This window comes from Sceloporus occidentalis, unplaced genomic scaffold (assembly GCF_023333645.1).
Source record: "Sceloporus occidentalis isolate IW3139 unplaced genomic scaffold, rSceOcc1.0.p SCAF_98, whole genome shotgun sequence".
Taxonomy (NCBI): domain Eukaryota; kingdom Metazoa; phylum Chordata; class Lepidosauria; order Squamata; family Phrynosomatidae; genus Sceloporus; species Sceloporus occidentalis.
Genome location: NW_028317078.1, coordinates 1,260,741 through 1,332,829, shown reverse-complemented (window position 1 = coordinate 1,332,829; position 72,089 = coordinate 1,260,741).

Here is a 72,089-nt window from a genome sequence, read left to right as displayed (position 1 = left end):
ACACTCTGTTACACTCTCCTACACTCTGCTACTGTCTCTTACACCCTCTTACACTCTCTTACTGTCTCTTACACTCTCTTACTGTCTATTACACTCTGCTACTGTCTCTTACACTCTCTTACACTATGTTACACTCTGCTACAGTCTATTACACTCTGCTACTGTCTCTTACACTCTGCTATTGTCCCTTACACTCTGCTACTGTCTATAACACTCTCTTACACTCTCTTACACTCTCCTACACTCTGCTACTGTCTCTTACACCCTCTTACACTCTGTTACTGTCTCTTACACTCTCTTACACTCTGTTACACTCTCTTACACGCTGTTACACTCTCTTACACGCTGTTACACCCTCTTACACACTGTTACTGTCTCTTACACTCTCTTACACTCTGCTACTGTCTCTTACACTCTGTTACTGTTTCTTACACTCTGCTACTGTCTCTAACACTCTGCTACTGTCTCTTTCACTCTGTTACTGTCTCTTACACTCTGTTACTGTCTCTTACACTCTGCTACTGTATCTTACACTCTGCTATTGTCTCTTACACTCTGCTACTGTCTATAACACTCTCTTAAACTCTGTTACTGTCTTTTACACTCTACTACACTCTCGTACACTCTGTTACTGTCTCTTACACTCTGTTACACTCTCTTACACTCTGTTACTGTCTCTTACACTCTCTTACACTCTGCTGCTGTCTCTTACACTCTGTTACTGTCTCTTACACTCTACTACACTCTCGTACACTCTGTTACTGTCTCTTACACTCTGTTACTGTGTCTTACACTCTGTTACTGTCTCGTACACTCTGTTACTGTCTCTTACACTCTGCTACTGTATCTTACACTCTGCTACTGTCTATAACACTCTCTTACACTCTGTTACTATCTATTACACTCTGCTACTGTCTCTTACACTCTCTTACACTATGTTACACTCTCTTACACTCTGCTGCTGTCTCTTACACTCTGCTACTGTCTCTTACACTCTCTTACACTATGTTACACTCTCTTACACTCTGCTGCTGTCTCTTACACTCTGCTGCTGTCTCTTACACTCTGTTACTGTCTCGTACACTCTGTTACTGTCACTTACACTCTGTTACTGTCTCTTACACTCTCCTACACTCTGTTACTGTCTCTTACACTCTCTTACACTCTGTTACACTCTCTTACATGCTGTTACACTCTCTTACACGCTGTTACTGTCTCTTACACTCTCTTACACTCTGCTACTCTCTCTTACACTCTGCTACTGTCTCTTACACTCTGCTACTGTCTCTTACACTCTGTTACTGTCTCTTACACTCTGTTACTGTCTCTTACACTCTGTTACTGTCTCTTACACTCTGCTACTGTATCTTACACTCTGCTATTGTCTCTTACACTCTGCTACTGTCTATAACACTCTCTTAAACTCTGTTACTGTCTTTTACACTCTACTACACTCTCGTACACTCTGTTACTGTCTCTTACACTCTGTTACACTCTCTTACACTCTGTTACTGTCTCTTACACTCTCTTACACTCTGCTGCTGTCTCTTACACTCTGTTACTGTCTCTTACACTCTACTACACTCTCGTACACTCTGTTACTGTCTCTTACACTCTGTTACTGTGTCTTACACTCTGTTACTGTCTCGTACACTCTGTTACTGTCTCTTACACTCTGCTACTGTATCTTACACTCTGCTACTGTATCTTACACTCTGCTACTGTCTATAACACTCTCTTACACTCTGTTACTATCTATTACACTCTGCTACTGTCTCTTACACTCTCTTACACTATGTTACACTCTCTTACACTCTGCTGCTGTCTCTTACACTCTGCTACTGTCTCTTACACTCTCTTACACTATGTTACACTCTCTTACACTCTGCTGCTGTCTCTTACACTCTGCTGCTGTCTCTTACACTCTGTTACTGTCTCGTACACTCTGTTACTGTCTCTTACACTCTGTTACTGTCTCTTACACTCTGTTACACTCTCTTACACTCTGCTACTGTCTCTTACACTCTGCTACTGTTTCTTACACTCTGTTACACTCTCTAACACTCTGTAACTGTCTCTTACACTCTGTTACTGTCTCCTATACTCTGTTACTGTCTCCTATACTCTGTTACACTCTCTTACACTCTGCTACTGTCTCATATAATCTGTTACTGTCTCTTACTCTCTGCTACTGTCTCTTACACAGGTTTACGATTTCTACGCGAAGAGATCCCCAAAGACGTTCACAGTATACTGAGATCATTAGGGACTATGTGGTCCTAGAGGACGGTATATGCCATGTGACACTCTCTTACACTCCACTACACTCTACTACTGTCTCTTTCACTCTACTACTGTCTCTTACACTCTGTTACTGTCTCTTACACTCTGCTACTGTATCTTACACTCTGCTATTGTCTCTTACACTCTGCTACTGTCTATAATACTCTCTTACACTCTGTTACTGTCTATTACACTCTGTTACTGTCTCTTACACTCTCTTACACTCTGTTACACTCTATTACACTCTCTTACACTCTGTTACACTCTCTTACACGCTGTTACACTCTCTTACACTCTGTTAATGTGTCTTACACTCTCTTACACTCTGCTACTCTCTCTTTCACTCTGCTTCTGTCTCTTACACACTGCTACTGTCTCTTACGCTCTGTTACTGTCTCTTACACTCTACTACACTCTCGTACACTCTGTTACTGTCTCTTACACTCTGTTACTGTCTCGTACACTCTGTTACTGTCTCTTACACTCTGTTACACTCTCTTACACTCTGTTACTGTCTCTTACACTCTCTTACACTCTGCTACTGTCTCTTACACCCTCTTACACTCTGTTACTGTCGCTTACACTCTGTTACTGTCTCTTAAACTCTGCTACTGTCTATAACTCTCTTACACTCTGTTACTGTCTATTACACTCTGCTACTGTCTCTTACACTCTCTTACACTCTGCTGCTGTCTCTTACACTCTGTTACTGTCTCTAACACTCTCCTACACTATGTTACACTCTCTTACACTCTGCTGCTGTCTCTTACACTCTGTTACTGTCTCTTACACTCTGTTACTGTCTCTTACACTCTCCTACACTCTGTTACTGTCTCTTACACTCTCTTACACTCTGCTACTGTCTCTTACACTCTGCTACTGTCTCTTACACTCTGCTACTCTCTCTTTCACTCTGCTTCTGTCTCTTACACTCTGCAACTGTCTCTTACGCTCTGTTACTGTCTCTTACACTCTACTACACTCTTGTACACTCTGTTACTGTCTCTTACACTCTGTTACTGTCTCGTACACTCTGTTACTGTCTCTTACACTCTGTTACACTCTCTTACACTCTGTTACTGTCTCTTACACTCTCTTACACTCTGCTGCTGTCTCTTACACTATGTTACTGTCTCTTACACTCTCTTACACTCTCTTACACTCTCCTACACTCTGCTACTGTCTCTTACACCCTCTTACACTCTCTTACTGTCTCTTACACTCTCTTACTGTCTATTACACTCTGCTACTGTCTCTTACACTCTCTTACACTATGTTACACTCTGCTACAGTCTATTACACTCTGCTACTGTCTCTTACACTCTGCTATTGTCCCTTACACTCTGCTACTGTCTATAACACTCTCTTACACTCTCTTACACTCTCCTACACTCTGCTACTGTCTCTTACACCCTCTTACACTCTGTTACTGTCTCTTACACTCTCTTACACTCTGTTACACTCTCTTACACGCTGTTACACTCTCTTACACGCTGTTACACCCTCTTACACACTGTTACTGTCTCTTACACTCTCTTACACTCTGCTACTGTCTCTTACACTCTGTTACTGTTTCTTACACTCTGCTACTGTCTCTAACACTCTGCTACTGTCTCTTTCACTCTGTTACTGTCTCTTACACTCTGTTACTGTCTCTTACACTCTGCTACTGTATCTTACACTCTGCTATTGTCTCTTACACTCTGCTACTGTCTATAACACTCTCTTAAACTCTGTTACTGTCTTTTACACTCTACTACACTCTCGTACACTCTGTTACTGTCTCTTACACTCTGTTACACTCTCTTACACTCTGTTACTGTCTCTTACACTCTCTTACACTCTGCTGCTGTCTCTTACACTCTGTTACTGTCTCTTACACTCTACTACACTCTCGTACACTCTGTTACTGTCTCTTACACTCTGTTACTGTGTCTTACACTCTGTTACTGTCTCGTACACTCTGTTACTGTCTCTTACACTCTGCTACTGTATCTTACACTCTGCTACTGTCTATAACACTCTCTTACACTCTGTTACTATCTATTACACTCTGCTACTGTCTCTTACACTCTCTTACACTATGTTACACTCTCTTACACTCTGCTGCTGTCTCTTACACTCTGCTACTGTCTCTTACACTCTCTTACACTATGTTACACTCTCTTACACTCTGCTGCTGTCTCTTACACTCTGCTGCTGTCTCTTACACTCTGTTACTGTCTCGTACACTCTGTTACACTCTCTTACACTCTGCTACTGTCTCTTACACTCTGTTACTGTCTCTTACACTCTACTACACTCTCGTACACTCTGTTACTGTCTCTTACACTCTGTTATTGTCTCGTACACTCTGTTACTGTCTCTTACAGTCTGTTACACTCTCTTACACTCTGTTACTGTCTCTTACACTCTCTTACACTCTGCTGCTGTCTCTTACACTCTGTTACTGTCTCTTACACTCTGTTACTGTCTCTTACACTCCTATCTCTTACACTCTACTACACTCTACTACTGTCTCTTTCACTCTGCTACTGTCTCTTTCACCATGTTACTGTCTCTTTCACTCTGTTACTGTCTCTTACACTCTGCTATTGTCTCTTACACTCTGCTACTGTCTATAACACTCTCTTACACTATGTTACACTCTGCTATTGTCTCTTACACTCTGCTACTGTCTATAACACTCTCTTACACTCTGTTACTGTCTATAACACTCTCTTACACTCTGTTTCTGTCTCTTACACTCTGCTACTGTCTCTTACACTCTCCTACTGTCTCGTTTACTCTGCTACTGTCTCTTACACTCTGCTACTATCTCTTACGCTCTGTTACTGTCTCTTACACTCTACTACACTCTCATACACTCTGTTACTGTATCTTACACTCTGTTACTGTCTCTTACACTCTGTTACTGTCTCCTATATTCTGTTACTGTCTCCTATACTCTGTTACACTCTCTTACACTCTGCTGCTGTCTCATATACTCTGTTACTGTCTCTTACATTCTCTTACACTCTATTACACTCTCCTACACTCTCTTACACTCTCCTACACTCTGCTACTGTCTCTTACACCCTCTTACACTCTGTTACTGTCTCTTACACTCTACTACACTCTCGTACACTCTGTTACTGTCTCTTACACTCTGTTACTGTCTAATACACTCTGTTACTGTCTCTTACACTCTGTTACTGTCTCTTACACTCTCTTACACTCTGTTACTGTCTCTTTCACTCTCCTACACTCTGCTGCTGTCTCTTACACTCTGTTACTGTCTCTTACACTCTGTTACTGTCTCTTACACTCTCCTACACTCTGTTATTGTCTCTTACACTCTCTTACACTCTGTTACACTCTCTTACACTCTGTTACTGTTTCTTACACTCTCTTACACTCTGCTACTGTCTCTTACACTCTGCTACTGTCTCTTACACTCTGCTACTCTCTCTTTCACTTTGCTTCTGTCTCTTACACACTGCTACTGTCTCTTACACTCTGTTACTGTCTCTTACACTCTACTACACTCTCGTATACTCTGTTACTGTCTCTTACACTCTGTTACTGTCTCTTACACTCTGTTACTGTCACGTACACTCTGTTACTGTCTCTTACACTCTGTTACACTCTCTTACACTCTGTTACTGTCTCTTACACTCTCTTACACTCTGCTGCTGTCTCTTACACTCTGTTACTGTCTCTTACACTCTGTTACTGTCTATTACACTCTCTTACACTCTCTTACACTCTCTTACACTCTCTTACACTCTCCTACACTCTTCTACTGTCTCTTACACCCCCTTACACTTTGTTACTGTCTCTTACACTCCCTTACACTCTGTTACACTCTCTTACATGCTGTTACACTCTCTTACACGCTGTTACACCCTCTTACACACTGTTACTGTCACTTACACTCTCTTACACTCTGCTACTATCTCTTACACTCTGTTACTGTCTCTTACACTCTGCTACTGTCTCTTACACTCTGCTACTGTCTCTTTCACTCTGCTACTGTCTCTTACACTCTGCTACTATCTCTTACGCTCTGTTACTGTCTCTTACACTCTACTACACTCTCATACACTCTGTTACTGTATCTTACACTCTGTTACTGTCTCGTACACTCTGTTACTGTCTCGTACACTCTGTTACTGTCTCTTACACTCTGTTACTGTCTCCTATACTCTGTTACTGTCTCCTATACTCTGTTACACTCTCTTACACTCTGCTGCTGTCTCATATACTCTGTTACTGTCTCTTACACTCTGTTACTGTCTCTTACACTCTCTTACACTCTCTTACACTCTCCTACACTCTGCTACTGTCTCTTACACCCTCTTACACTCTGTTACTGTCTCTTACACTCTGTTACACTCTCTTACACTCTGTTACTGTCTCTTACATTCTCTTACACTCTGTTACTGTCTCCTATACTCTGTTACTGTCTCCTATACTCTGTTACACTCTCTTACACTCTGCTACTTTCTCACATACTCTGTTACCGTCTCTTACTCTCTGCTACTGTCTCTTACACAGGTTTACGATGTCTAAGCGAAGAGATCCCCAAAGACGTTCACAGTATACTGAGATCATTCAGGACTATGTGATCCTTGAGGACGGTATATGCCATGTGACACTCTCTTACACTCTACTACACTCTACTACTGTCTCTTTCACTCTGCTACTGTCTCTTACACTCTGTTACTGTCTCTTACACTCTGTTACTGTCTCTTACACTCTGTTACACTCTCTTACACTCTGCTACTGTCTCATATACTCTGTTACTGTCTCTTACACAGGTTTACGATGTCTACGCAAAGAGATCCCCAAAGACGTTCACAGTATACTTAGATAATTCGGGACTATGTGATCCTAGATGACGGTATATGCCATGTGACACTCTCTTACACTCTACTACACTCTACTACTGTCTCTTACACTCTGCTACTGTCTCTTACACTCTGCTACTCTCTCTTTCACTCTGCTTCTGTCTCTTACACTCTGCTACTGTCTCTTACACTCTGTTACTGTCTCTTATACTCTACTACACTCTCGTACACTCTGTTACTGTCTCTTACACTCTGTTACTGTCTCGTACACTCTGTTACTGTCTGTTACACTCTGTTACACTCTCTTACACTCTGCTACTGTCTCTTACACTCTCTTACACTATGTTACACTCTGCTACAGTCTATTACACTATGTTACTGTCTATTACACTATGCTACTGTCTCTTACACTCTCTTACACCCTGCTGCTGTCTCTTACACTCTGTTACTGTCTCTTACACTCGGTTACACTCTCTTACCCTCTGTAACTGTCTCTTACACTCTGTTACTGTCTCCTATTGTAACGCTTCACCATGCGCTGGCTGGACTTGTTTATACTTTGCCTTATTTATTTCATGTTTCAAGCCAGTAGTGGCCGCCCTTGCCATTCAGAACCTCTCAGACTAATTATCAGGTCCAGCTGCAGTTGATCTCATGGGCCTTGACATTAACGTTTGAGGACTACCTGTTTGGTTCCTGCCTTGTTCCAGTACCTGCCTTGTTCCAGTACCTGCCTTGTTCCAGAACCTGCCTTGTTCCAGAACCTGCCTTGTTCCAGAACCTGCCTTGTTCCAGAACCTATCTTGTTCCAGAACCTGCCTTGTTCCAGAAACCTGCCTTGTTCCAGAAACCTGCCGTGTTCCTGAGTTGCGGCCAGCGCCCCACTAAGTGGACTCCAAAGCTGAGTGCCCTGCAAGTGGGCAACCTGCCGTGTGCCCTGCAAGTGGGCAACCTGCCATGTTCCTGAGTTGCGGCCTGCGCCCCACTAAGTGGACTCCCAAGTAGAGTACCCTGCAAGTGGGCAACCTGCCGTGTGCCCTGCAAGTGGGCAACCTGCCGTGTTCCTGAGTTGCGGCCAGCGCCCCACTAGTGGACTCCCAAGAGGAGTGCCCTGCATCGCGACTCCCAGGATGACTGCCCACTAGCGGACTACCCTGGTTGAGTGCCCTGCAAGTGGGCAACCTGCCGTGTGCCCTGCAAGTGGGCAACCTGCCGTGTGCCCTGGAAGAGGGCTTCTACCCGTGCCGTGTGCCCTGGAAGAGGGCTTCTAGTCGTGCCGTGTGCCCTGCAATTGGGCTTCCTGCCGTGTGCCCTGCAATTGGGCTTCCTGCCGTGTGCCCTGCAATTGGGCTTCCTGCCGTGTGCCCCGCAATTGGGCTTCCTGCCATGTGCCCCGCAATTGGGCTTCCAGCGGTGTGCCCCGCAAGTGGGCTTCCAGCCGTGTGCCCCGCAAGTGGGCTTCCAGCCGTGTGCCCCGCAAGTGGGCTTCCTGCCGTGTGCCCCGCAAGTGGGCTTCCTGTCGAGTGAATTTCTCTGTAAATATTGTTGTACCACCATATACAATACAACTCTTGATCCTGATCTTCTGTCTGTGGTTTATTTCCGACGCCTGTCTGTACCGACCCCAAGCCATCATGCATCGTGGGGTACAGACAGAGCCCCTCGTATCCCCTGCACCTGGGCTCCTTATCAACCTGTGTCCTCAGTTCGTGACACCTATACTCTGTTACTGTCTCCTATACTCTGTTACACTCTCTTACACTCTGCTACTGTCTCATATACTCTGTTACTGTCTCATGTACTCTGTTACTGTCTCTTACTCTCTGCTACTGTCTCTTACACAGGTTTACAATGTCTACGCGAAGAGATCCCCAAAGACGTTCACAGTATACTGAGATCATTCGGGACTATGTGATCCTAGAGGACGGTATATGCCATGTGACGCTCTCTTACACTCTACTACACTCTACTACTGTCTCTTTCACTCTGCTACTGTCTCTTACACTCTGTTACTGTCTCTTACACTCTGCTACTGTATCTTACACTCTGCTACTGTCTCTTTCACTCTGCTACTGTCTCTTACACTGTCTTACACTATGTTACACTCTCTTACACTCTGCTGCTGTCTCATATACTCTGTTACTGTCTCTTACACAGGTTTACGATGTCTACGCGAAGAGATACCCAAAGACGTTCACAGTATACTGAGATCATTCGGGACCATGTGGTCCTAGAGGACGGTGTATGCCATGTGACACTCTCTTACACTCTACTACACTCTACTAATGTCTCTTTCACTCTGCTACTGTCTCTTACACTCTGTTACTGTCTCTTACACTCTGTTACTGTCTCTTACACTCTGTTACAGTCTCTTACACTCTTCTACTGTATCTTACACTCTGCTATTGTCTCTTACACTCTGCAACTGTCTATAACACTCTCTTACACTCTGTTACTGTCTATTACACTCTGCTACTGTCTCTTACACTCTCTTACACTCTGCTACACTCTATTACACTCTGCTACACTCTATTACACTCTGCTACACTCTATTACACTCTGCTACTGTCTATAACACTCTCTTACACTCTGTTACTGTCTATTACACTCTGCTACTGTCTCTTACACTCTCTTACACTCTGTTACACTCTGCTACAGTCTATTACACTCTGCTACTGTCTCTTACACTCTGCTATTGTTTCTTACACTCTGCTACTGTCTATAACACTCTCTTACACTCTGTTACTTTCTCTTACACTCTGTTACTGTCTCTTACACTCTTCTACTGTATCTTACACTCTGCTATTGTCTCTTACACTCTGCTACTGTCTTTAACACTCTCTTACACTCTGTTACTGTCTATTACACTCTGCTACTGTCTCTTACACTCTCTTACACTCTGCTACACTCGATTACACTCTGCTATTGTCTCTTACACTCTGCTACTGTCTAACACTCTCTTACACTCTGTTACTGTCTATTACACTCTGCTACTGTCTCTTACACTCTGTTACACTCTGCTACAGTCTATTACACTCTGCTACTGTCTCTTACACTCTGCTATTGTCTCTTACACTCTGCTACTGTCTATAACACTCTCTTACACTCTGTTACTGTCTATTACACTCTGCTACTGTCTCTTACACTCTCTTACACTCTGCTGCTGTCTATTACACTCTGCTACTGTCTCTTACACTCTGCTATTGTCTCTTACACTCTGCTACTGTCTATAACACTCTCTTACACTCTGTTACTGTCTATTACACTCTGCTACAGTCTCTTACACTCTCTTACACTATGTTACACTCTGCTCCAGTCTATTACACTCTGCTATTGTCTCTTACACTCTGCTACTGTCTATAACACTCTCTTACACTCTGTTACTGTCTATTACACTCTGCGACTGTCTCTTCAACTCTCTTACACTCTTCTGCTGTCTCTTACACTCTGTTACTGTCTCTTACACTATGTTACACTCTCTTACACTCTGTAACTGTCTCTTACACTCTCTTACACTCTGTTACTGTCTCCTATACTCTGTTACACTTTCTTACACTCCACTACTGTCTCATATACTCTTTTACTGTCTCTTACACAGGTTTACGAGGTCTACGCGAAGAGATCCCCAAAGACATTCACAGTATACTGAGATCATTCAGGACTATGTGATCCTAGAGGACGGTATATGCCATGTGACACTCTCTTACACTCTACTACACTCTACTACTGTCTCTTTCACTCTGCTACTGTCTCTTACACTCTGTTACTGTCTTTTACACTCTGTTACTGTCTCTTACACTCTGCTACTGTATCTTACACTCTGCTATTGTCTCTTACACTCTGCTACTGTCTATAACACTCTCTTACACTCTGTTACTGTCTATTACACTCTGCTACTGTCTCTTACACTCTCTTACACTATGTTACACTCTCTTACACTCTGCTGCTGACTCTTACACTCTGTTACTGTCTCTGACACCCTCCTACACTCTGTTACTGTCTATTACACTCTGCTACTGTCTCTTTCACTCTCTTACACTATGTTACACTCTCTTACACTCTGCTGCTGTCTCTTACACTCTGTTACTGTCTCTTACACTCTGTTACTGTCTCTTACACTCTACTACACTCTGTTACTGTCTCTTACACTCTCTTACACTCTGTTACACTCTCTTACATGCTGTTACACTCTCTTACACTCTGTTACTGTCTCTTACACTCTCTTACACTCTGCTACTGTCTCTTACACTCTGCTACTGTCTCTTACACTCTGCTACTCTCTCTTTCACTCTGCTTCTGTCTCTTACACTCTGCTACTGTCTCTTACGCTCTGTTACTGTCTCTTACACTCTGTTACACTCTTTTACACTCTGCTGCTGTCTCTTACACTCAGTTACTGTCTCTTACACTCTTACTGTCTCTTACACTCTCTTACACTCTCCTACACTCTGCTACTGTCTCTTACCACTCTGTTACTGTCTCTTACACTCTGTTACTGTCTCTTACACTCTCCTACACTATGTTACTGTCTCTTACACTCTCTTACACTCTGTTACACTCTCTTACACTCTGTAACTGTCTCTTACACTCTCTTATACTCTGCTACTGTCTATAACACTCTCTTACACTATGTTACTGTCTATTACACTCTGCTACTGTCTCTTACACTCTCTTACACTATGTTACACTCTGCTACAGTCTATTACACTCTGCTACTGTCTCTTACACTCTGCTATTGTCTCTTACACTCTGATACTGTCTATAACACTCTCTTACACTCTGTTACTGTCTATTACACTCTGCTACTGTCTCTTACACTCTCTTACACTCTGCTGCTGTCAATTACACTCTGCTACTGTCTCTTACACTCTGCTATTGTCTATAACACTCTGCTACTGTCTATAACACTCTCTTACACTCTGTTACTGTCTATTACACTCCGCTACTGTCTCTTACACTCTCTTACACTCTGTTACACTCTGTTACACTCTGCTACTGTCTCTTACACTCTGCTATTGTCTCTTGCACTCTGCTACTGTCTATAACACTCTCTTACACTCTGTTACTGTCTATTACAATCTGCTATTGTCTCTTACACTCTCTTACACTCTGTTACACTCTGCTACGGTCTCTTACACTCTGCTACTGTCTCTTACACTCTATTACACTATGTTACTGTCTATTACACTCTGCTACTGTCTCTTACACTCTCTTACACTATGTTACACTCTCTAACACTCTGCTGCTGTCTCTTACACTCTGTTACTGTCTCTTACACTCCGTTACTGTCTCTTACACTCTCCTACACTCTGTTACTGTCTCTTACACTCTGTTACACTCTCTTACTGTCTCTTACACTCTGTTACACTCTCTTACACGCTGTTACACTCTCTTACACTCTGTTACTGTCTCTTACACTCTTACACTCTGCTACTGTCTCTTACACTCTGCTACTGTGTCTTACACTCTGCTACTCTCTCTTTCACTTTGCTTCTGTCTCTTACACACTGCTACTGTCTCTTACGCTCTGTTACTGTCTCTTACACTCTACTACACTCTCGTATACTCTGTTACTGTCTCTTACACTCTGTTACTGTCTCGTACACTCTGTTACTGTCTCGTACACTCTGTTACTGTCTCTTACACTCTGTTACACTCTCTTACACTCTGTTACTGTCTCTTACACTCTTACACTCTGCTGCTGTCTCTTACACTCTGTTACTGTCTCTTACACTCTGTTACTGTCTCTTACACTCTCTTACACTCTGTTACCGTCTCCTATACTCTGTTACTGTCTCCTATGCTCTGTCACACTCTCTTACACTCCGCTACTGTCTCATATACTCTTTTACTGTCTCTTACACAGGTTTACGATGTCTACGCGAAGAGATCCCCAAAGACGTTCACAGTATACTGAGATCATTCAGGACTATGTGATCCTAGAGGATGGTATATGCCATGTGACACTCTGGTACACTCTACTACACTCTACTACTGCCTCTTTCACTCTGCTACTGTCTCTTACACTCTGTTACTGTCTCTTACACTTTGCTACTGTATCTTACACTCTGCTATTGTCTCTTACACTCTGCTACTGTCTATAACACTCTCTTACACTCTGTTACTGTCTATTACACTCTGCTACTGTCTCTTTCACTCTCTTACACTCTGTTACACTCTCTTACACTCTGCTGATGTCTCTTACACTCTGTTACTGTCTCTTACACTCTGTTACTGTCTCTTACACTCTACTACACTCTGTTACTGTCTCTTACACTCTCTTACACTCTGTTACACTCTCTTACATGCTGTTACACTCTCTTACACTCTGTTACTGTCTCTTACACTCTCTTACACTCTGCTACTGTCTCTTACACTCTGCTACTGTCTCTTACACTCTGCTACTCTCTCTTTCACTCTGCTTCTGTCTCTTACACTCTGCTACTGTCTCTTACGCTCTGTTACTGTCTCTTACACTCTGTTACACTCTCTTACACTCTGCTGCTGTCTCTTACACTATGTTACTGTCTCTTACACTCCGTTACTGTCTCTTACACTCTCCTACACTCTGTTACTGTCTCTTACACTCTGTTACACTCTCTTACTGTCTCTTACACTCTGTTACACTCTCTTACACGCTGTTACACTCTCTTACACTCTGTTACTGTCTCTTACACTCTGCTACTGTCTCTTACACTCTGCTACTGTCTCTTATACTCTGCTACTCTCTCTTTCACTTTGCTTCTGTCTCTTACACACTGCTACTGTCTCTTACGCTCTGTTACTGTCTCTTACACTCTACTACACTCTCGTATACTCTGTTACTGTCTCTTACACTCTGTTACTGTCTCGTACACTCTGTTACTGTCTCGTACACTCTGTTACTGTCTCTTACACTCTGTTACACTCTCTTACACTCTTACACTCTGCTGCTGTCTCTTACACTCTGTTACTGTCTATTACACTCTGCTACTGTCTCTTACACTCTGCTATTGTCTCTTGCACTCTGCTACTGTCTATAACACTCTCTTACACTCTGTTACTGTCTATTACACTCTGCTATTGTCTCTTACACTCTCTTACACTCTGTTACACTCTGCTACAGTCTATTACACTCTGCTACTGTCTCTTACACTCTGCTATTGTCTCTTACACTCTGCTACTGTCTCTTACACTCTATTACACTCTGTTACTGTCTATTACACTCTGCTACTATCTCTTTCACTCTCTTACACTATGTTACACACTCTTACACTCTGCTGCTGTCTCTTACACTCTGTTACTGTCTCTTACACTCTGTTACTGTCTCTTACACTCTCTTACACTCTGTTACACTCTCTTACATGCTGTTACACTCTCTTACACTCTGTTACTGTCTATTACACTCTCTTACACTCTGCTACTGTCTCTTACTCTCTGCTACTGTCTCTTACACTCTGCTACTCTCTCTTTCACTCTGCTTCTGTCTCTTACACTCTGCTACTGTCTCTTACGCTCTGTTACTGTCTCTTACACTCTGTTACACTCTCTTACACTCTGCTGCTGTCTCTTACACTCTGTTACTGTCTCTTACACTCTGTTACTGTCTCTTACACTCTCTTACACTCTCCTACACTCTGCTACTGTCTCTTACACCCTCTTACACTCTGTTACTGTCTCTTACACTCTGTTACTGTCTCTTAAACTCTGCTACTGTCTATAACACTCTCTTACACTCTGTTAATGTCTATTACACTCTGGTACTGTCTCTTACACTCTCTTACACTGTTACACTCTGCTACAGTCTATTACACTCTGCTACTGTCTCTTACACTCTGCTATTGTCTCTTACACTCTGCTACTGTCTATAACACTCTCTTACACTCTGTTACTGTCTATTACACTCTGCTACTGTCTCTTATACTCTCTTACACTCTGCTGCTGTCTATTACACTCTGCTACTGTCTCTTGCACTCTGCTATTGTCTCTTACACTCTGCTACTGTCTATAACACTCTCTTACACTCTGTTACTGTCTATTACACTCTGCTACAGTCTCTTACACTCTCTTACACTATGTTACACTCTGCTCCAGTCTATTACACTCTGCTATTGTCTCTTACACTCTGCTACTATCTATAACACTCTCTTACACTCTGTTACTGTCTATTACACTCTGCGACTGTCTCTTCAACTCTCTTACACTCTTCTGCTGTCTCTTACACTCTGTTACTGTCTCTTACACTATGTTACACTCTCTTACACTCTGCAACTGTCTCTTACACTCTCTTACACTCTGTTACTGTCTCCTATACTCTGTTACTGTCTCCTATACTCTGTTACACTCTCTTACACTCTGCTGCTGTCTCTTACACTCTGTTACTGTCTCTTACACTCTGTTACTGTCTCTTACACTCTCTTACACTCTCTTACACTCTCCTACACTCTGCTACTGTCTCTTACACCCTCTTACACTCTGTTACTGTCTCTTACACTCTGTTACTGTCTCTTAAACTCTGCTACTGTCTATAACACTCTCTTACACTCTGTTACTGTCTATTACACTCTGCTACTGTCTCTTACACTCTCTTACACTATGTTACACTCTGCTACAGTCTATTACACTCTGCTACTGTCTCTTACACTCTGCTATTGTCTCTTACACTCTGCTACTGTCTATAACACTCTCTTACACTCTGTTACTGTCTATTACACTCTGCTACTGTCTCTTACACTCTCTTACACTCTGCTGCTGTCTATTACACTCTGCTACTGTCTCTTACACTCTGCTATTGTCTATAACACTCTGCTACTGTCTATAACACTCTCTTACACTCTGTTACTGTCTATTACACTCTGCTACTGTCTCTTACACTCTCTTACACTCTGCTGCTTTCTCTTACACTCTGTTACTGTCTCTTACACTCTGTTACACTCTGTTACACTCTCTTACACTCTGTAACTGTCTCTTACACTCTCTTACACTCTGTTACTGTCTCCTATACTCTGTTACACTTTCTTACACTCCACTACTGTCTCATATACTCTTTTACTGTCTCTTACACAGGTTTACGAGGTCTACGCGAAGAGATCCCCAAAGACGTTCACAGTATACTGAGATCATTCAGGACTATGTGATCCTAGAGGACGGTATATGCCATGTGACACTCTCTTACACTCTACTACACTCTACTACTGTCTCTTTCACTCTGCTACTGTCTCTTACACTCTGTTACTGTCTTTTACACTCTGTTACTGTCTCTTACACTCTGCTACTGTATCTTACACTCTGCTATTGTCTCTTACACTCTGCTACTGTCTATAACACTCTCTTACACTCTGTTACTGTCTATTACACTCTGCTACTGTCTCTTACACTCTCTTACACTCTGCTGCTGTCTATTACACTCTGCTACTGTCTCTTACACTCTGCTATTGTCTATAACACTCTGCTACTGTCTATAACACTCTCTTACACTCTGTTACTGTCTATTACACTCTGCTACAGTCTCTTACACTCTCTTACACTATGTTACACTCTGCTCCAGTCTATTACACTCTGCTATTGTCTCTTACACTCTGCTACTGTCTATAACACTCTCTTACACTCTGTTACTGTCTATTACACTCTGCGACTGTCTCTTCAACTCTCTTACACTCTTCTGCTGTCTCTTACACTCTGTTACTGTCTCTTACACTATGTTACACTCTCTTACACTCTGTAACTGTCTCTTACACTCTCTTACACTCTGTTACTGTCTCCTATACTCTGTTACACTTTCTTACACTCCACTACTGTCTCATATACTCTTTTACTGTCTCTTACACAGGTTTACGAGGTCTACGCGAAGAGATCCCCAAAGACATTCACAGTATACTGAGATCATTCAGGACTATGTGATCCTAGAGGACGGTATATGCCATGTGACACTCTCTTACACTCTACTACACTCTACTACTGTCTCTTTCACTCTGCTACTGTCTCTTACACTCTGTTACTGTCTTTTACACTCTGTTACTGTCTCTTACACTCTGCTACTGTATCTTACACTCTGCTATTGTCTCTTACACTCTGCTACTGTCTATAACACTCTCTTACACTCTGTTACTGTCTATTACACTCTGCTACTGTCTCTTACACTCTCTTACACTATGTTACACTCTCTTACACTCTGCTGCTGACTCTTACACTCTGTTACTGTCTCTGACACCCTCCTACACTCTGTTACTGTCTATTACACTCTGCTACTGTCTCTTTCACTCTCTTACACTATGTTACACTCTCTTACACTCTGCTGCTGTCTCTTACACTCTGTTACTGTCTATTACACTCTGCTACTGTCTCTTACACTCTACTACACTCTGTTACTGTCTCTTACACTCTCTTACACTCTGTTACACTCTCTTACATGCTGTTACACTCTCTTACACTCTGTTACTGTCTCTTACACTCTCTTACACTCTGCTACTGTCTCTTACACTCTGCTACTGTCTCTTACACTCTGCTACTCTCTCTTTCACTCTGCTTCTGTCTCTTACACTCTGCTACTGTCTCTTACGCTCTGTTACTGTCTCTTACACTCTGTTACACTCTTTTACACTCTGCTGCTGTCTCTTACACTCAGTTACTGTCTCTTACACTCTTACTGTCTCTTACACTCTCTTACACTCTCCTACACTCTGCTACTGTCTCTTACCACTCTGTTACTGTCTCTTACACTCTGTTACTGTCTCTTACACTCTCCTACACTATGTTACTGTCTCTTACACTCTCTTACACTCTGTTACACTCTCTTACACTCTGTAACTGTCTCTTACACTCTCTTATACTCTGCTACTGTCTATAACACTCTCTTACACTATGTTACTGTCTATTACACTCTGCTACTGTCTCTTACACTCTCTTACACTATGTTACACTCTGCTACAGTCTATTACACTCTGCTACTGTCTCTTACACTCTGCTATTGTCTCTTACACTCTGATACTGTCTATAACACTCTCTTACACTCTGTTACTGTCTATTACACTCTGCTACTGTCTCTTACACTCTCTTACACTCTGCTGCTGTCAATTACACTCTGCTACTGTCTCTTACACTCTGCTATTGTCTATAACACTCTGCTACTGTCTATAACACTCTCTTACACTCTGTTACTGTCTATTACACTCCGCTACTGTCTCTTACACTCTCTTACACTCTGTTACACTCTGTTACACTCTGCTACTGTCTCTTACACTCTGCTATTGTCTCTTGCACTCTGCTACTGTCTATAACACTCTCTTACACTCTGTTACTGTCTATTACAATCTGCTATTGTCTCTTACACTCTCTTACACTCTGTTACACTCTGCTACGGTCTCTTACACTCTGCTACTGTCTCTTACACTCTATTACACTATGTTACTGTCTATTACACTCTGCTACTGTCTCTTACACTCTCTTACACTATGTTACACTCTCTAACACTCTGCTGCTGTCTCTTACACTCTGTTACTGTCTCTTACACTCCGTTACTGTCTCTTACACTCTCCTACACTCTGTTACTGTCTCTTACACTCTGTTACACTCTCTTACTGTCTCTTACACTCTGTTACACTCTCTTACACGCTGTTACACTCTCTTACACTCTGTTACTGTCTCTTACACTCTTACACTCTGCTACTGTCTCTTACACTCTGCTACTGTGTCTTACACTCTGCTACTCTCTCTTTCACTTTGCTTCTGTCTCTTACACACTGCTACTGTCTCTTACGCTCTGTTACTGTCTCTTACACTCTACTACACTCTCGTATACTCTGTTACTGTCTCTTACACTCTGTTACTGTCTCGTACACTCTGTTACTGTCTCGTACACTCTGTTACTGTCTCTTACACTCTGTTACACTCTCTTACACTCTGTTACTGTCTCTTACACTCTTACACTCTGCTGCTGTCTCTTACACTCTGTTACTGTCTCTTACACTCTGTTACTGTCTCTTACACTCTCTTACACTCTGTTACCGTCTCCTATACTCTGTTACTGTCTCCTATGCTCTGTCACACTCTCTTACACTCCGCTACTGTCTCATATACTCTTTTACTGTCTCTTACACAGGTTTACGATGTCTACGCGAAGAGATCCCCAAAGACGTTCACAGTATACTGAGATCATTCAGGACTATGTGATCCTAGAGGATGGTATATGCCATGTGACACTCTGGTACACTCTACTACACTCTACTACTGCCTCTTTCACTCTGCTACTGTCTCTTACACTCTGTTACTGTCTCTTACACTTTGCTACTGTATCTTACACTCTGCTATTGTCTCTTACACTCTGCTACTGTCTATAACACTCTCTTACACTCTGTTACTGTCTATTACACTCTGCTACTGTCTCTTTCACTCTCTTACACTCTGTTACACTCTCTTACACTCTGCTGATGTCTCTTACACTCTGTTACTGTCTCTTACACTCTGTTACTGTCTCTTACACTCTACTACACTCTGTTACTGTCTCTTACACTCTCTTACACTCTGTTACACTCTCTTACATGCTGTTACACTCTCTTACACTCTGTTACTGTCTCTTACACTCTCTTACACTCTGCTACTGTCTCTTACACTCTGCTACTGTCTCTTACACTCTGCTACTCTCTCTTTCACTCTGCTTCTGTCTCTTACACTCTGCTACTGTCTCTTACGCTCTGTTACTGTCTCTTACACTCTGTTACACTCTCTTACACTCTGCTGCTGTCTCTTACACTATGTTACTGTCTCTTACACTCCGTTACTGTCTCTTACACTCTCCTACACTCTGTTACTGTCTCTTACACTCTGTTACACTCTCTTACTGTCTCTTACACTCTGTTACACTCTCTTACACGCTGTTACACTCTCTTACACTCTGTTACTGTCTCTTACACTCTGCTACTGTCTCTTACACTCTGCTACTGTCTCTTATACTCTGCTACTCTCTCTTTCACTTTGCTTCTGTCTCTTACACACTGCTACTGTCTCTTACGCTCTGTTACTGTCTCTTACACTCTACTACACTCTCGTATACTCTGTTACTGTCTCTTACACTCTGTTACTGTCTCGTACACTCTGTTACTGTCTCGTACACTCTGTTACTGTCTCTTACACTCTGTTACACTCTCTTACACTCTTACACTCTGCTGCTGTCTCTTACACTCTGTTACTGTCTATTACACTCTGCTACTGTCTCTTACACTCTGCTATTGTCTCTTGCACTCTGCTACTGTCTATAACACTCTCTTACACTCTGTTACTGTCTATTACACTCTGCTATTGTCTCTTACACTCTCTTACACTCTGTTACACTCTGCTACAGTCTATTACACTCTGCTACTGTCTCTTACACTCTGCTATTGTCTCTTACACTCTGCTACTGTCTCTTACACTCTATTACACTCTGTTACTGTCTATTACACTCTGCTACTATCTCTTTCACTCTCTTACACTATGTTACACACTCTTACACTCTGCTGCTGTCTCTTACACTCTGTTACTGTCTCTTACACTCTGTTACTGTCTCTTACACTCTCTTACACTCTGTTACACTCTCTTACATGCTGTTACACTCTCTTACACTCTGTTACTGTCTATTACACTCTCTTACACTCTGCTACTGTCTCTTACTCTCTGCTACTGTCTCTTACACTCTGCTACTCTCTCTTTCACTCTGCTTCTGTCTCTTACACTCTGCTACTGTCTCTTACGCTCTGTTACTGTCTCTTACACTCTGTTACACTCTCTTACACTCTGCTGCTGTCTCTTACACTCTGTTACTGTCTCTTACACTCTGTTACTGTCTCTTACACTCTCTTACACTCTCCTACACTCTGCTACTGTCTCTTACACCCTCTTACACTCTGTTACTGTCTCTTACACTCTGTTACTGTCTCTTAAACTCTGCTACTGTCTATAACACTCTCTTACACTCTGTTAATGTCTATTACACTCTGGTACTGTCTCTTACACTCTCTTACACTGTTACACTCTGCTACAGTCTATTACACTCTGCTACTGTCTCTTACACTCTGCTATTGTCTCTTACACTCTGCTACTGTCTATAACACTCTCTTACACTCTGTTACTGTCTATTACACTCTGCTACTGTCTCTTATACTCTCTTACACTCTGCTGCTGTCTATTACACTCTGCTACTGTCTCTTGCACTCTGCTATTGTCTCTTACACTCTGCTACTGTCTATAACACTCTCTTACACTCTGTTACTGTCTATTACACTCTGCTACAGTCTCTTACACTCTCTTACACTATGTTACACTCTGCTCCAGTCTATTACACTCTGCTATTGTCTCTTACACTCTGCTACTATCTATAACACTCTCTTACACTCTGTTACTGTCTATTACACTCTGCGACTGTCTCTTCAACTCTCTTACACTCTTCTGCTGTCTCTTACACTCTGTTACTGTCTCTTACACTATGTTACACTCTCTTACACTCTGCAACTGTCTCTTACACTCTCTTACACTCTGTTACTGTCTCCTATACTCTGTTACTGTCTCCTATACTCTGTTACACTCTCTTACACTCTGCTGCTGTCTCTTACACTCTGTTACTGTCTCTTACACTCTGTTACTGTCTCTTACACTCTCTTACACTCTCTTACACTCTCCTACACTCTGCTACTGTCTCTTACACCCTCTTACACTCTGTTACTGTCTCTTACACTCTGTTACTGTCTCTTAAACTCTGCTACTGTCTATAACACTCTCTTACACTCTGTTACTGTCTATTACACTCTGCTACTGTCTCTTACACTCTCTTACACTATGTTACACTCTGCTACAGTCTATTACACTCTGCTACTGTCTCTTACACTCTGCTATTGTCTCTTACACTCTGCTACTGTCTATAACACTCTCTTACACTCTGTTACTGTCTATTACACTCTGCTACTGTCTCTTACACTCTCTTACACTCTGCTGCTGTCTATTACACTCTGCTACTGTCTCTTACACTCTGCTATTGTCTATAACACTCTGCTACTGTCTATAACACTCTCTTACACTCTGTTACTGTCTATTACACTCTGCTACTGTCTCTTACACTCTCTTACACTCTGCTGCTTTCTCTTACACTCTGTTACTGTCTCTTACACTCTGTTACACTCTGTTACACTCTCTTACACTCTGTAACTGTCTCTTACACTCTCTTACACTCTGTTACTGTCTCCTATACTCTGTTACACTTTCTTACACTCCACTACTGTCTCATATACTCTTTTACTGTCTCTTACACAGGTTTACGAGGTCTACGCGAAGAGATCCCCAAAGACGTTCACAGTATACTGAGATCATTCAGGACTATGTGATCCTAGAGGACGGTATATGCCATGTGACACTCTCTTACACTCTACTACACTCTACTACTGTCTCTTTCACTCTGCTACTGTCTCTTACACTCTGTTACTGTCTTTTACACTCTGTTACTGTCTCTTACACTCTGCTACTGTATCTTACACTCTGCTATTGTCTCTTACACTCTGCTACTGTCTATAACACTCTCTTACACTCTGTTACTGTCTATTACACTCTGCTACTGTCTCTTACACTCTCTTACACTCTGCTGCTGTCTATTACACTCTGCTACTGTCTCTTACACTCTGCTATTGTCTATAACACTCTGCTACTGTCTATAACACTCTCTTACACTCTGTTACTGTCTATTACACTCTGCTACAGTCTCTTACACTCTCTTACACTATGTTACACTCTGCTCCAGTCTATTACACTCTGCTATTGTCTCTTACACTCTGCTACTGTCTATAACACTCTCTTACACTCTGTTACTGTCTATTACACTCTGCGACTGTCTCTTCAACTCTCTTACACTCTTCTGCTGTCTCTTACACTCTGTTACTGTCTCTTACACTATGTTACACTCTCTTACACTCTGTAACTGTCTCTTACACTCTCTTACACTCTGTTACTGTCTCCTATACTCTGTTACACTTTCTTACACTCCACTACTGTCTCATATACTCTTTTACTGTCTCTTACACAGGTTTACGAGGTCTACGCGAAGAGATCCCCAAAGACATTCACAGTATACTGAGATCATTCAGGACTATGTGATCCTAGAGGACGGTATATGCCATGTGACACTCTCTTACACTCTACTACACTCTACTACTGTCTCTTTCACTCTGCTACTGTCTCTTACACTCTGTTACTGTCTTTTACACTCTGTTACTGTCTCTTACACTCTGCTACTGTATCTTACACTCTGCTATTGTCTCTTACACTCTGCTACTGTCTATAACACTCTCTTACACTCTGTTACTGTCTATTACACTCTGCTACTGTCTCTTACACTCTCTTACACTATGTTACACTCTCTTACACTCTGCTGCTGACTCTTACACTCTGTTACTGTCTCTGACACCCTCCTACACTCTGTTACTGTCTATTACACTCTGCTACTGTCTCTTACACTCTACTACACTCTGTTACTGTCTCTTACACTCTCTTACACTCTGTTACACTCTCTTACATGCTGTTACACTCTCTTACACTCTGTTACTGTCTCTTACACTCTCTTACACTCTGCTACTGTCTCTTACACTCTGCTACTGTCTCTTACACTCTGCTACTCTCTCTTTCACTCTGCTTCTGTCTCTTACACTCTGCTACTGTCTCTTACGCTCTGTTACTGTCTCTTACACTCTGTTACACTCTTTTACACTCTGCTGCTGTCTCTTACACTCAGTTACTGTCTCTTACACTCTTACTGTCTCTTACACTCTCTTACACTCTCCTACACTCTGCTACTGTCTCTTACCACTCTGTTACTGTCTCTTACACTCTGTTACTGTCTCTTACACTCTCCTACACTATGTTACTGTCTCTTACACTCTCTTACACTCTGTTACACTCTCTTACACTCTGTAACTGTCTCTTACACTCTCTTATACTCTGCTACTGTCTATAACACTCTCTTACACTATGTTACTGTCTATTACACTCTGCTACTGTCTCTTACACTCTCTTACACTATGTTACACTCTGCTACAGTCTATTACACTCTGCTACTGTCTCTTACACTCTGCTATTGTCTCTTACACTCTGATACTGTCTATAACACTCTCTTACACTCTGTTACTGTCTATTACACTCTGCTACTGTCTCTTACACTCTCTTACACTCTGCTGCTGTCAATTACACTCTGCTACTGTCTCTTACACTCTGCTATTGTCTATAACACTCTGCTACTGTCTATAACACTCTCTTACACTCTGTTACTGTCTATTACACTCCGCTACTGTCTCTTACACTCTCTTACACTCTGTTACACTCTGTTACACTCTGCTACTGTCTCTTACACTCTGCTATTGTCTCTTGCACTCTGCTACTGTCTATAACACTCTCTTACACTCTGTTACTGTCTATTACAATCTGCTATTGTCTCTTACACTCTCTTACACTCTGTTACACTCTGCTACGGTCTCTTACACTCTGCTACTGTCTCTTACACTCTATTACACTATGTTACTGTCTATTACACTCTGCTACTGTCTCTTACACTCTCTTACACTATGTTACACTCTCTAACACTCTGCTGCTGTCTCTTACACTCTGTTACTGTCTCTTACACTCCGTTACTGTCTCTTACACTCTCCTACACTCTGTTACTGTCTCTTACACTCTGTTACACTCTCTTACTGTCTCTTACACTCTGTTACACTCTCTTACACGCTGTTACACTCTCTTACACTCTGTTACTGTCTCTTACACTCTTACACTCTGCTACTGTCTCTTACACTCTGCTACTGTGTCTTACACTCTGCTACTCTCTCTTTCACTTTGCTTCTGTCTCTTACACACTGCTACTGTCTCTTACGCTCTGTTACTGTCTCTTACACTCTACTACACTCTCGTATACTCTGTTACTGTCTCTTACACTCTGTTACTGTCTCGTACACTCTGTTACTGTCTCGTACACTCTGTTACTGTCTCTTACACTCTGTTACACTCTCTTACACTCTGTTACTGTCTCTTACACTCTTACACTCTGCTGCTGTCTCTTACACTCTGTTACTGTCTCTTACACTCTGTTACTGTCTCTTACACTCTCTTACACTCTGTTACCGTCTCCTATACTCTGTTACTGTCTCCTATGCTCTGTCACACTCTCTTACACTCCGCTACTGTCTCATATACTCTTTTACTGTCTCTTACACAGGTTTACGATGTCTACGCGAAGAGATCCCCAAAGACGTTCACAGTATACTGAGATCATTCAGGACTATGTGATCCTAGAGGATGGTATATGCCATGTGACACTCTGGTACACTCTACTACACTCTACTACTGCCTCTTTCACTCTGCTACTGTCTCTTACACTCTGTTACTGTCTCTTACACTTTGCTACTGTATCTTACACTCTGCTATTGTCTCTTACACTCTGCTACTGTCTATAACACTCTCTTACACTCTGTTACTGTCTATTACACTCTGCTACTGTCTCTTTCACTCTCTTACACTCTGTTACACTCTCTTACACTCTGCTGATGTCTCTTACACTCTGTTACTGTCTCTTACACTCTGTTACTGTCTCTTACACTCTACTACACTCTGTTACTGTCTCTTACACTCTCTTACACTCTGTTACACTCTCTTACATGCTGTTACACTCTCTTACACTCTGTTACTGTCTCTTACACTCTCTTACACTCTGCTACTGTCTCTTACACTCTGCTACTGTCTCTTACACTCTGCTACTCTCTCTTTCACTCTGCTTCTGTCTCTTACACTCTGCTACTGTCTCTTACGCTCTGTTACTGTCTCTTACACTCTGTTACACTCTCTTACACTCTGCTGCTGTCTCTTACACTATGTTACTGTCTCTTACACTCCGTTACTGTCTCTTACACTCTCCTACACTCTGTTACTGTCTCTTACACTCTGTTACACTCTCTTACTGTCTCTTACACTCTGTTACACTCTCTTACACGCTGTTACACTCTCTTACACTCTGTTACTGTCTCTTACACTCTGCTACTGTCTCTTACACTCTGCTACTGTCTCTTATACTCTGCTACTCTCTCTTTCACTTTGCTTCTGTCTCTTACACACTGCTACTGTCTCTTACGCTCTGTTACTGTCTCTTACACTCTACTACACTCTCGTATACTCTGTTACTGTCTCTTACACTCTGTTACTGTCTCGTACACTCTGTTACTGTCTCGTACACTCTGTTACTGTCTCTTACACTCTGTTACACTCTCTTACACTCTGTTACTGTCTCTTACACTCTTACACTCTGCTGCTGTCTCTTACACTCTGTTACTGTCTATTACACTCTGCTACTGTCTCTTACACTCTGCTATTGTCTCTTGCACTCTGCTACTGTCTATAACACTCTCTTACACTCTGTTACTGTCTATTACACTCTGCTATTGTCTCTTACACTCTCTTACACTCTGTTACACTCTGCTACAGTCTATTACACTCTGCTACTGTCTCTTACACTCTGCTATTGTCTCTTACACTCTGCTACTGTCTCTTACACTCTATTACACTCTGTTACTGTCTATTACACTCTGCTACTATCTCTTTCACTCTCTTACACTATGTTACACACTCTTACACTCTGCTGCTGTCTCTTACACTCTGTTACTGTCTCTTACACTCTGTTACTGTCTCTTACACTCTCTTACACTCTGTTACACTCTCTTACATGCTGTTACACTCTCTTACACTCTGTTACTGTCTATTACACTCTCTTACACTCTGCTACTGTCTCTTACTCTCTGCTACTGTCTCTTACACTCTGCTACTCTCTCTTTCACTCTGCTTCTGTCTCTTACACTCTGCTACTGTCTCTTACGCTCTGTTACTGTCTCTTACACTCTGTTACACTCTCTTACACTCTGCTGCTGTCTCTTACACTCTGTTACTGTCTCTTACACTCTGTTACTGTCTCTTACACTCTCTTACACTCTCCTACACTCTGCTACTGTCTCTTACACCCTCTTACACTCTGTTACTGTCTCTTACACTCTGTTACTGTCTCTTAAACTCTGCTACTGTCTATAACACTCTCTTACACTCTGTTAATGTCTATTACACTCTGGTACTGTCTCTTACACTCTCTTACACTGTTACACTCTGCTACAGTCTATTACACTCTGCTACTGTCTCTTACACTCTGCTATTGTCTCTTACACTCTGCTACTGTCTATAACACTCTCTTACACTCTGTTACTGTCTATTACACTCTGCTACTGTCTCTTATACTCTCTTACACTCTGCTGCTGTCTATTACACTCTGCTACTGTCTCTTGCACTCTGCTATTGTCTCTTACACTCTGCTACTGTCTATAACACTCTCTTACACTCTGTTACTGTCTATTACACTCTGCTACAGTCTCTTACACTCTCTTACACTATGTTACACTCTGCTCCAGTCTATTACACTCTGCTATTGTCTCTTACACTCTGCTACTATCTATAACACTCTCTTACACTCTGTTACTGTCTATTACACTCTGCGACTGTCTCTTCAACTCTCTTACACTCTTCTGCTGTCTCTTACACTCTGTTACTGTCTCTTACACTATGTTACACTCTCTTACACTCTGCAACTGTCTCTTACACTCTCTTACACTCTGTTACTGTCTCCTATACTCTGTTACTGTCTCCTATACTCTGTTACACTCTCTTACACTCTGCTGCTGTCTCTTACACTCTGTTACTGTCTCTTACACTCTGTTACTGTCTCTTACACTCTCTTACACTCTCTTACACTCTCCTACACTCTGCTACTGTCTCTTACACCCTCTTACACTCTGTTACTGTCTCTTACACTCTGTTACTGTCTCTTAAACTCTGCTACTGTCTATAACACTCTCTTACACTCTGTTACTGTCTATTACACTCTGCTACTGTCTCTTACACTCTCTTACACTATGTTACACTCTGCTACAGTCTATTACACTCTGCTACTGTCTCTTACACTCTGCTATTGTCTCTTACACTCTGCTACTGTCTATAACACTCTCTTACACTCTGTTACTGTCTATTACACTCTGCTACTGTCTCTTACACTCTCTTACACTCTGCTGCTGTCTATTACACTCTGCTACTGTCTCTTACACTCTGCTATTGTCTATAACACTCTGCTACTGTCTATAACACTCTCTTACACTCTGTTACTGTCTATTACACTCTGCTACTGTCTCTTACACTCTCTTACACTCTGCTGCTTTCTCTTACACTCTGTTACTGTCTCTTACACTCTGTTACACTCTGTTACACTCTCTTACACTCTGTAACTGTCTCTTACACTCTCTTACACTCTGTTACTGTCTCCTATACTCTGTTACACTTTCTTACACTCCACTACTGTCTCATATACTCTTTTACTGTCTCTTACACAGGTTTACGAGGTCTACGCGAAGAGATCCCCAAAGACGTTCACAGTATACTGAGATCATTCAGGACTATGTGATCCTAGAGGACGGTATATGCCATGTGACACTCTCTTACACTCTACTACACTCTACTACTGTCTCTTTCACTCTGCTACTGTCTCTTACACTCTGTTACTGTCTTTTACACTCTGTTACTGTCTCTTACACTCTGCTACTGTATCTTACACTCTGCTATTGTCTCTTACACTCTGCTACTGTCTATAACACTCTCTTACACTCTGTTACTGTCTATTACACTCTGCTACTGTCTCTTACACTCTCTTACACTATGTTACACTCTCTTACACTCTGCTGCTGACTCTTACACTCTGTTACTGTCTCTGACACTCTCCTACACTCTGTTACTGTCTATTACACTCTGCTACTGTCTCTTTCACTCTCTTACACTATGTTACACTCTCTTACACTCTGCTGCTGTCTCTTACACTCTGTTACTGTCTCTTACACTCTGTTACTGTCTCTTACACTCTCCTACACTCTGTTACTGTCTCTTACACTCTCTTACACTCTGTTACACTGTCTTACACGCTGTTACACTCTCCTACACTCTGTTACTGTCTATTACACTCTGCTACTGTCTCTTTCACTCTCTTACACTATGTTACACTCTCTTACACTCTGCTGCTGTCTCTTACACTCTGTTACTGTCTCTTACACTCTGTTACTGTCTCTTACACTCTCTTACACTCTGTTACCGTCTCCTATACTCTGTTACTGTCTCCTATGCTCTGTCACACTCTCTTACACTCCGCTACTGTCTCATATACTCTTTTACTGTCTCTTACACAGGTTTACGATGTCTACGCGAAGAGATCCCCAAAGACGTTCACAGTATACTGAGATCATTCAGGACTATGTGATCCTAGAGGACGGTATATGCCATGTGACACTCTGGTACACTCTACTACACTCTACTACTGCCTCTTTCACTCTGCTACTGTCTCTTACACTCTGTTACTGTCTCTTACACTTTGCTACTGTATCTTACACTCTGCTATTGTCTCTTACACTCTGCTACTGTCTATAACACTCTCTTACACTCTGTTACTGTCTATTACACTCTGCTACTGTCTCTTTCACTCTCTTACACTCTGTTACACTCTCTTACACTCTGCTGCTGTCTCTTACACTCTGTTACTGTCTCTTACACTCTGTTACTGTCTCTTACACTCTACTACACTCTGTTACTGTCTCTTACACTCTCTTACACTCTGTTACACTCTCTTACATGCTGTTACACTCTCTTACACTCTGTTACTGTCTCTTACACTCTCTTACACTCTGCTACTGTCTCTTACACTCTGCTACTGTCTCTTACACTCTGCTACTCTCTCTTTCACTCTGCTTCTGTCTCTTACACTCTGCTACTGTCTCTTACGCTCTGTTACTGTCTCTTACACTCTGTTACACTCTCTTACACTCTGCTGCTGTCTCTTACACTATGTTACTGTCTCTTACACTCCGTTACTGTCTCTTACACTCTCCTACACTCTGTTACTGTCTCTTACACTCTGTTACACTCTCTTACTGTCTCTTACACTCTGTTACACTCTCTTACACGCTGTTACACTCTCTTACACTCTGTTACTGTCTCTTACACTCTGCTACTGTCTCTTACACTCTGCTACTGTCTCTTATACTCTGCTACTCTCTCTTTCACTTTGCTTCTGTCTCTTACACACTGCTACTGTCTCTTACGCTCTGTTACTGTCTCTTACACTCTACTACACTCTCGTATACTCTGTTACTGTCTCTTACACTCTGTTACTGTCTCGTACACTCTGTTACTGTCTCGTACACTCTGTTACTGTCTCTTACACTCTGTTACACTCTCTTACACTCTGTTACTGTCTCTTACACTCTTACACTCTGCTGCTGTCTCTTACACTCTGTTACTGTCTATTACACTCTGCTACTGTCTCTTACACTCTGCTATTGTCTCTTGCACTCTGCTACTGTCTATAACACTCTCTTACACTCTGTTACTGTCTATTACACTCTGCTATTGTCTCTTACACTCTCTTACACTCTGTTACACTCTGCTACAGTCTATTACACTCTGCTACTGTCTCTTACACTCTGCTATTGTCTCTTACACTCTGCTACTGTCTCTTACACTCTATTACACTCTGTTACTGTCTATTACACTCTGCTACTATCTCTTTCACTCTCTTACACTATGTTACACACTCTTACACTCTGCTGCTGTCTCTTACACTCTGTTACTGTCTCTTACACTCTGTTACTGTCTCTTACACTCTCTTACACTCTGTTACACTCTCTTACATGCTGTTACACTCTCTTACACTCTGTTACTGTCTATTACACTCTCTTACACTCTGCTACTGTCTCTTACTCTCTGCTACTGTCTCTTACACTCTGCTACTCTCTCTTTCACTCTGCTTCTGTCTCTTACACTCTGCTACTGTCTCTTACGCTCTGTTACTGTCTCTTACACTCTGTTACACTCTCTTACACTCTGCTGCTGTCTCTTACACTCTGTTACTGTCTCTTACACTCTGTTACTGTCTCTTACACTCTCTTACACTCTCCTACACTCTGCTACTGTCTCTTACACCCTCTTACACTCTGTTACTGTCTCTTACACTCTGTTACTGTCTCTTAAACTCTGCTACTGTCTATAACACTCTCTTACACTCTGTTAATGTCTATTACACTCTGGTACTGTCTCTTACACTCTCTTACACTGTTACACTCTGCTACAGTCTATTACACTCTGCTACTGTCTCTTACACTCTGCTATTGTCTCTTACACTCTGCTACTGTCTATAACACTCTCTTACACTCTGTTACTGTCTATTACACTCTGCTACTGTCTCTTATACTCTCTTACACTCTGCTGCTGTCTATTACACTCTGCTACTGTCTCTTGCACTCTGCTATTGTCTCTTACACTCTGCTACTGTCTATAACACTCTCTTACACTCTGTTACTGTCTATTACACTCTGCTACAGTCTCTTACACTCTCTTACACTATGTTACACTCTGCTCCAGTCTATTACACTCTGCTATTGTCTCTTACACTCTGCTACTGTCTATAACACTCTCTTACACTCTGTTACTGTCTATTACACTCTGCGACTGTCTCTTCAACTCTCTTACACTCTTCTGCTGTCTCTTACACTCTGTTACTGTCTCTTACACTATGTTACACTCTCTTACACTCTGCAACTGTCTCTTACACTCTCTTACACTCTGTTACTGTCTCCTATACTCTGTTACTGTCTCCTATACTCTGTTACACTCTCTTACACTCTGCTGCTGTCTCTTACACTCTGTTACTGTCTCTTACACTCTGTTACTGTCTCTTACACTCTCTTACACTCTCTTACACTCTCCTACACTCTGCTACTGTCTCTTACACCCTCTTACACTCTGTTACTGTCTCTTACACTCTGTTACTGTCTCTTAAACTCTGCTACTGTCTATAACACTCTCTTACACTCTGTTACTGTCTATTACACTCTGCTACTGTCTCTTACACTCTCTTACACTATGTTACACTCTGCTACAGTCTATTACACTCTGCTACTGTCTCTTACACTCTGCTATTGTCTCTTACACTCTGCTACTGTCTATAACACTCTCTTACACTCTGTTACTGTCTATTACACTCTGCTACTGTCTCTTACACTCTCTTACACTCTGCTGCTGTCTATTACACTCTGCTACTGTCTCTTACACTCTGCTATTGTCTATAACACTCTGCTACTGTCTATAACACTCTCTTACACTCTGTTACTGTCTATTACACTCTGCTACTGTCTCTTACACTCTCTTACACTCTGCTGCTTTCTCTTACACTCTGTTACTGTCTCTTACACTCTGTTACACTCTGTTACACTCTCTTACACTCTGTAACTGTCTCTTACACTCTCTTACACTCTGTTACTGTCTCCTATACTCTGTTACACTTTCTTACACTCCACTACTGTCTCATATACTCTTTTACTGTCTCTTACACAGGTTTACGAGGTCTACGCGAAGAGATCCCCAAAGACGTTCACAGTATACTGAGATCATTCAGGACTATGTGATCCTAGAGGACGGTATATGCCATGTGACACTCTCTTACACTCTACTACACTCTACTACTGTCTCTTTCACTCTGCTACTGTCTCTTACACTCTGTTACTGTCTTTTACACTCTGTTACTGTCTCTTACACTCTGCTACTGTATCTTACACTCTGCTATTGTCTCTTACACTCTGCTACTGTCTATAACACTCTCTTACACTCTGTTACTGTCTATTACACTCTGCTACTGTCTCTTACACTCTCTTACACTATGTTACACTCTCTTACACTCTGCTGCTGACTCTTACACTCTGTTACTGTCTCTGACACTCTCCTACACTCTGTTACTGTCTATTACACTCTGCTACTGTCTCTTTCACTCTCTTACACTATGTTACACTCTCTTACACTCTGCTGCTGTCTCTTACACTCTGTTACTGTCTCTTACACTCTGTTACTGTCTCTTACACTCTCCTACACTCTGTTACTGTCTCTTACACTCTCTTACACTCTGTTACACTGTCTTACACGCTGTTACACTCTCCTACACTCTGTTACTGTCTATTACACTCTGCTACTGTCTCTTTCACTCTCTTACACTATGTTACACTCTCTTACACTCTGCTGCTGTCTCTTACACTCTGTTACTGTCTCTTACACTCTGTTACTGTCTCTTACACTCTCTTACACTCTGTTACCGTCTCCTATACTCTGTTACTGTCTCCTATGCTCTGTCACACTCTCTTACACTCCGCTACTGTCTCATATACTCTTTTACTGTCTCTTACACAGGTTTACGATGTCTACGCGAAGAGATCCCCAAAGACGTTCACAGTATACTGAGATCATTCAGGACTATGTGATCCTAGAGGACGGTATATGCCATGTGACACTCTGGTACACTCTACTACACTCTACTACTGCCTCTTTCACTCTGCTACTGTCTCTTACACTCTGTTACTGTCTCTTACACTTTGCTACTGTATCTTACACTCTGCTATTGTCTCTTACACTCTGCTACTGTCTATAACACTCTCTTACACTCTGTTACTGTCTATTACACTCTGCTACTGTCTCTTTCACTCTCTTACACTCTGTTACACTCTCTTACACTCTGCTGCTGTCTCTTACACTCTGTTACTGTCTCTTACACTCTGTTACTGTCTCTTACACTCTACTACACTCTGTTACTGTCTCTTACACTCTCTTACACTCTGTTACACTCTCTTACATGCTGTTACACTCTCTTACACTCTGTTACTGTCTCTTACACTCTCTTACACTCTGCTACTGTCTCTTACACTCTGCTACTGTCTCTTACACTCTGCTACTCTCTCTTTCACTCTGCTTCTGTCTCTTACACTCTGCTACTGTCTCTTACGCTCTGTTACTGTCTCTTACACTCTGTTACACTCTCTTACACTCTGCTGCTGTCTCTTACACTATGTTACTGTCTCTTACACTCCGTTACTGTCTCTTACACTCTCCTACACTCTGTTACTGTCTCTTACACTCTGTTACACTCTCTTACTGTCTCTTACACTCTGTTACACTCTCTTACACGCTGTTACACTCTCTTACACTCTGTTACTGTCTCTTACACTCTGCTACTGTCTCTTACACTCTGCTACTGTCTCTTATACTCTGCTACTCTCTCTTTCACTTTGCTTCTGTCTCTTACACACTGCTACTGTCTCTTACGCTCTGTTACTGTCTCTTACACTCTACTACACTCTCGTATACTCTGTTACTGTCTCTTACACTCTGTTACTGTCTCGTACACTCTGTTACTGTCTCGTACACTCTGTTACTGTCTCTTACACTCTGTTACACTCTCTTACACTCTGTTACTGTCTCTTACACTCTTACACTCTGCTGCTGTCTCTTACACTCTGTTACTGTCTATTACACTCTGCTACTGTCTCTTACACTCTGCTATTGTCTCTTGCACTCTGCTACTGTCTATAACACTCTCTTACACTCTGTTACTGTCTATTACACTCTGCTATTGTCTCTTACACTCTCTTACACTCTGTTACACTCTGCTACAGTCTATTACACTCTGCTACTGTCTCTTACACTCTGCTATTGTCTCTTACACTCTGCTACTGTCTCTTACACTCTATTACACTCTGTTACTGTCTATTACACTCTGCTACTATCTCTTTCACTCTCTTACACTATGTTACACACTCTTACACTCTGCTGCTGTCTCTTACACTCTGTTACTGTCTCTTACACTCTGTTACTGTCTCTTACACTCTCTTACACTCTGTTACACTCTCTTACATGCTGTTACACTCTCTTACACTCTGTTACTGTCTATTACACTCTCTTACACTCTGCTACTGTCTCTTACTCTCTGCTACTGTCTCTTACACTCTGCTACTCTCTCTTTCACTCTGCTTCTGTCTCTTACACTCTGCTACTGTCTCTTACGCTCTGTTACTGTCTCTTACACTCTGTTACACTCTCTTACACTCTGCTGCTGTCTCTTACACTCTGTTACTGTCTCTTACACTCTGTTACTGTCTCTTACACTCTCTTACACTCTCCTACACTCTGCTACTGTCTCTTACACCCTCTTACACTCTGTTACTGTCTCTTACACTCTGTTACTGTCTCTTAAACTCTGCTACTGTCTATAACACTCTCTTACACTCTGTTAATGTCTATTACACTCTGGTACTGTCTCTTACACTCTCTTACACTGTTACACTCTGCTACAGTCTATTACACTCTGCTACTGTCTCTTACACTCTGCTATTGTCTCTTACACTCTGCTACTGTCTATAACACTCTCTTACACTCTGTTACTGTCTATTACACTCTGCTACTGTCTCTTATACTCTCTTACACTCTGCTGCTGTCTATTACACTCTGCTACTGTCTCTTGCACTCTGCTATTGTCTCTTACACTCTGCTACTGTCTATAACACTCTCTTACACTCTGTTACTGTCTATTACACTCTGCTACAGTCTCTTACACTCTCTTACACTATGTTACACTCTGCTCCAGTCTATTACACTCTGCTATTGTCTCTTACACTCTGCTACTGTCTATAACACTCTCTTACACTCTGTTACTGTCTATTACACTCTGCGACTGTCTCTTCAACTCTCTTACACTCTTCTGCTGTCTCTTACACTCTGTTACTGTCTCTTACACTATGTTACACTCTCTTACACTCTGCAACTGTCTCTTACACTCTCTTACACTCTGTTACTGTCTCCTATACTCTGTTACTGTCTCCTATACTCTGTTACACTCTCTTACACTCTGCTGCTGTCTCTTACACTCTGTTACTGTCTCTTACACTCTGTTACTGTCTCTTACACTCTCTTACACTCTCTTACACTCTCCTACACTCTGCTACTGTCTCTTACACCCTCTTACACTCTGTTACTGTCTCTTAAACTCTGCTACTGTCTATAACACTCTCTTACACTCTGTTACTGTCTATTACACTCTGCTACTGTCTCTTACACTCTCTTACACTATGTTACACTCTGCTACAGTCTATTACACTCTGCTACTGTCTCTTACACTCTGCTATTGTCTCTTACACTCTGCTACTGTCTATAACACTCTCTTACACTCTGTTACTGTCTATTACACTCTGCTACTGTCTCTTACACTCTCTTACACTCTGCTGCTGTCTATTACACTCTGCTACTGTCTCTTACACTCTGCTATTGTCTATAACACTATGCTACTGTCTATAACACTCTCTTACACTCTGTTACTGTCTATTACACTCTGCTACTGTCTCTTACACTCTCTTACACTCTGCTGCTGTCTCTTACACTCTGTTACTGTCTCTTGCACTCTGTTACACTCTCTTACACTCTCTTACACTCTGTAACTGTCTCTTACACTCTCTTACACTCTGTTACTGTCTCCTATACTCTGTTACACTTTCTTACACTCCACTACTGTCTCATATACTCTTTTACTGTCTCTTACACAGGTTTACGAGGTCTACGCGAAGAGATCCCCAAAGACGTTCACAGTATACTGAGATCATTCAGGACTATGTGATCCTAGAGGACGGTATATGCCATGTGACACTCTCTTACACTCTACTACACTCTACTACTGTCTCTTTCACTCTGCTACTGTCTCTTACACTCTGTTACTGTCTTTTACACTCTGTTACTGTCTCTTACACTCTGCTACTGTATCTTACACTCTGCTATTGTCTCTTACACTCTGCTACTGTCTATAACACTCTCTTACACTCTGTTACTGTCTATTACACTCTGCTACTGTCTCTTACACTCTCTTACACTATGTTACACTCTCTTACACTCTGCTGCTGACTCTTACACTCTGTTACTGTCTCTGACACTCTCCTACACTCTGTTACTGTCTATTACACTCTGCTACTGTCTCTTTCACTCTCTTACACTATGTTACACTCTCTTACACTCTGCTGCTGTCTCTTACACTCTGTTACTGTCTCTTACACTCTGTTACTGTCTCTTACACTCTGTTACTGTCTCTTACACTCTCCTACACTCTGTTACTGTCTCTTACACTCTCTTACACTCTGTTACACTCTCTTACACGCTGTTACACTCTCCTACACTCTGTTACTGTCTATTACACTCTGCTACTGTCTCTTTCACTCTCTTACACTATGTTACACTCTCTTACACTCTGCTGCTGTCTCTTACACTCTGTTACTGTCTCTTACACTCTGTTACTGTCTCTTACACTCTCTTACACTCTGTTACCGTCTCCTATACTCTGTTACTGTCTCCTATGCTCTGTCACACTCTCTTACACTCCGCTACTGTCTCATATACTCTTTTACTGTCTCTTACACAGGTTTACGATGTCTACGCGAAGAGATCCCCAAAGACGTTCACAGTATACTGAGATCATTCAGGACTATGTGATCCTAGAGGACGGTATATGCCATGTGACACTCTGGTACACTCTACTACACTCTACTACTGCCTCTTTCACTCTGCTACTGTCTCTTACACTCTGTTACTGTCTCTTACACTTTGCTACTGTATCTTACACTCTGCTATTGTCTCTTACACTCTGCTACTGTCTATAACACTCTCTTACACTCTGTTACTGTCTATTACACTCTGCTACTGTCTCTTTCACTCTCTTACACTATGTTACACTCTCTTACACTCTGCTGCTGTCTCTTACACTCTGTTACTGTCCCTTACACTCTGTTACTGTCTCTTACACTCTACTACACTCTGTTACTGTCTCTTACACTCTCTTACACTCTGTTACACTCTCTTACATGCTGTTACACTCTCTTACACTCTGTTACTGTCTCTTACACTCTCTTACACTCTGCTACTGTCTCTTACACTCTGCTACTGTCTCTTACACTCTGCTACTCTCTATTTCACTCTGCTTCTGTCTCTTACACTCTGCTACTGTCTCCTATACTCTGTTACTGTCTCCTATACTCTGTTACACTCTCTTACACTCTGCTGCTGTCTCTTACACTCTGTTACTGTCTCTTACACTCTGTTACTGTCTCTTACACTCTCTTACACTCTCTTACACTCTCCTACACTCTGCTACTGTCTCTTACACCCTCTTACACTCTGTTACTGTCTCTTAAACTCTGCTACTGTCTATAACACTCTCTTACACTCTGTTACTGTCTATTACACTCTGCTACTGTCTCTTACACTCTCTTACACTATGTTACACTCTGCTACAGTCTATTACACTCTGCTACTGTCTCTTACACTCTGCTATTGTCTCTTACACTCTGCTACTGTCTATAACACTCTCTTACACTCTGTTACTGTCTATTACACTCTGCTACTGTCTCTTACACTCTCTTACACTCTGCTGCTGTCTATTACACTCTGCTACTGTCTCTTACACTCTGCTATTGTCTATAACACTATGCTACTGTCTATAACACTCTCTTACACTCTGTTACTGTCTATTACACTCTGCTACTGTCTCTTACACTCTCTTACACTCTGCTGCTGTCTGTTACACTCTGTTACTGTCTCTTGCACTCTGTTACACTCTCTTACACTCTCTTACACTCTGTAACTGTCTCTTACACTCTCTTACACTCTGTTACTGTCTCCTATACTCTGTTACACTTTCTTACACTCCACTACTGTCTCATATACTCTTTTACTGTCTCTTACACAGGTTTACGAGGTCTACGCGAAGAGATCCCCAAAGACGTTCACAGTATACTGAGATCATTCAGGACTATGTGATCCTAGAGGACGGTATATGCCATGTGACACTCTCTTACACTCTACTACACTCTACTACTGTCTCTTTCACTCTGCTACTGTCTCTTACACTCTGTTACTGTCTTTTACACTCTGTTACTGTCTCTTACACTCTGCTACTGTATCTTACACTCTGCTATTGTCTCTTACACTCTGCTACTGTCTATAACACTCTCTTACACTCTGTTACTGTCTATTACACTCTGCTACTGTCTCTTACACTCTCTTACACTATGTTACACTCTCTTACACTCTGCTGCTGACTCTTACACTCTGTTACTGTCTCTGACACTCTCCTACACTCTGTTACTGTCTATTACACTCTGCTACTGTCTCTTTCACTCTCTTACACTATGTTACACTCTCTTACACTCTGCTGCTGTCTCTTACACTCTGTTACTGTCTCTTACACTCTGTTACTGTCTCTTACACTCTGTTACTGTCTCTTACACTCTCCTACACTCTGTTACTGTCTCTTACACTCTCTTACACTCTGTTACACTCTCTTACACGCTGTTACACTCTCCTACACTCTGTTACTGTCTATTACACTCTGCTACTGTCTCTTTCACTCTCTTACACTATGTTACACTCTCTTACACTCTGCTGCTGTCTCTTACACTCTGTTACTGTCTCTTACACTCTCTTACTGTCTCTTACACTCTCTTACACTCTGTTACCATCTCCTATACTCTGTTACTGTCTCCTATGCTCTGTCACACTCTCTTACACTCCGCTACTGTCTCATATACTCTTTTACTGTCTCTTACACAGGTTTACGATGTCTACGCGAAGAGATCCCCAAAGACGTTCACAGTATACTGAGATCATTCAGGACTATGTGATCCTAGAGGACGGTATATGCCATGTGACACTCTGGTACACTCTACTACACTCTACTACTGCCTCTTTCACTCTGCTACTGTCTCTTACACTCTGTTACTGTCTCTTACACTTTGCTACTGTATCTTACACTCTGCTATTGTCTCTTAAACTCTGCTACTGTCTATAACACTCTCTTACACTCTGTTACTGTCTATTACACTCTGCTACTGTCTCTTTCACTCTCTTACACTATGTTACACTCTCTTACACTCTGCTGCTGTCTCTTACACTCTGTTACTGTCTCTTACACTCTGTTACTGTCTCTTACACTCTACTACACTCTGTTACTGTCTCTTACACTCTCTTACACTCTGCTACTGTCTCTTACACTCTGCTACTGTCTCTTACACTCTGCTACTCTCTCTTTCACTCTGCTTCTGTCTCTTACACTCTGCTACTGTCTCTTACGCTCTGTTACTGTCTCTTACACTCTGTTACACTCTCTTACATGCTGTTACACTCTCTTACACTCTGTTACTGTCTCTTACACTCTCTTACACTCTGCTACTGTCTCTTACACTCTGCTACTGTCTCTTACACTCTGCTACTCTCTCTTTCACTCTGCTTCTGTCTCTTACACTCTGCTACTGTCTCTTACGCTCTGTTACTGTCTCTTACACTCTGTTACACTCTCTTACACTCTGCTGCTGTCTCTTACACTCTGTTACTGTCTCTTACACTCTTACTGTCTCTTACACTCTCTTACACTCTCCTACACTCTGCTACTGTCTCTTACACCCTCTTACACTCTGTTACTGTCTCTTACACTCTGTTACTGTCTCTTACACTCTCCTACACTATGTTACTGTCTCTTACACTCTCTTACACTCTGTTACACTCTCTTACACTCTGTAACTGTCTCTTACACTCTCTTACACTCTGCTACTGTCTATAACACTCTCTTACACTCTGTTACTGTCTATTACACTCTGCTACTGTCTCTTACACTCTCTTACACTCTGCTGCTGTCTATTACACTCTGCTACTGTCTCTTACACTCTGCTATTGTCTATAACACTCTGCTACTGTCTATAACGCTCTCTTACACTCTGTTACTGTCTATTACACTCCGCTACTGTCTCTTACACTCTCTTACACTCTGTTACACTCTGTTACAGTCTATTACACTCTGCTACTGTCTCTTACACTCTGCTATTGTCTCTTGCACTCTGCTACTGTCTATAACACTCTCTTACACTCTGTTACTGTCTATTACACTCTGCTATTGTCTGTTACACTCTGCTACAGTCTATTACACTCTGCTACTGTCTCTTACACTCTGCTACTGTCTCTTACACTCTATTACACTCTGTTACTGTCTATTACACTCTGCTACTGTCTCTTACACTCTCTTACACTATGTTACACTCTCTAACACTCTGCTGCTGTCTCTTACACTCTGTTACTGTATCTTACACTCCGTTACTGTCTCTTACACTCTCCTACACTCTGTTACTGTCTCTTACACTCTGTTACACTCTCTTACTGTCTCTTACACTCTGTTACACTCTCTTACACGCTGTTACACTCTCTTACACTCTGTTACTGTCTCTTACACTCTTACACTCTGCTACTGTCTCTTACACTCTGCTACTGTCTCTTACACTCTGCTACTCTCTCTTTCACTTTGCTTCTGTCTCTTACACACTGCTACTGTCTCTTACGCTCTGTTACTGTCTCTTACACTCTACTACACTCTCGTATACTCTGTTACTGTCTCTTACACTCTGTTACTGTCTCGTACACTCTGTTACTGTCTCGTACACTCTGTTACTGTCTCTTACACTCTGTTACACTCTCTTACACTCTGTTACTGTCTCTTACACTCTTACACTCTGCTGCTGTCTCTTACACTCTGTTACTGCCTCTTACACTCTGTTACTGTCTATTACACTCTGCTACTGTCTCTTACACTCTGCTATTGTCTCTTGCACTCTGCTACTGTCTATAACACTCTCTTACACTCTGTTACTGTCTATTACACTCTGCTATTGTCTCTTACACTCTCTTACACTCTGTTACACTCTGCTACAGTCTATTACACTCTGCTACTGTCTCTTACACTCTGCTACTGTCTCTTACACTCTGCTACTGTCTCTTACACTCTATTACACTCTGTTACTGTCTATTACACTCTGCTACTATCTCTTTCACTCTCTTACACTGTTACACACTCTTACACTCTGCTGCTGTCTCTTACACTCTGTTACTGTCTCTTACACTCTGTTACTGTCTCTTACACTCTCTTACACTCTGTTACACTCTCTTACATGCTGTTACACTCTCTTACACTCTGTTACTGTCTATTACACTCTCTTACTCTCTGCTACTGTCTCTTACACTCTGCTACTCTCTCTTTCACTCTGCTTCTGTCTCTTACACTCTGCTACTGCCTCTTACGCTCTGTTACTGTCTCTTACACTCTGTTACACTCTCTTACACTCTGCTGCTGTCTCTTACACTCTGTTACTGTCTCTTACACTCTGTTACTGTCTCTTACACTCTCTTACACTCTCCTACACTCTGCTACTGTCTCTTACACCCTCTTACACTCTGTTACTGTCTCTTACACTCTGTTACTGTCTCTTAAACTCTGCTACTGTCTATAACACTCTCTTACACTCTGTTAATGTCTATTACACTCTGCTACTGTCTCTTACACTCTCTTACACTGTTACACTCTGCTACAGTCTATTACACTCTGCTACTGTCTCTTACACTCTGCTATTGTCTCTAGCACTCTGCTACTGTCTATAACACTCTCTTACACTCTGTTACTGTCTATTACACTCTGCTACTGTCTCTTACACTCTCTTACACTCTGCTGCTGTCTATTACACTCTGCTACTGTCTCTTACACTCTGCTATTGTCTCTTACACTCTGCTACTGTCTATAACACTCTCTTACACTCTGTTACTGTCTATTACACTCTGCTACAGTCTCTTACACTCTCTTACACTATGTTACACTCTGCTCCAGTCTATTACACTCTGCTATTGTCTCTTACACTCTGCTACTGTCTATAACACTCTCTTACACTCTGTTACTGTCTATTACACTCTGTGACTGTCTCTTCAACTCTCTTACACTCTTCTGCTGTCTCTTACACTCTGTTACTGTCTCTTACACTATGTTACACTCTCTTACACTCTGTAACTGTCTCTTACACTCTCTTACACTCTGTTACTGTCTCCTATACTCTGTTACTGTCTCCTATACTCTGTTACACTCTCTTACACTCTGCTGCTGTCTCTTACACTCTGTTACTGTCTCTTACACTCTGTTACTGTCTCTTACACTCTCTTACACTCTCTTACACTCTCCTACACTCTGCTACTGTCTCTTACACCCTCTTACACTCTGTTACTGTCTCTTACACTCTGTTACTGTCTCTTACACTCTGTTACTGTCTCTTAAACTCTGCTACTGTCTATAACACTCTCTTACACTCTGTTACTGTCTATTACACTCTGCTACTGTCTCTTATACTCTCTTACACTATGTTACACTCTGCTACAGTCTATTACACTCTGCTACTGTCTCTTACACTCTGCTATTGTCTCTTACACTCTGCTACTGTCTATAACACTCTCTTACACTCTGTTACTGTCTATTACACTCTGCTACTGTCTCTTACACTCTCTTACACTCTGCTGCTGTCTATTACACTCTGCTACTGTCTCTTACACTCTGCTATTGTCTATAACACTCTGCTACTGTCTATAACACTCTCTTACACTCTGTTACTGTCTATTACACTCTGCTACTGTCTCTTACACTCTCTTACACCCTGCTGCTGTCTCTTACACTCTGTTACTGTCTCTTACACTCTGTTACACTCTCTTACACTCTCTTACACTCTGTAACTGTCTCTTACACTCTCTTACACTCTGTTACTGTCTCCTATACTCTGTTACACTTTCTTACACTCCACTACTGTCTCATATACTCTTTTACTGTCTCTTACACAGGTTTACGAGGTCTACGCGAAGAGATCCCCAAAGACGTTCACAGTATACTGAGATCATTCAGGACTATGTGATCCTAGAGGACGGTATATGCCATGTGACACTCTCTTACACTCTACTACACTCTACTACTGTCTCTTTCACTCTGCTACTGTCTCTTACACTCTGTTACTGTCTTTTACACTCTGTTACTGTCTCTTACACTCTGCTACTGTATCTTACACTCTGCTATTGTCTCTTACACTCTGCTACTGTCTATAACACTCTCTTACACTCTGTTACTGTCTATTACACTCTGCTACTGTCTCTTACACTCTCTTACACTATGTTACACTCTCTTACACTCTGCTGCTGACTCTTACACTCTGTTACTGTCTCTGACACTCTCCTACACTCTGTTACTGTCTATTACACTCTGCTACTGTCTCTTTCACTCTCTTATACTATGTTACACTCTCTTACACTCTGCTGCTGTCTCTTACACTCTGTTACTGTCTCTTACACTCTGTTACTGTCTCTTACACTCTGTTACTGTCTCTTACACTCTCCTACACTCTGTTACTGTCTCTTACACTCTCTTACACTCTGTTACACTGTCTTACACGCTGTTACACTCTCCTACACTCTGTTACTGTCTATTACACTCTGCTACTGTCTCTTTCACTCTCTTACACTATGTTACACTCTCTTACACTCTGCTGCTGTCTCTTACACTCTGTTACTGTCTCTTACACTCTGTTACTGTCTCTTACACTCTCTTACACTCTGTTACCGTCTCCTATACTCTGTTACTGTCTCCTATGCTCTGTCACACTCTCTTACACTCCGCTACTGTCTCATATACGCTTTTACTGTCTCTTACACAGGTTTACGATGTCTACGCGAAGAGATCCCCAAAGACGTTCACAGTATACTGAGATCATTCAGGACTATGTGATCCTAGAGGACGGTATATGCCATGTGACACTCTGGTACACTCTACTACACTCTACTACTGCCTCTTTCACTCTGCTACTGTCTCTTACACTCTGTTACTGTCTCTTACACTTTGCTACTGTATCTTACACTCTGCTATTGTCTCTTACACTCTGCTACTGTCTATAACACTCTCTTACACTCTGTTACTGTCTATTACACTCTGCTACTGTCTCTTTCACTCTCTTACACTATGTTACACTCTCTTACACTCTGCTGCTGTCTCTTACACTCTGTTACTGTCTCTTACACTCTGTTACTGTCTCTTACACTCTACTACACTCTGTTACTGTCTCTTACACTCTCTTACACTCTGTTATACTCTCTTACATGCTGTTACACTCTCTTACACTCTGTTACTGTCTCTTACACTCTCTTACACTCTGCTACTGTCTCTTACACTCTGCTACTGTCTCTTACACTCTGCTACTCTCTCTTTCACTCTGCTTCTGTCTCTTACACTCTGCTACTGTCTCTTATGCTCTGTTACTGTCTCTTACACTCTGTTACACTCTCTTACACTCTGCTGCTGTCTCTTACACTCTGTTACTGTCTCTTACACTCTTACTGTCTCTTACACTCTTACTGTCTCTTACACTCTCTTACACTCTCCTACACTCTGCTACTGTCTCTTACACCCTCTTACACTCTGTTACTGTCTCTTACACTCTGTTACTGTCTCTTACACTCTCCTACACTATGTTACTGTCTCTTACACTCTCTTACACTCTGTTACACTCTCTTACACTCTGTAACTGTCTCTTACACTCTCTTACACTCTGCTACTGTCTATAACACTCTCTTACACTATGTTACTGTCTATTACACTCTGCTACTGTCTCTTACACTCTCTTACACTATGTTACACTCTGCTACAGTCTATTACACTCTGCTACTGTCTCTTACACTCTGCTATTGTCTCTTACACTCTGATACTGTCTATAACACTCTCTTACACTCTGTTACTGTCTATTACACTCTGCTACTGTCTCTTACACTCTCTTACACTCTGCTGCTGTCAATTACACTCTGCTACTGTCTCTTACACTCTGCTATTGTCTATAACACTCTGCTACTTTCTATAACACTCTCTTACACTCTGTTACTGTCTATTACACTCCGCTACTGTCTCTTACACTCTCTTACACTCTGTTACACTCTGTTACAGTCTATTACACTCTGCTACTGTCTCTTACACTCTGCTATTGTCTCTTGCACTCTGCTACTGTCTATAACACTCTCTTACACTCTGTTACTGTCTATTACACTCTGCTATTGTCTCTTACACTCTCTTACACTCTGTTACACTCTGCTACAGTCTCTTACACTCTGCTACTGTCTCTTACACTCTATTACACTCTGTTACTGTCTATTACACTCTGCTACTGTCTCTTACACTCTCTTACACTATGTTACACTCTCTAACACTCTGCTGCTGTCTCTTACACTCTGTTACTGTCTCTTACACTCCGTTACTGTCTCTTACACTCTCCTACACTCTGTTACTGTCTCTTACACACTGTTACACTCTCTTACTGTCTCTTACACTCTGTTACACTCTCTTACACGCTGTTACACTCTCTTACACTCTGTTACTGTCTCTTACACTCTTACACTCTGCTACTGTCTCTTACACTCTGCTACTGTGTCTTACACTCTGCTACTCTCTCTTTCACTTTGCTTCTGTCTCTTACACACTGCTACTGTCTCTTACGCTCTGTTACTGTCTCTTACACTCTACTACACTCTCGTATACTCTGTTACTGTCTCTTACACTCTGTTACTGTCTCGTACACTCTGTTACTGTCTCGTACACTCTGTTACTGTCTCTTACACTCTGTTACACTCTCTTACACTCTGTTACTGTCTCTTACACTCTTACACTCTGCTGCTGTCTCTTACACTCTGTTACTGTCTCTTACACTCTGTTACTGTCTATTACACTCTGCTACTGTCTCTTACACTCTGCTACTGTCTCTTGCACTCTGCTACTGTCTATAACACTCTCTTACACTCTGTTACTGTCTATTACACTCTGCTATTGTCTCTTACACTCTCTTACACTCTGTTACACTCTGCTACAGTCTATTACACTCTGCTACTGTCTCTTACACTCTGCTATTGTCTCTTACACTCTGCTACTGTCTCTTACACTCTATTACACTCTGTTACTGTCTATTACACTCTGCTACTATCTCTTTCACTCTCTTACACTATGTTACACACTCTTACACTCTGCTGCTGTCTCTTACACTCTGTTACTGTATCTTACACTCTGTTACTGTCTCTTACACTCTCTTACACTCTGTTACACTCTCTTACATGCTGTTACACTCTCTTACACTCTGTTACTGTCTCTTACACTCTCTTACACTCTGCTACTGTCTCTTACTCTCTGCTACTGTCTCTTACACTCTGCTACTCTCTCTTTCACTCTGCTTCTGTCTCTTACACTCTGTTACTGTCTCTTACACTCTGTTACACTCTCTTACACTCTGCTGCTGTCTCTTACACTCTGTTACTGTCTCTTACACTCTGTTACTGTCTCTTACACTCTCTTACACTCTCCTACACTCTGCTACTGTCTCTTACACCCTCTTACACTCTGTTACTGTCTCTTACACTCTGTTACTGTCTCTTAAACTCTGCTACTGTCTATAACACTCTCTTACACTCTGTTAATGTCTATTACACTCTGCTACTGTCTCTTACACTCTCTTACACTGTTACACTCTGCTACAGTCTATTACACTCTGCTACTGTCTCTTACACTCTGCTATTGTCTCTTACACTCTGCTACTGTCTATAACACTCTCTTACACTCTGTTACTGTCTATTACACTCTGCTACTGTCTCTTACACTCTCTTACACTCTGCTGCTGTCTATTACACTCTGCTACTGTCTCTTACACTCTGCTATTGTCTCTTACACTCTGCTACTGTCTATAACACTCTCTTACACTCTGTTACTGTCTATTACACTCTGCTACAGTCTCTTACACTCTCTTACACTATGTTACACTCTGCTCCAGTCTATTACACTCTGCTATTGTCTCTTACACTCTGTTACTGTCTATTACACTCTGCGACTGTCTCTTCAACTCTCTTACACTCTTCTGCTGTCTCTTACACTCTGTTACTGTCTCTTACACTATGTTACACTCTCTTACACTCTGTAACTGTCTCTTACACTCTCTTACACTCTGTTACTGTCTCCTATACTCTGTTACTGTCTCCTATACTCTGTTACACTCTCTTACACTCTGCTGCTGTCTCTTACACTCTGTTACTGTCTCTTACACTCTCTTACTGTCTCTTACACTCTCTTACACTCTCTTACACTCTCCTACACTCTGCTACTGTCTCTTACACCCTCTTACACTCTGTTACTGTCTCTTAAACTCTGCTACTGTCTATAACACTCTCTTACACTCTGTTACTGTCTATTACACTCTGCTACTGTCTCTTACACTCTCTTACACTATGTTACACTCTGCTACAGTCTATTACACTCTGCTACTGTCTCTTACACTCTGCTATTGTCTCTTACACTCTGCTACTGTCTATAACACTCTCTTACACTCTGTTACTGTCTATTACACTCTGCTACTGTCTCTTACACTCTCTTACACTCTGCTGCTGTCTCTTACACTCTGCTATTGTCTATAACACTCTGCTACTGTCTATAACACTCTCTTACACTCTGTTACTGTCTATTACACTCTGCTACTGTCTCTTACACTCTCTTACACTCTGCTGCTGTCTCTTACACTCTGTTACACTCTCTTAAACTCTCTTACACTCTGTAACTGTCTCTTACACTCTCTTACACTCTGTTACTGTCTCCTATACTCTGTTACACTTTCTTACACTCCACTACTGTCTCATATACTCTTTTACTGTCTCTTACACAGGTTTACGAGGTCTACGCGAAGAGATCCCCAAAGACGTTCACAGTATACTGAGATCATTCAGGACTATGTGATCCTAGAGGACGGTATATGCCATGTGACACTCTCTTACACTCTACTACACTCTACTACTGTCTCTTTCACTCTGCTACTGTCTCTTACACTCTGTTACTGTCTTTTACACTCTGTTACTGTCTCTTACACTCTGCTACTGTATCTTACACTCTGCTATTGTCTCTTACACTCTGCTACTGTCTATAACACTCTCTTACACTCTGTTACTGTCTATTACACTCTGCTACTGTCTCTTACACTCTCTTACATTATGTTACACTCTCTTACACTCTGCTGCTGACTCTTACACTCTGTTACTGTCTCTGACACTCTCCTACACTCTGTTACTGTCTATTACACTCTGCTACTGTCTCTTTCACTCTCTTACACTATGTTACACTCTCTTACACTCTGCTGCTGTCTCTTACACTCTGTTACTGTCTCTTACACTCTGTTACTGTCTCTTACACTCTCCTACACTCTGTTACTGTCTCTTACACTCTCTTACACTCTGTTACACTCTCTTACACGCTGTTACACTCTCCTACACTCTGTTACTGTCTATTACACTCTGCTACTGTCTCTTTCACTCTCTTACACTATGTTACACTCTCTTACACTCTGCTGCTGTCTCTTACACTCTGTTACTGTCTCTTACACTCTCTTACACTCTGTTACCGTCTCCTATACTCTGTTACTGTCTCCTATGCTCTGTCACACTCTCTTACACTCCGCTACTGTCTCATATACTCTGTTACTGTCTCTTACACAGGTTTACGATGTCTACGCGAAGAGATCCCCAAAGACGTTCACAGTATACTGAGATCATTCAGGACTATGTGATCCTAGAGGACGGTATATGCCATGTGACACTCTGGTACACTCTACTACACTCTACTACTGCCTCTTTCACTCTGCTACTGTCTCTTACACTCTGTTACTGTCTCTTACACTTTGCTACTGTATCTTACACTCTGCTATTGTCTCTTACACTCTGCTACTGTCTATAACACTCTCTTACACTCTGTTACTGTCTATTACACTCTGCTACTGTCTCTTTCACTCTCTTACACTCTGTTACACTCTCTTACACTCTGCTGCTGTCTCTTACACTCTGTTACTGTCTCTTACACTCTGTTACTGTCTCTTACACTCTACTACACTCTGTTACTGTCTCTTACACTCTCTTACACTCTGTTACACTCTCTTACATGCTGTTACACTCTCTTACACTCTGTTACTGTCTACTACACTCTCTTACACTCTGCTACTGTCTCTTACACTCTGCTACTGTCTCTTACACTCTGCTACTCTCTCTTTCACTCTGCTTCTGTCTCTTACACTCTGCTACTGTCTCTTACGCTCTGTTACTGTCTCTTACACTCTGTTACACTCTCTTACACTCTGCTGCTGTCTCTTACACTATGTTACTGTCTCTTACACTCCGTTACTGTCTCTTACACTCTCCTACACTCTGTTACTGTCTCTTACACTCTGTTACACTCTCTTACTGTCTCTTACACTCTGTTACACTCTCTTACACGCTGTTACACTCTCTTACACTCTGTTACTGTCTCTTACACTCTGCTACTGTCTCTTACACTCTGCTACTGTCTCTTATACTCTGCTACTCTCTCTTTCACTTTGCTTCTGTCTCTTACACACTGCTACTGTCTCTTACGCTCTGTTACTGTCTCTTACACTCTACTACACTCTCGTATACTCTGTTACTGTCTCTTACACTCTGTTACTGTCTCGTACACTCTGTTACTGTCTCGTACACTCTGTTACTGTCTCTTACACTCTGTTACACTCTCTTACACTCTGTTACTGTCTCTTACACTCTTACACTCTGCTGCTGTCTCTTACACTCTGTTACTGTCTATTACACTCTGCTACTGTCTCTTACACTCTGCTATTGTCTCTTGCACTCTGCTACTGTCTATAACACTCTCTTACACTCTGTTACTGTCTATTACACTCTGCTATTGTCTCTTACACTCTCTTACACTCTGTTACACTCTGCTACAGTCTATTACACTCTGCTACTGTCTCTTACACTCTGCTATTGTCTCTTACACTCTGCTACTGTCTCTTACACTCTATTACACTCTGTTACTGTCTATTACACTCTGCTACTATCTCTTTCACTCTCTTACACTATGTTACACACTCTTACACTCTGCTGCTGTCTCTTACACTCTGTTACTGTCTCTTACACTCTGTTACTGTCTCTTACACTCTCTTACACTCTGTTACACTCTCTTACATGTTGTTACACTCTCTTACACTCTGTTACTGTCTATTACACTCTCTTACACTCTGCTACTGTCTCTTACTCTCTGCTACTGTCTCTTACACTCTGCTACTCTCTCTTTCACTCTGCTTCTGTCTCTTACACTCTGCTACTGTCTCTTACGCTCTGTTACTGTCTCTTACACTCTGTTACACTCTCTTACACTCTGCTGCTGTCTCTTACACTCTGTTACTGTCTCTTACACTCTGTTACTGTCTCTTACACTCTCTTACACTCTCCTACACTCTGCTACTGTCTCTTACACCCTCTTACACTCTGTTACTGTCTCTTACACTCTGTTACTGTCTCTTAAACTCTGCTACTGTCTATAACACTCTCTTACACTCTGTTAATGTCTATTACACTCTGGTACTGTCTCTTACACTCTCTTACACTGTTACACTCTGCTACAGTCTATTACACTCTGCTACTGTCTCTTACACTCTGCTATTGTCTCTTACACTCTGCTACTGTCTATAACACTCTCTTACACTCTGTTACTGTCTATTACACTCTGCTACTGTCTCTTATACTCTCTTACACTCTGCTGCTGTCTATTACACTCTGCTACTGTCTCTTGCACTCTGCTATTGTCTCTTACACTCTGCTACTGTCTATAACACTCTCTTACACTCTGTTACTGTCTATTACACTCTGCTACAGTCTCTTACACTCTCTTACACTATGTTACACTCTGCTCCAGTCTATTACACTCTGCTATTGTCTCTTACACTCTGCTACTGTCTATAACACTCTCTTACACTCTGTTACTGTCTATTACACTCTGCGACTGTCTCTTCAACTCTCTTACACTCTTCTGCTGTCTCTTACACTCTGTTACTGTCTCTTACACTATGTTACACTCTCTTACACTCTGCAACTGTCTCTTACACTCTCTTACACTCTGTTACTGTCTCCTATACTCTGTTACTGTCTCCTATACTCTGTTACACTCTCTTACACTCTGCTGCTGTCTCTTACACTCTGTTACTGTCTCTTACACTCTGTTACTGTCTCTTACACTCTCTTACACTCTCTTACACTCTCCTACACTCTGCTACTGTCTCTTACACCCTCTTACACTCTGTTACTGTCTCTTAAACTCTGCTACTGTCTATAACACTCTCTTACACTCTGTTACTGTCTATTACACTCTGCTACTGTCTCTTACACTCTCTTACACTATGTTACACTCTGCTACAGTCTATTACACTCTGCTACTGTCTCTTACACTCTGCTATTGTCTCTTACACTCTGCTACTGTCTATAACACTCTCTTACACTCTGTTACTGTCTATTACACTCTGCTACTGTCTCTTACACTCTCTTACACTCTGCTGCTGTCTATTACACTCTGCTACTGTCTCTTACACTCTGCTATTGTCTATAACACTATGCTACTGTCTATAACACTCTCTTACACTCTGTTACTGTCTATTACACTCTGCTACTGTCTCTTACACTCTCTTACACTCTGCTGCTGTCTCTTACACTCTGTTACTGTCTCTTGCACTCTGTTACACTCTCTTACACTCTCTTACACTCTGTAACTGTCTCTTACACTCTCTTACACTCTGTTACTGTCTCCTATACTCTGTTACACTTTCTTACACTCCACTACTGTCTCATATACTCTTTTACTGTCTCTTACACAGGTTTACGAGGTCTACGCGAAGAGATCCCCAAAGACGTTCACAGTATACTGAGATCATTCAGGACTATGTGATCCTAGAGGACGGTATATGCCATGTGACACTCTCTTACACTCTACTACACTCTACTACTGTCTCTTTCACTCTGCTACTGTCTCTTACACTCTGTTACTGTCTTTTACACTCTGTTACTGTCTCTTACACTCTGCTACTGTATCTTACACTCTGCTATTGTCTCTTACACTCTGCTACTGTCTATAACACTCTCTTACACTCTGTTACTGTCTATTACACTCTGCTACTGTCTCTTACACTCTCTTACACTATGTTACACTCTCTTACACTCTGCTGCTGACTCTTACACTCTGTTACTGTCTCTGACACTCTCCTACACTCTGTTACTGTCTATTACACTCTGCTACTGTCTCTTTCACTCTCTTACACTATGTTACACTCTCTTACACTCTGCTGCTGTCTCTTACACTCTGTTACTGTCTCTTACACTCTGTTACTGTCTCTTACACTCTGTTACTGTCTCTTACACTCTCCTACACTCTGTTACTGTCTCTTACACTCTCTTACACTCTGTTACACTCTCTTACACGCTGTTACACTCTCCTACACTCTGTTACTGTCTATTACACTCTGCTACTGTCTCTTTCACTCTCTTACACTATGTTACACTCTCTTACACTCTGCTGCTGTCTCTTACACTCTGTTACTGTCTCTTACACTCTGTTACTGTCTCTTACACTCTCTTACACTCTGTTACCGTCTCCTATACTCTGTTACTGTCTCCTATGCTCTGTCACACTCTCTTACACTCCGCTACTGTCTCATATACTCTTTTACTGTCTCTTACACAGGTTTACGATGTCTACGCGAAGAGATCCCCAAAGACGTTCACAGTATACTGAGATCATTCAGGACTATGTGATCCTAGAGGACGGTATATGCCATGTGACACTCTGGTACACTCTACTACACTCTACTACTGCCTCTTTCACTCTGCTACTGTCTCTTACACTCTGTTACTGTCTCTTACACTTTGCTACTGTATCTTACACTCTGCTATTGTCTCTTACACTCTGCTACTGTCTATAACACTCTCTTACACTCTGTTACTGTCTATTACACTCTGCTACTGTCTCTTTCACTCTCTTACACTATGTTACACTCTCTTACACTCTGCTGCTGTCTCTTACACTCTGTTACTGTCTCTTACACTCTGTTACTGTCTCTTACACTCTACTACACTCTGTTACTGTCTCTTACACTCTCTTACACTCTGTTACACTCTCTTACATGCTGTTACACTCTCTTACACTCTGTTACTGTCTCTTACACTCTCTTACACTCTGCTACTGTCTCTTACACTCTGCTACTGTCTCTTACACTCTGCTACTCTCTATTTCACTCTGCTTCTGTCTCTTACACTCTGCTACTGTCTCCTATACTCTGTTACTGTCTCCTATACTCTGTTACACTCTCTTACACTCTGCTGCTGTCTCTTACACTCTGTTACTGTCTCTTACACTCTGTTACTGTCTCTTACACTCTCTTACACTCTCTTACACTCTCCTACACTCTGCTACTGTCTCTTACACCCTCTTACACTCTGTTACTGTCTCTTAAACTCTGCTACTGTCTATAACACTCTCTTACACTCTGTTACTGTCTATTACACTCTGCTACTGTCTCTTACACTCTCTTACACTATGTTACACTCTGCTACAGTCTATTACACTCTGCTACTGTCTCTTACACTCTGCTATTGTCTCTTACACTCTGCTACTGTCTATAACACTCTCTTACACTCTGTTACTGTCTATTACACTCTGCTACTGTCTCTTACACTCTCTTACACTCTGCTGCTGTCTATTACACTCTGCTACTGTCTCTTACACTCTGCTATTGTCTATAACACTATGCTACTGTCTATAACACTCTCTTACACTCTGTTACTGTCTATTACACTCTGCTACTGTCTCTTACACTCTCTTACACTCTGCTGCTGTCTGTTACACTCTGTTACTGTCTCTTGCACTCTGTTACACTCTCTTACACTCTCTTACACTCTGTAACTGTCTCTTACACTCTCTTACACTCTGTTACTGTCTCCTATACTCTGTTACACTTTCTTACACTCCACTACTGTCTCATATACTCTTTTACTGTCTCTTACACAGGTTTACGAGGTCTACGCGAAGAGATCCCCAAAGACGTTCACAGTATACTGAGATCATTCAGGACTATGTGATCCTAGAGGACGGTATATGCCATGTGACACTCTCTTACACTCTACTACACTCTACTACTGTCTCTTTCACTCTGCTACTGTCTCTTACACTCTGTTACTGTCTTTTACACTCTGTTACTGTCTCTTACACTCTGCTACTGTATCTTACACTCTGCTATTGTCTCTTACACTCTGCTACTGTCTATAACACTCTCTTACACTCTGTTACTGTCTATTACACTCTGCTACTGTCTCTTACACTCTCTTACACTATGTTACACTCTCTTACACTCTGCTGCTGACTCTTACACTCTGTTACTGTCTCTGACACTCTCCTACACTCTGTTACTGTCTATTACACTCTGCTACTGTCTCTTTCACTCTCTTACACTATGTTACACTCTCTTACACTCTGCTGCTGTCTCTTACACTCTGTTACTGTCTCTTACACTCTGTTACTGTCTCTTACACTCTGTTACTGTCTCTTACACTCTCCTACACTCTGTTACTGTCTCTTACACTCTCTTACACTCTGTTACACTCTCTTACACGCTGTTACACTCTCCTACACTCTGTTACTGTCTATTACACTCTGCTACTGTCTCTTTCACTCTCTTACACTATGTTACACTCTCTTACACTCTGCTGCTGTCTCTTACACTCTGTTACTGTCTCTTACACTCTCTTACTGTCTCTTACACTCTCTTACACTCTGTTACCATCTCCTATACTCTGTTACTGTCTCCTATGCTCTGTCACACTCTCTTACACTCCGCTACTGTCTCATATACTCTTTTACTGTCTCTTACACAGGTTTACGATGTCTACGCGAAGAGATCCCCAAAGACGTTCACAGTATACTGAGATCATTCAGGACTATGTGATCCTAGAGGACGGTATATGCCATGTGACACTCTGGTACACTCTACTACACTCTACTACTGCCTCTTTCACTCTGCTACTGTCTCTTACACTCTGTTACTGTCTCTTACACTTTGCTACTGTATCTTACACTCTGCTATTGTCTCTTAAACTCTGCTACTGTCTATAACACTCTCTTACACTCTGTTACTGTCTATTACACTCTGCTACTGTCTCTTTCACTCTCTTACACTATGTTACACTCTCTTACACTCTGCTGCTGTCTCTTACACTCTGTTACTGTCTCTTACACTCTGTTACTGTCTCTTACACTCTACTACACTCTGTTACTGTCTCTTACACTCTCTTACACTCTGTTACACTCTCTTACATGCTGTTACACTCTCTTACACTCTGTTACTGTCTCTTACACTCTCTTACACTCTGCTACTGTCTCTTACACTCTGCTACTGTCTCTTACACTCTGCTACTCTCTCTTTCACTCTGCTTCTGTCTCTTACACTCTGCTACTGTCTCTTACGCTCTGTTACTGTCTCTTACACTCTGTTACACTCTCTTACACTCTGCTGCTGTCTCTTACACTCTGTTACTGTCTCTTACACTCTTACTGTCTCTTACACTCTCTTACACTCTCCTACACTCTGCTACTGTCTCTTACACCCTCTTACACTCTGTTACTGTCTCTTACACTCTGTTACTGTCTCTTACACTCTCCTACACTATGTTACTGTCTCTTACACTCTCTTACACTCTGTTACACTCTCTTACACTCTGTAACTGTCTCTTACACTCTCTTACACTCTGCTACTGTCTATAACACTCTCTTACACTCTGTTACTGTCTATTACACTCTGCTACTGTCTCTTACACTCTCTTACACTCTGCTGCTGTCTATTACACTCTGCTACTGTCTCTTACACTCTGCTATTGTCTATAACACTCTGCTACTGTCTATAACGCTCTCTTACACTCTGTTACTGTCTATTACACTCCGCTACTGTCTCTTACACTCTCTTACACTCTGTTACACTCTGTTACAGTCTATTACACTCTGCTACTGTCTCTTACACTCTGCTATTGTCTCTTGCACTCTGCTACTGTCTATAACACTCTCTTACACTCTGTTACTGTCTATTACACTCTGCTATTGTCTGTTACACTCTGCTACAGTCTATTACACTCTGCTACTGTCTCTTACACTCTGCTACTGTCTCTTACACTCTATTACACTCTGTTACTGTCTATTACACTCTGCTACTGTCTCTTACACTCTCTTACACTATGTTACACTCTCTAACACTCTGCTGCTGTCTCTTACACTCTGTTACTGTATCTTACACTCCGTTACTGTCTCTTACACTCTCCTACACTCTGTTACTGTCTCTTACACTCTGTTACACTCTCTTACTGTCTCTTACACTCTGTTACACTCTCTTACACGCTGTTACACTCTCTTACACTCTGTTACTGTCTCTTACACTCTTACACTCTGCTACTGTCTCTTACACTCTGCTACTGTCTCTTACACTCTGCTACTCTCTCTTTCACTTTGCTTCTGTCTCTTACACACTGCTACTGTCTCTTACGCTCTGTTACTGTCTCTTACACTCTACTACACTCTCGTATACTCTGTTACTGTCTCTTACACTCTGTTACTGTCTCGTACACTCTGTTACTGTCTCGTACACTCTGTTACTGTCTCTTACACTCTGTTACACTCTCTTACACTCTGTTACTGTCTCTTACACTCTTACACTCTGCTGCTGTCTCTTACACTCTGTTACTGTCTCTTACACTCTGTTACTGTCTATTACACTCTGCTACTGTCTCTTACACTCTGCTATTGTCTCTTGCACTCTGCTACTGTCTATAACACTCTCTTACACTCTGTTACTGTCTATTACACTCTGCTATTGTCTCTTACACTCTCTTACACTCTGTTACACTCTGCTACAGTCTATTACACTCTGCTACTGTCTCTTACACTCTGCTATTGTCTCTTACACTCTGCTACTGTCTCTTACACTCTATTACACTCTGTTACTGTCTATTACACTCTGCTACTATCTCTTTCACTCTCTTACACTGTTACACACTCTTACACTCTGCTGCTGTCTCTTACACTCTGTTACTGTCTCTTACACTCTGTTACTGTCTCTTACACTCTCTTACACTCTGTTACACTCTCTTACATGCTGTTACACTCTCTTACACTCTGTTACTGTCTATTACACTCTCTTACTCTCTGCTACTGTCTCTTACACTCTGCTACTCTCTCTTTCACTCTGCTTCTGTCTCTTACACTCTGCTACTGCCTCTTACGCTCTGTTACTGTCTCTTACACTCTGTTACACTCTCTTACACTCTGCTGCTGTCTCTTACACTCTGTTACTGTCTCTTACACTCTGTTACTGTCTCTTACACTCTCTTACACTCTCCTACACTCTGCTACTGTCTCTTACACCCTCTTACACTCTGTTACTGTCTCTTACACTCTGTTACTGTCTCTTACACTCTGTTACTGTCTCTTAAACTCTGCTACTGTCTATAACACTCTCTTACACTCTGTTAATGTCTATTACACTCTGCTACTGTCTCTTACACTCTCTTACACTGTTACACTCTGCTACAGTCTATTACACTCTGCTACTGTCTCTTACACTCTGCTATTGTCTCTAGCACTCTGCTACTGTCTATAACACTCTCTTACACTCTGTTACTGTCTATTACACTCTGCTACTGTCTCTTACACTCTCTTACACTCTGCTGCTGTCTATTACACTCTGCTACTGTCTCTTACACTCTGCTATTGTCTCTTACACTCTGCTACTGTCTATAACACTCTCTTACACTCTGTTACTGTCTATTACACTCTGCTACAGTCTCTTACACTCTCTTACACTATGTTACACTCTGCTCCAGTCTATTACACTCTGCTATTGTCTCTTACACTCTGCTACTGTCTATAACACTCTCTTACACTCTGTTACTGTCTATTACACTCTGTGACTGTCTCTTCAACTCTCTTACACTCTTCTGCTGTCTCTTACACTCTGTTACTGTCTCTTACACTATGTTACACTCTCTTACACTCTGTAACTGTCTCTTACACTCTCTTACACTCTGTTACTGTCTCCTATACTCTGTTACTGTCTCCTATACTCTGTTACACTCTCTTACACTCTGCTGCTGTCTCTTACACTCTGTTACTGTCTCTTACACTCTGTTACTGTCTCTTACACTCTCTTACACTCTCTTACACTCTCCTACACTCTGCTACTGTCTCTTACACCCTCTTACACTCTGTTACTGTCTCTTACACTCTGTTACTGTCTCTTACACTCTGTTACTGTCTCTTAAACTCTGCTACTGTCTATAGCACTCTCTTACACTCTGTTACTGTCTATTACACTCTGCTACTGTCTCTTATACTCTCTTACACTATGTTACACTCTGCTACAGTCTATTACACTCTGCTACTGTCTCTTACACTCTGCTATTGTCTCTTACACTCTGCTACTGTCTATAACACTCTCTTACACTCTGTTACTGTCTATTACACTCTGCTACTGTCTCTTACACTCTCTTACACTCTGCTGCTGTCTATTACACTCTGCTACTGTCTCTTACACTCTGCTATTGTCTATAACACTCTGCTACTGTCTATAACACTCTCTTACACTCTGTTACTGTCTATTACACTCTGCTACTGTCTCTTACACTCTCTTACACCCTGCTGCTGTCTCTTACACTCTGTTACTGTCTCTTACACTCTGTTACACTCTCTTACACTCTCTTACACTCTGTAACTGTCTCTTACACTCTCTTACACTCTGTTACTGTCTCCTATACTCTGTTACACTTTCTTACACTCCACTACTGTCTCATATACTCTTTTACTGTCTCTTACACAGGTTTACGAGGTCTACGCGAAGAGATCCCCAAAGACGTTCACAGTATACTGAGATCATTCAGGACTATGTGATCCTAGAGGACGGTATATGCCATGTGACACTCTCTTACACTCTACTACACTCTACTACTGTCTCTTTCACTCTGCTACTGTCTCTTACACTCTGTTACTGTCTTTTACACTCTGTTACTGTCTCTTACACTCTGCTACTGTATCTTACACTCTGCTATTGTCTCTTACACTCTGCTACTGTCTATAACACTCTCTTACACTCTGTTACTGTCTATTACACTCTGCTACTGTCTCTTACACTCTCTTACACTATGTTACACTCTCTTACACTCTGCTGCTGACTCTTACACTCTGTTACTGTCTCTGACACTCTCCTACACTCTGTTACTGTCTATTACACTCTGCTACTGTCTCTTTCACTCTCTTATACTATGTTACACTCTCTTACACTCTGCTGCTGTCTCTTACACTCTGTTACTGTCTCTTACACTCTGTTACTGTCTCTTACACTCTGTTACTGTCTCTTACACTCTCCTACACTCTGTTACTGTCTCTTACACTCTCTTACACTCTGTTACACTGTCTTACACGCTGTTACACTCTCCTACACTCTGTTACTGTCTATTACACTCTGCTACTGTCTCTTTCACTCTCTTACACTATGTTACACTCTCTTACACTCTGCTGCTGTCTCTTACACTCTGTTACTGTCTCTTACACTCTGTTACTGTCTCTTACACTCTCTTACACTCTGTTACCGTCTCCTATACTCTGTTACTGTCTCCTATGCTCTGTCACACTCTCTTACACTCCGCTACTGTCTCATATACGCTTTTACTGTCTCTTACACAGGTTTACGATGTCTACGCGAAGAGATCCCCAAAGACGTTCACAGTATACTGAGATCATTCAGGACTATGTGATCCTAGAGGACGGTATATGCCATGTGACACTCTGGTACACTCTACTACACTCTACTACTGCCTCTTTCACTCTGCTACTGTCTCTTACACTCTGTTACTGTCTCTTACACTTTGCTACTGTATCTTACACTCTGCTATTGTCTCTTACACTCTGCTACTGTCTATAACACTCTCTTACACTCTGTTACTGTCTATTACACTCTGCTACTGTCTCTTTCACTCTCTTACACTATGTTACACTCTCTTACACTCTGCTGCTGTCTCTTACACTCTGTTACTGTCTCTTACACTCTGTTACTGTCTCTTACACTCTACTACACTCTGTTACTGTCTCTTACACTCTCTTACACTCTGTTATACTCTCTTACATGCTGTTACACTCTCTTACACTCTGTTACTGTCTCTTACACTCTCTTACACTCTGCTACTGTCTCTTACACTCTGCTACTGTCTCTTACACTCTGCTACTCTCTCTTTCACTCTGCTTCTGTCTCTTACACTCTGCTACTGTCTCTTACGCTCTGTTACTGTCTCTTACACTCTGTTACACTCTCTTACACTCTGCTGCTGTCTCTTACACTCTGTTACTGTCTCTTACACTCTTACTGTCTCTTACACTCTTACTGTCTCTTACACTCTCTTACACTCTCCTACACTCTGCTACTGTCTCTTACACCCTCTTACACTCTGTTACTGTCTCTTACACTCTGTTACTGTCTCTTACACTCTCCTACACTATGTTACTGTCTCTTACACTCTCTTACACTCTGTTACACTCTCTTACACTCTGTAACTGTCTCTTACACTCTCTTACACTCTGCTACTGTCTATAACACTCTCTTACACTATGTTACTGTCTATTACACTCTGCTACTGTCTCTTACACTCTCTTACACTATGTTACACTCTGCTACAGTCTATTACACTCTGCTACTGTCTCTTACACTCTGCTATTGTCTCTTACACTCTGATACTGTCTATAACACTCTCTTACACTCTGTTACTGTCTATTACACTCTGCTACTGTCTCTTACACTCTCTTACACTCTGCTGCTGTCAATTACACTCTGCTACTGTCTCTTACACTCTGCTATTGTCTATAACACTCTGCTACTTTCTATAACACTCTCTTACACTCTGTTACTGTCTATTACACTCCGCTACTGTCTCTTACACTCTCTTACACTCTGTTACACTCTGTTACAGTCTATTACACTCTGCTACTGTCTCTTACACTCTGCTATTGTCTCTTGCACTCTGCTACTGTCTATAAGACTCTCTTACACTCTGTTACTGTCTATTACACTCTGCTATTGTCTGTTACACTCTGCTACAGTCTATTACACTCTGCTACTGTCTCTTACACTCTGCTACTGTCTCTTACACTCTATTACACTCTGTTACTGTCTATTACACTCTGCTACTGTCTCTTACACTCTCTTACACTATGTTACACTCTCTAACACTCTGCTGCTGTCTCTTACACTCTGTTACTGTATCTTACACTCCGTTACTGTCTCTTACACTCTCCTACACTCTGTTACTGTCTCTTACACTCTGTTACACTCTCTTACTGTCTCTTACACTCTGTTACACTCTCTTACACGCTGTTACACTCTCTTACACTCTGTTACTGTCTCTTACACTCTTACACTCTGCTACTGTCTCTTACACTCTGCTACTGTCTCTTACACTCTGCTACTCTCTCTTTCACTTTGCTTCTGTCTCTTACACACTGCTACTGTCTCTTACGCTCTGTTACTGTCTCTTACACTCTACTACACTCTCGTATACTCTGTTACTGTCTCTTACACTCTGTTACTGTCTCGTACACTCTGTTACTGTCTCTTACACTCTGTTACACTCTCTTACACTCTGTTACTGTCTCTTACACTCTTACACTCTGCTGCTGTCTCTTACACTCTGTTACTGTCTCTTACACTCTGTTACTGTCTATTACACTCTGCTACTGTCTCTTACACTCTGCTATTGTCTCTTGCACTCTGCTACTGTCTATAACACTCTCTTACACTCTGTTACTGTCTATTACACTCTGCTATTGTCTCTTACACTCTCTTACACTCTGTTACACTCTGCTACAGTCTATTACACTCTGCTACTGTCTCTTACACTCTGCTATTGTCTCTTACACTCTGCTACTGTCTCTTACACTCTATTACACTCTGTTACTGTCTATTACACTCTGCTACTATCTCTTTCACTCTCTTACACTGTTACACACTCTTACACTCTGCTGCTGTCTCTTACACTCTGTTACTGTCTCTTACACTCTGTTACTGTCTCTTACACTCTCTTACACTCTGTTACACTCTCTTACATGCTGTTACACTCTCTTACACTCTGTTACTGTCTATTACACTCTCTTACTCTCTGCTACTGTCTCTTACACTCTGCTACTCTCTCTTTCACTCTGCTTCTGTCTCTTACACTCTGCTACTGCCTCTTACGCTCTGTTACTGTCTCTTACACTCTGTTACACTCTCTTACACTCTGCTGCTGTCTCTTACACTCTGTTACTGTCTCTTACACTCTGTTACTGTCTCTTACACTCTCTTACACTCTCCTACACTCTGCTACTGTCTCTTACACCCTCTTACACTCTGTTACTGTCTCTTACACTCTGTTACTGTCTCTTACACTCTGTTACTGTCTCTTAAACTCTGCTACTGTCTATAACACTCTCTTACACTCTGTTAATGTCTATTACACTCTGCTACTGTCTCTTACACTCTCTTACACTGTTACACTCTGCTACAGTCTATTACACTCTGCTACTGTCTCTTACACTCTGCTATTGTCTCTAGCACTCTGCTACTGTCTATAACACTCTCTTACACTCTGTTACTGTCTATTACACTCTGCTACTGTCTCTTACACTCTCTTACACTCTGCTGCTGTCTATTACACTCTGCTACTGTCTCTTACACTCTGCTATTGTCTCTTACACTCTGCTACTGTCTATAACACTCTCTTACACTCTGTTACTGTCTATTACACTCTGCTACAGTCTCTTACACTCTCTTACACTATGTTACACTCTGCTCCAGTCTATTACACTCTGCTATTGTCTCTTACACTCTGCTACTGTCTATAACACTCTCTTACACTCTGTTACTGTCTATTACACTCTGTGACTGTCTCTTCAACTCTCTTACACTCTTCTGCTGTCTCTTACACTCTGTTACTGTCTCTTACACTATGTTACACTCTCTTACACTCTGTAACTGTCTCTTACACTCTCTTACACTCTGTTACTGTCTCCTATACTCTGTTACTGTCTCCTATACTCTGTTACACTCTCTTACACTCTGCTGCTGTCTCTTACACTCTGTTACTGTCTCTTACACTCTGTTACTGTCTCTTACACTCTCTTACACTCTCTTACACTCTCCTACACTCTGCTACTGTCTCTTACACCCTCTTACACTCTGTTACTGTCTCTTACACTCTGTTACTGTCTCTTACACTCTGTTACTGTCTCTTAAACTCTGCTACTGTCTATAACACTCTCTTACACTCTGTTACTGTCTATTACACTCTGCTACTGTCTCTTATACTCTCTTACACTATGTTACACTCTGCTACAGTCTATTACACTCTGCTACTGTCTCTTACACTCTGCTATTGTCTCTTACACTCTGCTACTGTCTATAACACTCTCTTACACTCTGTTACTGTCTATTACACTCTGCTACTGTCTCTTACACTCTCTTACACTCTGCTGCTGTCTATTACACTCTGCTACTGTCTCTTACACTCTGCTATTGTCTATAACACTCTGCTACTGTCTATAACACTCTCTTACACTCTGTTACTGTCTATTACACTCTGCTACTGTCTCTTACACTCTCTTACACCCTGCTGCTGTCTCTTACACTCTGTTACTGTCTCTTACACTCTGTTACACTCTCTTACACTCTCTTACACTCTGTAACTGTCTCTTACACTCTCTTACACTCTGTTACTGTCTCCTATACTCTGTTACACTTTCTTACACTCCACTACTGTCTCATATACTCTTTTACTGTCTCTTACACAGGTTTACGAGGTCTACGCGAAGAGATCCCCAAAGACGTTCACAGTATACTGAGATCATTCAGGACTATGTGATCCTAGAGGACGGTATATGCCATGTGACACTCTCTTACACTCTACTACACTCTACTACTGTCTCTTTCACTCTGCTACTGTCTCTTACACTCTGTTACTGTCTTTTACACTCTGTTACTGTCTCTTACACTCTGCTACTGTATCTTACACTCTGCTATTGTCTCTTACACTCTGCTACTGTCTATAACACTCTCTTACACTCTGTTACTGTCTATTACACTCTGCTACTGTCTCTTACACTCTCTTACACTATGTTACACTCTCTTACACTCTGCTGCTGACTCTTACACTCTGTTACTGTCTCTGACACTCTCCTACACTCTGTTACTGTCTATTACACTCTGCTACTGTCTCTTTCACTCTCTTATACTATGTTACACTCTCTTACACTCTGCTGCTGTCTCTTACACTCTGTTACTGTCTCTTACACTCTGTTACTGTCTCTTACACTCTGTTACTGTCTCTTACACTCTCCTACACTCTGTTACTGTCTCTTACACTCTCTTACACTCTGTTACACTGTCTTACACGCTGTTACACTCTCCTACACTCTGTTACTGTCTATTACACTCTGCTACTGTCTCTTTCACTCTCTTACACTATGTTACACTCTCTTACACTCTGCTGCTGTCTCTTACACTCTGTTACTGTCTCTTACACTCTGTTACTGTCTCTTACACTCTCTTACACTCTGTTACCGTCTCCTATACTCTGTTACTGTCTCCTATGCTCTGTCACACTCTCTTACACTCCGCTACTGTCTCATATACGCTTTTACTGTCTCTTACACAGGTTTACGATGTCTACGCGAAGAGATCCCCAAAGACGTTCACAGTATACTGAGATCATTCAGGACTATGTGATCCTAGAGGACGGTATATGCCATGTGACACTCTGGTACACTCTACTACACTCTACTACTGCCTCTTTCACTCTGCTACTGTCTCTTACACTCTGTTACTGTCTCTTACACTTTGCTACTGTATCTTACACTCTGCTATTGTCTCTTACACTCTGCTACTGTCTATAACACTCTCTTACACTCTGTTACTGTCTATTACACTCTGCTACTGTCTCTTTCACTCTCTTACACTATGTTACACTCTCTTACACTCTGCTGCTGTCTCTTACACTCTGTTACTGTCTCTTACACTCTGTTACTGTCTCTTACACTCTACTACACTCTGTTACTGTCTCTTACACTCTCTTACACTCTGTTATACTCTCTTACATGCTGTTACACTCTCTTACACTCTGTTACTGTCTCTTACACTCTCTTACACTCTGCTACTGTCTCTTACACTCTGCTACTGTTTCTTACACTCTGCTACTCTCTCTTTCACTCTGCTTCTGTCTCTTACACTCTGCTACTGTCTCTTATGCTCTGTTACTGTCTCTTACACTCTGTTACACTCTCTTACACTCTGCTGCTGTCTCTTACACTCTGTTACTGTCTCTTACACTCTTACTGTCTCTTACACTCTTACTGTCTCTTACACTCTCTTACACTCTCCTACACTCTGCTACTGTCTCTTACACCCTCTTACACTCTGTTACTGTCTCTTACACTCTGTTACTGTCTCTTACACTCTCCTACACTATGTTACTGTCTCTTACACTCTCTTACACTCTGTTACACTCTCTTACACTCTGTAACTGTCTCTTACACTCTCTTACACTCTGCTACTGTCTATAACACTCTCTTACACTATGTTACTGTCTATTACACTCTGCTACTGTCTCTTACACTCTCTTACACTATGTTACACTCTGCTACAGTCTATTACACTCTGCTACTGTCTCTTACACTCTGCTATTGTCTCTTACACTCTGATACTGTCTATAACACTCTCTTACACTCTGTTACTGTCTATTACACTCTGCTACTGTCTCTTACACTCTCTTACACTCTGCTGCTGTCAATTACACTCTGCTACTGTCTCTTACACTCTGCTATTGTCTATAACACTCTGCTACTTTCTATAACACTCTCTTACACTCTGTTACTGTCTATTACACTCCGCTACTGTCTCTTACACTCTCTTACACTCTGTTACACTCTGTTACAGTCTATTACACTCTGCTACTGTCTCTTACACTCTGCTATTGTCTCTTGCACTCTGCTACTGTCTATAACACTCTCTTACACTCTGTTACTGTCTATTACACTCTGCTATTGTCTCTTACACTCTCTTACACTCTGTTACACTCTGCTACAGTCTCTTACACTCTGCTACTGTCTCTTACACTCTATTACACTCTGTTACTGTCTATTACACTCTGCTACTGTCTCTTACACTCTCTTACACTATGTTACACTCTCTAACACTCTGCTGCTGTCTCTTACACTCTGTTACTGTCTCTTACACTCCTTTACTGTCTCTTACACTCTCCTACACTCTGTTACTGTCTCTTACACACTGTTACACTCTCTTACTGTCTCTTACACTCTGTTACACTCTCTTACACGCTGTTACACTCTCTTACACTCTGTTACTGTCTCTTACACTCTTACACTCTGCTACTGTCTCTTACACTCTGCTACTGTGTCTTACACTCTGCTACTCTCTCTTTCACTTTGCTTCTGTCTCTTACACACTGCTACTGTCTCTTACGCTCTGTTACTGTCTCTTACACTCTACTACACTCTCGTATACTCTGTTACTGTCTCTTACACTCTGTTACTGTCTCGTACACTCTGTTACTGTCTCGTACACTCTGTTACTGTCTCTTACACTCTGTTACACTCTCTTACACTCTGTTACTGTCTCTTACACTCTTACACTCTGCTGCTGTCTCTTACACTCTGTTACTGTCTCTTACACTCTGTTACTGTCTATTACACTCTGCTACTGTCTCTTACACTCTGCTACTGTCTCTTGCACTCTGCTACTGTCTATAACACTCTCTTACACTCTGTTACTGTCTATTACACTCTGCTATTGTCTCTTACACTCTCTTACACTCTGTTACACTCTGCTACAGTCTATTACACTCTGCTACTGTCTCTTACACTCTGCTATTGTCTCTTACACTCTGCTACTGTCTCTTACACTCTATTACACTCTGTTACTGTCTATTACACTCTGCTACTATCTCTTTCACTCTCTTACACTATGTTACACACTCTTACACTCTGCTGCTGTCTCTTACACTCTGTTACTGTCTCTTACACTCTGTTACTGTCTCTTACACTCTCTTACACTCTGTTACACTCTCTTACATGCTGTTACACTCTCTTACACTCTGTTACTGTCTCTTACACTCTCTTACACTCTGCTACTGTCTCTTACTCTCTGCTACTGTCTCTTACACTCTGCTACTCTCTCTTTCACCCTGCTTCTGTCTCTTACACTCTGTTACTGTCTCTTACACTCTGTTACACTCTCTTACACTCTGCTGCTGTCTCTTACACTCTGTTACTGTCTCTTACACTCTGTTACTGTCTCTTACACTCTCTTACACTCTCCTACACTCTGCTACTGTCTCTTACACCCTCTTACACTCTGTTACTGTCTCTTACACTCTGTTACTGTCTCTTAAACTCTGCTACTGTCTATAACACTCTCTTACACTCTGTTAATGTCTATTACACTCTGCTACTGTCTCTTACACTCTCTTACACTGTTACACTCTGCTACAGTCTATTACACTCTGCTACTGTCTCTTACACTCTGCTATTGTCTCTTACACTCTGCTACTGTCTATAACACTCTCTTACACTCTGTTACTGTCTATTACACTCTGCTACTGTCTCTTACACTCTCTTACACTCTGCTGCTGTCTATTACACTCTGCTACTGTCTCTTACACTCTGCTATTGTCTCTTACACTCTGCTACTGTCTATAACACTCTCTTACACTCTGTTACTGTCTATTACACTCTGCTACAGTCTCTTACACTCTCTTACACTATGTTACACTCTGCTCCAGTCTATTACACTCTGCTATTGTCTCTTACACTCTGTTACTGTCTATTACACTCTGCGACTGTCTCTTCAACTCTCTTACACTCTTCTGCTGTCTCTTACACTCTGTTACTGTCTCTTACACTATGTTACACTCTCTTACACTCTGTAACTGTCTCTTACACTCTCTTACACTCTGTTACTGTCTCCTATACTCTGTTACTGTCTCCTATACTCTGTTACACTCTCTTACACTCTGCTGCTGTCTCTTACACTCTGTTACTGTCTCTTACACTCTCTTACTGTCTCTTACACTCTCTTACACTCTCTTACACTCTCCTACACTCTGCTACTGTCTCTTACACCCTCTTACACTCTGTTACTGTCTCTTAAACTCTGCTACTGTCTATAACACTCTCTTACACTCTGTTACTGTCTATTACACTCTGCTACTGTCTCTTACACTCTCTTACACTATGTTACACTCTGCTACAGTCTATTACACTCTGCTACTGTCTCTTACACTCTGCTATTGTCTCTTACACTCTGCTACTGTCTATAACACTCTCTTACACTCTGTTACTGTCTATTACACTCTGCTACTGTCTCTTACACTCTCTTACACTCTGCTGCTGTCTCTTACACTCTGCTATTGTCTATAACACTCTGCTACTGTCTATAACACTCTCTTACACTCTGTTACTGTCTATTACACTCTGCTACTGTCTCTTACACTCTCTTACACTCTGCTGCTGTCTCTTACACTCTGTTACACTCTCTTAAACTCTCTTACACTCTGTAACTGTCTCTTACACTCTCTTACACTCTGTTACTGTCTCCTATACTCTGTTACACTTTCTTACACTCCACTACTGTCTCATATACTCTTTTACTGTCTCTTACACAGGTTTACGAGGTCTACGCGAAGAGATCCCCAAAGACGTTCACAGTATACTGAGATCATTCAGGACTATGTGATCCTAGAGGACGGTATATGCCATGTGACACTCTCTTACACTCTACTACACTCTACTACTGTCTCTTTCACTCTGCTACTGTCTCTTACACTCTGTTACTGTCTTTTACACTCTGTTACTGTCTCTTACACTCTGCTACTGTATCTTACACTCTGCTATTGTCTCTTACACTCTGCTACTGTCTATAACACTCTCTTACACTCTGTTACTGTCTATTACACTCTGCTACTGTCTCTTACACTCTCTTACATTATGTTACACTCTCTTACACTCTGCTGCTGACTCTTACACTCTGTTACTGTCTCTGACACTCTCCTACACTCTGTTACTGTCTATTACACTCTGCTACTGTCTCTTTCACTCTCTTACACTATGTTACACTCTCTTACACTCTGCTGCTGTCTCTTACACTCTGTTACTGTCTCTTACACTCTGTTACTGTCTCTTACACTCTCCTACACTCTGTTACTGTCTCTTACACTCTCTTACACTCTGTTACACTCTCTTACACGCTGTTACACTCTCCTACACTCTGTTACTGTCTATTACACTCTGCTACTGTCTCTTTCACTCTCTTACACTATGTTACACTCTCTTACACTCTGCTGCTGTCTCTTACACTCTGTTACTGTCTCTTACACTCTCTTACACTCTGTTACCGTCTCCTATACTCTGTTACTGTCTCCTATGCTCTGTCACACTCTCTTACACTCCGCTACTGTCTCATATACTCTTTTACTGTCTCTTACACAGGTTTACGATGTCTACGCGAAGTGATCCCCAAAGACGTTCACAGTATACTGAGATCATTCAGGACTATGTGATCCTAGAGGACGGTATATGCCATGTGACACTCTGGTACACTCTACTACACTCTACTACTGCCTCTTTCACTCTGCTACTGTCTCTTACACTCTGTTACTGTCTCTTACACTTTGCTACTGTATCTTACACTCTGCTATTGTCTCTTACACTCTGCTACTGTCTATAACACTCTCTTACACTCTGTTACTGTCTATTACACTCTGCTACTGTCTCTTTCACTCTCTTACACTATGTTACACTCTCTTACACTCTGCTGCTGTCTCTTACACTCTGTTACTGTCTCTTACACTCTGTTACTGTCTCTTACACTCTACTACACTCTGTTACTGTCTCTTACACTCTCTTACACTCTGTTACACTCTCTTACATGCTGTTACACTCTCTTACACTCTGTTACTGTCTCTTACATTCTCTTACACTCTGCTACTGTCTCTTACACTCTGCTACTGTCTCTTACACTCTGCTACTCTCTCTTTCACTCTGCTTCTGTCTCTTACACTCTGCTACTGTCTCTTACGCTCTGTTACTGTCTCTTACACTCTGTTATACTCTCTTACACTCTGCTGCTGTCTCTTACACTCTGTTACTGTCTCTTACACTCTTACTGTCTCTTACACTCTCTTACACTCTCCTACACTCTGCTACTGTCTCTTACACCCTCTTACACGCTGTTACTGTCTCTTACACTCTGTTACTGTCTCTTACACTCTGTTACTGTCTCTTACACTCTCCTACACTATGTTACTGTCTCTTACACTCTCTTACACTCTGTTACACTCTCTTACACTCTGTAACTGTCTCTTACACTCTCTTACACTCTGCTACTGGCTATAACACTCTCTTACACTCTGTTACTGTCTATTACACTCTGCTACTGTCTCTTACACTCTCTTACACTATGTTACACTCTGCTACAGTCTATTACACTCTGCTACTGTCTCTTACACTCTGCTATTGTCTCTTACACTCTGATACTGTCTATAACACTCTCTTACACTCTGTTACTGTCTATTACACTCTGCTACTGTCTCTTACACTCTCTTACACTCTGCTGCTGTCAATTACACTCTGCTACTGTCTCTTACACTCTGCTATTGTCTATAACACTCTGCTACTGTCTATAACACTCTCTTACACTCTGTTACTGTCTATTACACTCCGCTACTGTCTCTTACACTCTCTTACAGTCTATTACACTCTGCTACTGTCTCTTACACTCTGCTATTGTCTCTTGCACTCTGCTACTGTCTATAACACTCTCTTACACTCTGTTACTGTCTATTACACTCTGCTATTGTCTCTTACACTCTCTTACACTCTGTTACACTCTGCTACAGTCTATTACACTCTGCTACTGTCTCTTACACTCTGCTACTGTCTCTTACACTCTATTACACTCTGTTACTGTCTATTACACTCTGCTACTGTCTCTTACACTCTCTTACACTATGTTACACTCTCTAACACTCTGCTGCTGTCTCTTACACTCTTTTACTGTCTCTTACACTCCGTTACTGTCTCTTACACTCTCCTACACTCTGTTACTGTCTCTTACACTCTGTTACACTCTCTTACTGTCTCTTACACTCTGTTACACTCTCTTACACGCTGTTACACTCTCTTACACTCTGTTACTGTCTCTTACACTCTCTTACACTCTGCTACTGTCTCTTACACTCTGCTACTGT